The sequence below is a fragment of the Phacochoerus africanus genome, chromosome 15 (genome assembly GCF_016906955.1).
Source record: "Phacochoerus africanus isolate WHEZ1 chromosome 15, ROS_Pafr_v1, whole genome shotgun sequence".
Taxonomy (NCBI): Eukaryota; Metazoa; Chordata; class Mammalia; order Artiodactyla; family Suidae; genus Phacochoerus; species Phacochoerus africanus.
The window spans coordinates 33,754,456-33,825,904 of record NC_062558.1 but is presented as its reverse complement, the minus strand read 5'-3'; the positions used below and the strand labels follow the sequence as shown (position 1 = coordinate 33,825,904).

General features: G+C 47.8%; 1 protein-coding gene across 1 annotated transcript; it reads left to right on the top strand.

Annotated features, from left to right (window-relative positions):
• The first annotated feature begins 24,436 nt into the window (after nucleotides 1-24,436).
• SRRM4 (serine/arginine repetitive matrix 4) lies at nucleotides 24,437-56,817 on the top strand. The gene is made up of 10 exons (XM_047762633.1): nucleotides 24,437-24,472; nucleotides 25,017-25,245; nucleotides 26,991-27,089; nucleotides 29,441-29,478; nucleotides 29,884-30,117; nucleotides 44,427-44,731; nucleotides 50,038-50,241; nucleotides 53,273-53,383; nucleotides 53,985-54,125; nucleotides 55,862-56,817. Exons 1-10 carry the CDS (start codon nucleotides 24,437-24,439, stop codon nucleotides 56,169-56,171), a joined length of 1,707 nt encoding a protein of 568 aa, XP_047618589.1. The 3' UTR covers nucleotides 56,172-56,817.
• The last annotated feature ends 14,632 nt before the right edge of the window (nucleotides 56,818-71,449 follow it).

Sequence of the window (71,449 nt, the reverse complement as noted above, 5' to 3'; positions counted from 1 at the left end):
CTCAGAAAAAGCTAGGTCCTTGCAGTAGCCCCCCAGACCATGATCTGATCCCTCCTTACCTCTCTGACATCACCCCCTGCCCTTGTCCCCGTTGCTCACTCCTTTCCAATCTCAGTGCATCAAGTATGTCCCAACCTCAGGGCCTTTGCACTGGCTGTGCCCTCTGCCTATTTTGCTCTTTTCCAGGCATGCACGAGGCTCACTCCCTCATCACTTTCACATCTCACTCACATGTCCCCTTAACAATGAAGCCTTCTCTAACCACCCCATTTAAAACTGCAGCCCCCTCATGGTAACCTCCCACTTTGCCTGATTCTGCCCCATCTCTTTTCTGTATAGCTCCCATTGCCCTGGAGTGCTCTACTTAGTTACCACTTAATTCTGCTTATTTTCTCCTCTCCTCCTCCCTCTGCCCATCCCAGTAGAATGAAAACTCCACATGGCAGAGGATTTTTTTCTGTCTTCCCTGCTATGTCTCAAACATTTCCTCCACATGGTAGGTGCTCAATAAATACTGGGTGAATCAGTGACTGAATGAAGAATAAGTGAACGGTCCATGCCAGCCCCCTTGGGGACCAGATTTTACTCTCTCCACTCTTGAACCAAGGCTGCTCCTGCCTGCTCTGGGCTGAAAATTTCCTATTAGGCTGAGGGCTTCTGCCTCTTTTCAGCAGAGCTGCCTTGCTTGGTGCCTCCTCCAGCAGTGACTGTCATGATGCCTCAGAGGAACTCACTCACCTAGCACAATCCCTCCCAGGGCAAGAAAAACTAATCAGCACTTCACCCTCCCTGGAGAAACCCAAAACCAAACCCAAACCCTATCTGCAATTTCAGCAGAGAGAAAGGTCTTGAAGGTGCCCCAGGCTAGATCAGGAGGTGCTGGTCTGGCCCTTGGTGATACAGCTTGTTAGAATCAGGGCTTGACTCCAGGTCATTGGAACTGTAGGACCTGTGCACTTTCCCAGCATCACGTTCACAGCTTGTCCAAGAGCGAATCCACGACGTTTTGGAATTCAGCCATCTCCCGAGCTGGGGGCAGCCTGCATTTCAGACAGCCCCCAAGAACCCAGTCCAGTCCCCCTCTCAGGACTTTGAACCTTTACGGGGCAAATAGGCAACTGACATGCCAGCCTGTGAAGGGAGAAATGACTGGGTGGATTGGGGGTTGATGGGAGGCCAGCCGCGGATGTGTTATGTGATGAGAGTTCAAAACCCAGGTAGGTTGGGGGCCTGACCTGCTTGGCTGAGCTGGGTAAGAAGTGCTGAGCTTATTTTTCTCCATATTGTTCTTTGATCTTTTGACTTGAACTTGGGAACCGGACAACTTTTGATATACAAGCATGTTTACACGCATACATACACACGTTCACACACTCACATGCTCCCAGCCCTGAGAATGGAACTAAACCATTCTCACCAGCTACCTGAAGACAGAGGGTACCAGAGGGCTGGGCTTGAACTCAGGATCTAGTCCAAATCCTCTATGAGATCTACAACCTGGCTACTCAAAAAGTGTGGTCCGTGGAGCCACAGCATCACCTGGGAATTGGTTAGAAATGCAGACGCTCAGGCCCTAAGCCAGACCTACTGAAGCAGCATCTGCATTCTACCAGGATCCCAGGTGATTCACATGCCCATGGAAGTGTGAGAAGCACCTGTCCACATGGCTGTGAAGAATCTAGCCCCTGTCTGCCTCCTTAGTCTCAACTCCTGTTTTTTCTGCACTTCCATGTTTATTGCAACATTATTTATAGTAGCCAAGACTTGGAAAACAACTTAAGTGCCCATCAATGGATGAATGGATAAAGAAAGTGTGATCTATATCATATGCATATATATATGATAGATATATACAATATCTATTGTATATAATGGATGGAAATAGAGATAAAATGGAATATTATTCAGTTATAACAAAAAGAAGGAAGTCTTGCCATTTGCGAGGCAAACACAGATGGACCTTGAGGGCCTTGTGCTAAGAGAAATAAGCCAGTGTCAAGTCTTACCCTCCACCCTCCACCTCTCCAGCTATCTCTTCCAACTTACTGCTTCCCCGGTGGTTATGTGAAGTTCATCGCTATGTTTCTGGGACCCGCCTTTGCGCGTGACCAATCTCCATACATCTTTTAGGAAACTTCCCACGGCCACCTGCTCATGGTCCCCAAGCTGGATTAGGTGCTCTCTCTGTGGTTTTATGGTGCTCTGAGCTTGTCTCCATCAGAGAACTTAAAATACCCCATTGTGATTCCTAGTTGAGGAATCAGTGTTCTTCTAGGCTGGAAACTCCTTGAGGGCACAGGTAGGTCTTAGTTACTTTTGGGTTCTTGAACTGTGATACCCAGTAGGTGTTTAGGAAGCAGCTCTTGAATAAATGAAGGAAATAATGAGAAAAATGCCAGCCTCATACATCTTGTTTTATTTCCCCTTCGGTTCCTACAAAGCCGAGCATCACCACCCTGCTCCTAGAGGATGTTTCCTGCAGTGGTTCTCTGGAATCCCTGGTCCTCCCCTGAACTCCGATGCCCTTTCCAACTCTGAGAGCAAACCTCCCGCAGATTATCCCCAATCAGGCTTAATTAACCTTGAAAAGGACTTGGTACCAAGGTCTTGGGCCAGAATGTGAACGGGGCCCGGACTAAAGTCCCAGGAGTCAAGGCACAAATCAGTCAAGTCCACCTTGTCCAAAGTCAGGGTCAGCCATATGTTAAGCCCTGGGCTCTCTGGTATACCTGGGAGCTGAGAGTCTGGGCCTTCATTCTCTACTGTAACAGGGAAATGGTAGGTCTGGCTAAGTGCAGGGACAGGGTGGATCATTCAGAGCCCTGGATGCAGGTGTAGAATGAGGACCAGGGGCATAAGCCTTGGATGGGAAGCAGATCTCAGTGTTTCATCTGCATAATGGGGCTAAGTTCACCAAGCTGAGTGCCTTTCCAAGAGCCTTGTCAGCATCCATTGAGACACTGGATTTGCAAGCATGCTACGACCAGAAGCTCTTCGTGAGATGGGGAATGTAAGTGTCAAAGATGTCCTGAATTTAATAGCCAAATGCTATTTCTAGGTATGGCATGTAAGTATAGGCCAAATCCTGATACAGCTCCTTCTCTAAACACATGAGCACATCCCTGTCTAAGATTCACCCTATGCTCCATTCACTCCTTCCCTACATTTTCAGAGTGTTTTCCAGATGACTCTCCTTTTTTCTCAGCTGATTCTCATAAACAGGCAGGGCAGCTTGTGCTTGTGCCATTTTTATCCCTGGGTCTCAGTTTCTCCATCTTCATAGTGGGGATGGCTGGGCCTTCTTCTGGGTTTCTTTGGCATCTAAATGAGACGACGGCATGAGAAGGGCTTAGCTGGGTGTCTGGCATTGAGTAGGTGCTTGGTAAGTACCAGCTGTTGTTATGATCAGAAGATGTGGAAAGAGCACAAGGTCACAAGGTCACAAGGTCACCGTCCAAGCCAAAGCTCTGACGTGAGTCTCTGGGTGGCCTTGGATAAGTCTCCTTGCTTCTTAGGACCTCATTCAGTTTCCCCACTCTGCCCAGAGGTGGTCAGGGGCCGAGGTCCTCCCTCTCCCCTGACGCTGTCTCTAGTTCCCCAAATGGTGTTTAACTCATGTAAGCACTTGAGGCCCCCAGCTGGGCTGAGGGCGCACTTTATTGGTGTCAGGAACTTTGATGGGAGAAGCAGGGATGGAGCTAGGGAGCCAGGCATGTTGCAGAGTTTTGCAGAAAGTTCAGCCCTCTTATCAGAGGCTGGGAATCTGCTGGTTGCCATGGCTACGGAGAGCAGCATCTAAGCTCCAGGTCGCTGATTAGCAGGAACGAAGTGGGGAGGCCTTGAGGAATCCGGCAGTCGTGGCTCCCTCCCTCCTTCTGTGAAGTGGAGTGTGCCGGCCCTTGACTTCACTGTTTTAGCTGTCCCCTGAAGATCTTGCCTTCTTTTAAGTATTTTTTTCCTATGCAACATCAAAGGGCTGCGTGGTAAAAACGAGGCAGTGGCCAGTACTCCTCAACAAAGATGGAACGCAGAGTTTTTCTTAAAGCCCTGGAAGGATGCAAAGCTGGAGATGAGGAAGAAAGATGAGTGGGGTGGTGGCAGTGTGTGTGTGTTGGGGGGTGCCATGGCTGAGGCCTGAGTTTGCTGAAGTGCTGGGTGGCCTCAGACTGATCCTTCTCTCTGGACCTCTACATCTTTATGTGTGAGGAAAGGTTGAATCTGATCTGTGGTTCTCGCATGAGATTGGTCATCAGAATTTATTTGTAAATGCATTCATTCATTCAAAAGATGTTTATTGAGCAAGAAGGTATGCTATACCAGGCACTAGATCCTTGGGGAGACAGTGGTGAGAGAAAGAGACTGGTTCCCACTCTCATGAAGCTGACATTCTAGGCCAGAAGACAAACAGTTAGCAGATAAACAAGTAAAATGGTCACTTTGAATAGTGACAAGTACTGAGAAGGAAGGCCACTGTGATGGAGGCAGGTGATGAGAGAGCGAGATTACATAGGGGGTCAGGAAGGGCTTCTCCAAGGAGGTGCCATTTGAGTGAAAGGAAGAGCTGGCCATGCAAATAGCTGGAAGAATAGCCTGCCAGCTGGAGGGAACAGAAAGAGCAAAGGCCCTGAGCAAGGGCCCTGTTCCATTTGAGGCACAGCCAGAAGTGGAACAGACTAAGGGATAAGGAGAGGGGTAGGAGATGGGTCTGGAGTGGGACATGGACCAAATCATTCAGAGCCTTTTAATCCAAATTGTCAGTCTGGATTCATCCTTTTTTTTTTCTTTTTGCCTTTTTAGGGCCACATTTGCAGCATATGGAAGTTCCCAGATGAGAGGTCGAATCAGAGCCATAGCTGACAGCCTACACCACAGCCACAGCAATGGGGGATCCAAGCCACATCCGAGACCTACGTTGCAGCTCATGGCAACACTGGATCCTTAACCCACTAAGCAAGGCCAGGAATCAAACTCGCATCCTCATAGATACCAGTTGGTTCTTAGCCCACTGAGCCAGAATGAACACTCCACTTTGAATTTATTCTTGATCCAATAGAAGGCAGAATTATCTAGGATGTTTCTTTAAGACGTGGGTTCCTGCATATCATACCTTGGAGACTGATTTATTAGGGCAAAAGTGGGACCTAGGAATCTGTATTTTAAAAAGCTCCTTGGGGCCTCTGATATGGTGCCAGGTTTGGCAAAGCCTGGACTACACACTCCCCAAGTTTCTTTCAGTTTTCAAAAAGCCGAGAAGCAAAGTGTCAGAACATGTTGAAAAAAATCTTAAATGTTGTGTCGTATGAAGAAGGATTCCTTCCTTCTTTCTCTCACCACTCTCTGTCAGCCTGGTAGAATTTATTCTGTTGTTGTTTGTGTTATAATCCAAGGTGAGGTACCCAATGCCAGGAAGGGGAAGCCAATGCTACTGGAAAAAAGAACAAACTACCACAGCAGGGAGTGTCTGCTTATAAACAGCAGCTACTGCATTATACCGCCTCCTATCACACCATTGTCAGGGGTTCCCCATCCCTGATTCTGAAAACCTACAGCCAGCAGTGAAGGAAGAGGCCTTGTCCTCACCTTAAGCTTTGTTCCCCAGTGGCTGGCAGTAGCATCACCAGCTTGCCCTACCCTGGAGATAACCCATGTCTTTATGAGCACGAGTCACGTAGGCCTTCCGCCCAATGCCAGCACTATTTATCGTGTATTTATTCACCGCCCAACTGCTCACATCAGCTCTCAGTTTCTGCCTAGTGCAAGCTTGCCTTGGGCACACATTTGTGTCAGGTTTCCTGTAGTGCTCCAGAAGGTCCACAATTCCCTTCTCCTGGGTGGGTCCAACTCAGGACTGTGCTGGGCAGTACGCCTCCACTGATATGCTCAGTGATCACTTTTCTAAGGGAAATATGGGAAAAATCAGAAAAGGTATTGATTGAGCCATCTGAGTAGATGGAGGCATTGGCTGGGTTATTTCCACCAAGTGCAACATGAAGAGATTGGCTCGGAGCATCTCAGAAGCCCTTTTGAAGTTTTTGAAATAAATGAATGTTCTCTTTAGCCAGTGCCTTTGCTCTTTTCCTTGGTTTTTGAACAAATGGAGCTGAGTGTTTGTCAAGCAGCGGGCTCTGGGACAGTGGACATGGTCTTGTCCTCAGGAGGCTCACAGTCTCATGCAAGAGAAAATAATGAAATGGCCACAACAACATGTATTCTTAAGAGCTGGAGTCATAGTAGCAAAGTGACTCTCATATCCTCAGAAGGGGGCTAGATCTTCCCAAATCCTGCTCCCTGAAGCAGCATCTCTGCCTCATCAATAGTGACTCCCTTCTCCCAGTTCCCCAAAGCCTTGGAGTCCTCCTTGACCCTTCCCCTTCTCCTACTCTGACTTCTCACATTGAACCAACAGCAAAGGATGCCAGTTCCACTTTCAAAGTAAATCAGAATCTGATGACATCTCCTCACCTCCATTGCTGCCACCCTGCTCTCAGCCTGGTCTGTTGCCATAGTCTCCCCTTCTCTGTCCTTCCCTCTCTTCCTCCCATTATCCTAAGCCAATGGATAGAACCTTCTGAAATGAAAGCCAGACTGCATCACCCATCTTGGCCACATGGAACCCAAAGGTCTTCCCACGAACTGCAAAGACCTCACCTCTCACCTATCCTCTTTATTGCTCTAACCCTTACTTACCATTCCTTGCATATGCCAAGTGTCTCTGAACTTGTTATTCCTTCTGCCTGCAATATACATTCCACTTCTTGCAGATACCTGTGGAGGGATTATATATTACTGAGCAACAAAGTATCCCCAATATTTGTGGCTTAAAACAACAGCAAACGGTCATGTTTTGCAGTTTTCATGAGTCGGGAGTTTGGCTGGGTGACTGGATCACCACCTCTTGTGAGATGGTGGTCAGATGTCAGCCACAGCTACTGTCTCATCTGAAGGCTTGATGGGGTCAGAGGATCCACTTCTAAGGTGGCTCGCTCATGTGGCTGGTTGTGCTGGCTCTTGTCAGGAAGCCTCAGTTCTTCACGTGGGCCTCTCCACAGGGCTGCTTGAGGGTCCTCACAACATGGCAACCAGCTTCTCTCAAAGCTTCTCTTTAAGGATTGTTCCCTTTGGATTAATCCAAGAGGAAGAGGCCTTGGTGACTGGATGTTAGAAGTCACCCATTATCACTTTTACTACATTCTCTTCATTAAGAGTGAGTCACTAGCCCATCCAGTTTTCAAAGGGAGGGAAATTAGTCTCCATCGTTTGATGGTATAAGTGTCAAAGGATTTGTGAACACATTTTTTTTTTGTCTTTTTAGAGCTGCATCCCTTGCATATGGATGTTCCCAGGCTAGGGGTTGAATCAGAGCTACAGCTGCTGGCCTACACCACAGCCATAGCAACGCCAGATCCAAGCCACATCTGCAACCTACACCACAGCTCATGGCAACTCTGGATCCTTAACCCACTGAGTGAGGTCAGGGGTCAAACCTGCATCTTCATGGATACTAGTTGGGTTCTTTATCACTGAGCCACAGCGGGAACTCCTGTAAATACATTTTGAAGCCAGCACAAACTGACAGGTGAGTACCCATTCCTTCAAGTCTCCATTCTTTTGTTACTTCCTAAGAAAGCCCTTCCCTGCTACTTAAAAAAAATCAGTCACCTCCTCCCATTTCCTTTTCCAATGACACTGATTTATTCTCTCCAGAACTTATTACCATCAGATAAGCTATATTAACAATTGCTTATGCGTTTATTACCTGCCTTCCACCTGAAATTTAAACTCTGTGATCATGGAGGACATCTCTGTCTTGTTTGCTGCATCCCACTTAGAACTGGCCTGGACACACTGCAGGCACTCAGGGAATTGGAGTGAATGAGTGTTAGGTTAGCCTAGGCTAGGACAAGACTGGGAAGAGGCAAACCTTGTCTGGGCAGAAAATGAAAGCTTTAACACTATTCACAATAGCCAAGCTATGGAAGCAACCTAGAAGTCCACTGACATGAATGGATTAAGAGGATGTGGTTCAGATACACAATGGAATACTACTCAGCCATAAAAAAGAACAAAATAATGCCATTTGCAGCAACATGGATGCACCTAGAGATTGTCATACTAAGTGAAGTAAGTCAGAAAGAGAAAGAGAAATACCACATAATATCACTTATATGTGGAATCTAAAATATGGCACAAATGAACCTATCTACAAAACAGAAAGATTCACAGACATAAAGAACAGATTTGTGGTTGCCCATGGGAAGGGGGTGTGGCATGGGATGCACTGGGAGTTTGGGATTAGTAGATCCAAACTGTTACATTTAGAATGGATAAGTAATGAGGTCCTACTGTATAGTACAGGGAACTACATCCAATCTCTTGGGATAGAACATGATGGAAGGTAGTATGAAAAAAAAATGTGTATATTGATATGATTGGGTCACTGTGCTGTACAGCAGAAATTGATGCAACAGTGTAAATCAGTTATACTTTAATTTTTTAAAAAGCCAAAAGTAGAAACCCTTGGAGAGAAACAGAAATGCTTACCTAGAAGAGAATAACTTTAATTATATGGAAATAATTTTAATTATACTTAAATTTAAAAAAATTGAAAGCTTTGAGTTATCTGAAAAGAGCCAGGACAGCATTCTACACAGACAGACCGGAAGAAACTAAGGCATGGAAATGGAACCGTCATCCTGGGGGAAGTAGGACGGGGAGGTGTAGGGGAAATGGGAGTTCTGGAAGCATGGAGTTGGTGGTGAGGAGGGCGGGGCAGATCTGACCAGAATCTCCAGCCCTCCTAGGCTTGAAATATCTCCCAGTTCTGCTGCTAAAGATGCACCGATAAGCGGCTGACAGAGACGGATGTGTTTTGCTGCCCTTCCTTCCATATTGACTGGGCTTGGCCTGCTCTTGTGGCAGCCCTGAGGACCAGGGGGCTTATCAGAGGCATTCATCCTGAGTCCTAAAGCCAATCTTGAAGCACTGGCTGCAGGAGCTTGGTGCAGGAGAAATGCTGATGCCTTTGATCAATGCTTGACCTGAGATCGGCCACCGGGGAGGGGGGTGCGGGGAGGGCTTGACAGCTGGTGATCAAGATTCCAGATCCACCTGTGGCTCTCAGATGCCTGACTCGTCCTGGTTAGGAGGTGTGAAGGACAGTCAAAAGCTGCCTAACTAGGCAACTTCCTTCCCTTCTCTGGGATTCAGTAAAGGAGGTGGGGCTCAGGTCATCTGTCTCCCAGTGTCGACTGGACCTCATGGCAGACGTAGAGGAGAGAACTTCCCACCTTCATGAGAACTGCCATTCCAAGGGGTGACCTCATACCCACTAAGGACACCGAATGGGAGGTGTGGTTCACAGGGAAACAAAGGAAAAGGGAAGTGACTTTGTTTAAGCCTTTCTGTTTGCATATGCTGTCTCATTTTATTTTCCCTGCAACTCAGCAATATACAGGCTGATATTCCTTATGTGATAGTGGAGGAGACTGCAACTCAGAGAGAGGTTCAGGGACTGATCCCAGGACCTAGTTACTAAATGGTGAACATGGTGTTTGAATTAATATGTCTCTATGCACCTTACACTGATAAGGCACAAAAATGGGATAGAAATGGCAAAGGGGAGGTGGAACTCATCCCATCCAGCTTTGGCCTTCAAATAAGCCTTGAGGAAGAAAGTAAAATGCTGGTTTCCAGCCTCTCCCGATGATTCTGTCAGGATAGGATAGGCTTCACTGCAGTAAAAAAATAAAATCCTAAGTCACAGTGGCTTAACCTAATGAAAACGTCTTTCTTTCATTTTTGTTTGTTTTGTTTTTGTCTTTTTAGGGCCACCCATGGCATATGGAGGTTCCCAGGCTAGGGATCAAATCGGAGCTGCAGCTGCCGGCCTACGCCACAGCCATGGCAACATCAGATCTGAACCATATCTGTGATGTATGTTGCAGCTTACAGAAATGCTGGATCCTTTAACCCACTGAGTGAGGCCAGGGATGGAACCCACATCCTCATGGATACTATTCGGGTTCTTAACCCACTGAGCCTCAGTGGGAACTCCTGAAGGCTTATTTCTATCGTGCGAAGTCTGATGTGGTTCTGCCATCTCTCCTCCATCAAGTAGCCTCACCTTTTAGAATATGTGGCCTCCAAGGTCCCTGTGACAGAGGGAGACAGAGGGCTGGAGATGGCACACAGACTTTATGGCCTCAAACAGGAAACAATATATGCCACTCCCACTCAGAGACCATGGGCCCCAAATGATCTTCTGGCCCCAAGTCAACTGCAAGGGAAGTGGGAAATAATAAGACAGCTCTGAGTGTTTGAGGATCATTAAAAATTTCCATCACATCCTAACAGTTTTGCCTCCTTATTTCTTCCCCTACAGGACAGAACCCCAGAGCAGCCCCATGGCCCCAGCTCAGGATGGACCCTCAGAAAAGCTGAGCCAGCATTTGGCCACTGGAGTCTTGGGCACCAACAGCTGGGAGAGAGAGAAAGCCTGCCGGGAGCCCAGTCCCACCAGAGCCCGCAGGTGAGACCCTGCCCCCCACTCCCCTCTTCAGTCCAGCGAGGAAGGTCAAGTTGAGGATGGAGAACTGAAGTTTTGCCTCTCTGACCTCTCTTCCCCTCTCTCTTTCGCAAGTTCCTGTTTGAGGTCCTTAAATCAAATCAGAACCCATCTGACATTTAGAATGGATAGGCAATGAGGTCCTGCTGTACAGCACAGGGAACTGTATTCAATCTCTTGGGATAGAACATGATGGAAGATGATGTGAGAAAAAGAATACATATATATGTATGACTGGGTCACTTTGCTATACAGCAGAAATTGGCACAACATTGTAAATCAGCTATACTTTAATTAAAATTTAAATTAAAAAGAATCTGACATTTAGAATGGATAGGCAATGAGGTCCTGCTGTACAGCACAGGGAACTATATTCAATCTCTTGGGACAGAACATGATGGAAGAGGATGTGAGAAAAAGAATACATATATATGTATGACTGGGTCACTTTGCTATACAGCAGAGATTGGCACAACATTGTAAATCAGCTATACTTTAACTTAAAAAATTAAAATTAAAAAAAAAAAAATCCAAGAAGTTCCCATTATAGCTCAGCGGTAATGAGCCCAGCTAGGATCCATACCTGGCCTCGCTCATTGGGTTAAGGATCTGACATTGCCATGAGCTGTGGTGTAGGCTGCAGACATGGCTCGGATACTGCATTGCTATGGCTGTGGTGTAGGCTGGCAGGTGCAGCTCCAATTCAACCCCTAGCCTGGGAACTTCCATATGCCATGGGTTCAGCCCTAAAAAGACAAAAAAAAAACAAAAACAAAGAAAAACGGGAGTTCTTGTTGTGGCATAAAATGAATTCATCTAGCATCCATGAGGGTACATGTTTGATTCCTGGCCTCGCTCAGTGGGTTAAGGATCCAGTGTTGCTGTGAGCTGTGGTATAGGCCGACAGCTGTAGCTCTGATTGGACCCCTAGCCTGGGAACTTCCATATGCCAAGGGTGCAGCCTAAAAAGCAAAAAGCAAAAAGCAAAAAAAAAAAATCTGAGAATTAGATGGAAACAGTGAGGGCCAAGAATATTCCCTGAATTCTGTGTGCCATTTCAGAGGATTCCCAGCCCCCAAGGCTGATGAACAGGGGTCTCTGGTAAAGAATCTGAATCCTGAAGCAGTGGTTTGGGAAGCCAGAGCGGCTTCAGGGATGAAGGCTGCATCCCCACCCTGGCTTCGTTCTCAGCTACAGGCTTTAGTTCGTTAGGCTGTGATTTCAAGGAGGGAGAAACAGTTAAGTCCTATCGGCTTAGAGAAGCAATGTTCAACATCGGTTCCAGAGAATTATCTGCAGGAAACAGGAAGAAAAAAAAAAGGTCATTTCCCTAAGAGGTTGAAGGAGATGGAAGAGAGAAGGGGAGGGGAAGGGAATTCGCATCCTTTCAAAACATCGTCTCCTAACAGCTGAGGGGAGTTAGTGTGTTGCAGGGACTTGCATTCAAATTCAGACACTACCACTTACTGAGTGGCCTTGGGCAAGTTTGTTTTCTTCTGTGAGGTCAGTTTTCACAACTATAAAATGGGGATGTTGAGATCTGATTCTCAAGGTCAGTGAGGATTAAATCACATCAGGTGTACAGATCCTGAGAGTAAGCCTAGAATATAAGAGGTGCTTCAGGAGTTCCCATCGTGGCTCAGAGGTTAACGAACCAGACTAGTATCCATAACGACGTGGGTTCAATCCCTGACCTTGCTCAGTGGGTTAAGAATCCGGTGTTGTCTCAAGCTGTGGTGTAGGTCGAAGACTCGACTCGGATCTGGCATTGCTGTGGCTGTGGCATAGGCCAGCAGCTACAGCTCTGACTCGTCCCCTAGCCTGGGAACCTCCATATGTCGAGGGTGCAGCCCTAAAAAGACAAAAAAAAAAAAAAAAAAAGGAAAGAAAAAATAAGAGATGCTTCAAGTGTTAGTTGGAGTCTCTTTGGAGCCAGAAAAGAAGATTCTTCTGGGCCTGATACTCTAACAATGATGCCATGTCATCCATTTGATTGTGGGGTGTCTAGGCCCCTTGCTCTGTGATCCACTCTCTGACATGATTAAAACCACAGTATTGATGGTAATTGTATTACTGGTGATGATCACAATCATGATCGTGATAATAACGGGCGCTGCATTCACTGTGAACCGGCTCTGTGCCAGCCCAAGGCACACTGCATGAGTCGGCCCCCTTGTTCCTTGTGATGAGCTCAGGGCACAGGTGTCATGTTTTATTCGCATCTTACAGATGATGAAAATGATACTCAGAGAGGCCACCCAGCTAGGCAGCGATAGAGCAGGAGTTCACATCCAAGTGTGTCAGTTTCTAGAGCCAACATTCTGTACGGCTATGTACGTACCCTCCGCATGTCTGACCCCTGCGTACTGAACAACTGTATTGTAGCCACTGCATGCAGACCCGACACGTGTTGAACGGCTGCTCATGTACGTGGCGCACTTCACCACTGTTTTGGCCCCACCACCACCACTGCGTGTGACGGCACGCCTCGGAGAACTGGTACACGGAAAATAAAGAGGTAGAAGAAAGGCATTTGGGAGTTACAGAGGGGGCTTCTTATCCCCCTCGTGGATTTCAAATCCACCCAGATTCAAGGGATTTAAAAAAAAAAAAAGTTCTAACAGTACTTTTTCAAAATTGAGGTTATCATTAATTTACAATGTTGTGTTAATTTCAAGCATACAGCAAAGCGATTCTTTTTCAGATCCTTTTCCATTATAAGTTATCACAAGTTACTGAGTAGAGTCCTCTGTGCTCTGTAGCAGGTCCTTGTTGTTTATCTGTTTTATATATAGTAATGTGTATCTGCTAATCCCCAGCTCCTAATTTATCTTCTCCTCCCCCCTGCTATCCCCTTTGGTAACCATATGTTTGTTTTCTATGTCTGTGAGTCTATTTCTGTTTTGGAAATAAGTTCATTTTGTATCTTTTTTTTTTAAGATTCCACACATAAGTGATATCATATGATGTTTGCCTTTCTCTGTAGGTCTTTTTTATTTTACCTTCTCACTTAAAGCTGCATTTATTTAGGACAGTGGTTCCCAAACCTTGCTTCTCTGAGACTCTGGGGTTTCAGAATGAAGTGAGAGTAACTCACTGAAACAATAAAATCTTTGTCTATTTTGTAAGACACACTTTTAAAAGGTTTTCTCTTTTTCCTTAAACATTTATACCTTAAACGTTTCAGGTTTCTCTCAAAATTCTTGGCAGCCGCACACTGGGAAGTGTTTATATGAAACAAGGTGATGTAACAAGTGTCTACATTATTTCATCCATGGATCCCACATTTGGTCACTCAACAATGTTTATTAGGCTCTTACTCTGGGTCAGGCCCTCAATGAAGGAAAAATTTGGAAGTGGCCTGCCATGTTTACACAAGAGGCCTGGATATGTATCTGTGTCTTGTGTTTTATCACATGTAAGTGCAGTTAAGTACCTAGGTACTGAATCCCTATGGGTTTTATTTTTAACCTGCCAAAAGTGATTCTCCTGAAAATGTCCTAGATATATTTATGAGTTTTATTTCCTGCCTATATCCTAATCACTGTATCATTTTTTCCCCACTAACTATAGTGATACAGATTCTTAGAATGGAATTACGTACAGCAGCATTTTCTGATGTTTTTTATTCTTTCTTTCTTTATTTTATTTTATTTTATTTTTCGTCTTTTTGCCTTTTCTAGGGCCACACCCGCAGCATATGGAGGTTCCCAGGCTAGGGGTCTAATCGGAGCTGTAGCTGCCAGCCTATGCCAGAGCATAGCAATGCGGGATCCAAGCCGCGTCTGCAACCTATACCACAGCTCACAGCAACGCCAGATCCCCAACCCACTGAGCAAGGCCAGGGATCGAACCCGCAACCTCATGGTTCCTAGTCGGATTCGTTAACCACTGAGCCACAACGGGAATCCTCTGATGTTTTTTAAAGAGTCGAGTAACTTCTAAAAGATCGGCCACACATTTGAGAAGGCAGCTGGTTTTGTGGGAAAGCTCTCAGGCCTTGATTCAGATCCTAACTCATAGGACACTCCCTAACAGTGCAGCCATAAGCAAGGCACTTCAACTTTTCTGAGCCTGATTTTCTTCACCTGTAGAATGAGACAATAAAAATCATAACACCCTCTAAGTGCTTTTGTGAGTATCAAAGGGTATAGAGCCTTTGGTGCATAATAAGTGATTAAAGGGTAGCTGTGTTATTACTAATAATGACAATAATATTCGTATTTATATTCCCAGTGAGGTTCAGCTGGGTTAGCATATTTCAATTCCCAAGCAGTCTTTCATCCAAAACCGTATCTTTTTTGCTATGGGATAGTGCTTTAAAAAAAAAAAAAAAAATCCCTGGAGCCTGCCCCAATTATAAAAGGAGATAACTTGACTTCATTTAACTGCAGCCTGAGCATTTGAATTTAATTGAATGGGAAATAATTATTCCTGAAGAGTGGAGGTTTTTGAGGTTCTGTGAGGCGATAGAAGATATGTATCTCGTTACATTAGACTGGCAAATATACTTTTAATAATCAGCTGCTACTTAACATAGCTTCCGCCTCCTATTTAATTTCCAGCAGGAACTACAGATACGATGTATTGGGGAGGAAGGGTGCTGAACTGCCGATTAATTATTTAAAAACTGATTTATTTACCAAGGTGAGCCATTTGCAAATTCAATAATAAATCTATTAAGGAGCAGTTAACCTCTCTAACTCTGTTTTAAATAATCAATTGGTCTTTGGGTAACGGATAGCGTCTGTCTCATTAGGTCAGCATTAACTCCTTACTGAGGCATTTAATCTGAAGTGTAACCAAATCAGCCATGCAGTAGTAATTAGGTATTCGCCATGGGTCCTTCGCCCTTCAAAGAACTGGCTACGCAGTCCTGGTTCAGGGCTTGGGGTACCCTGGGTCCTCTAATGCCCGATTCTCTGTTCCTCTCAGTGCCTCCCGCAGCAAAGACTTCACACCACCACCTTCCTCCCGGGGGAAGAAGAAAAAGAAGAAAGCTACCCGGAAGAAGAGAAGGAGGTGAGGGCCCCAAGGGGCATGGAAGCCAGAAGGTGGGGGAAGGGACAAAACAGGGGTAACAAGGGTTTGGGAGTCAGACAGTGACTTCCCCGAGATTCACATCCTCGCTCTGCCTCTTAACCAGCTGTGTGACCTTAGGCAAGTCTCTTCACTCTCTGAGCCTATTTCCACTTCTGTAAAATAGTGAAAATACCTCCCTTTTGGGGTTTTGTGCGAATTAGACAAGAAAATGGATGTGGAAGCAGCTGTCACAGTATCTGGCACATAGTAAAGGACTGTTAATCCAAAGTGTAGTCATGACCGTGAATATTTCCTTATTTACTTATTTTCGGAAAACTCTCCTATGTAATGGCTGTGATCTCCATGATCCCATTCACCCTTGGCCCTGATCTACCAGACGAGTGTTATTATCCCCATTTTATTTTTTTAAAATTTCCAAGATTTTATTGAAACAGAATTGATACATAACATTATATTAGTTTAAGGTGCCATGATTTGATATATGTGTGTATTGTTAAATGGTTACCACAATAAGCGTAGTTGACTTATCCATCACTTCACCTAGTACAATTGTTTTTCTTTCAGTGAGGACTTTTAAGATCTAGTCTCTTAGCCACTTTCAAATACACAATACAGTATTGTTAACTATAGTCATTATGACTCACTTCTCTTACAATTATTATCTCCATTTTAGAGATGAGAAAGTAAAAGCTCAGAGAGGAGGTGATGGGACCTACAGACACACTTGATCCCAGGCTCCTCCGTTGTTTCTACCACATGCAAATGCCAAGGATAATGGACTTTTTTGGGGGGCTAGCTCTTGACTCTTTGGTACCCTATAAATTTTTCCTATGTAAATTTTTTTTTTTTTTTGCATTTCTTGGGCCGCTCCTGCGGCATGTGGAGGTTCCCAGGCTAGGGGTCTAATCGGAGCTGCAGCCACCAGCCTACGCCAGAGCCACAGCAACGCAGGATCCGAGCTGCGTCTGCAACCTACACCACAACCCACGGCAACGCCGGATCGTCAACCCACTGAGCAAGGGCAGGGATCGAAGCTGCAACCTCATAGTTCCTAGTCGGACTCGTCAACCACTGCGCCACGACAGGAACTCCTTCCAATGTAAATTTTGCAAAGAAAAATATTCCCAAGAGTTCCCATTGTGGCTCAGTGGGTTAAGGACCCAACAGTTGTCTCTGTGAGGATGGGGGTTCAATCCCTGGCCTTGCTCAGTGGGTTAGGATTCCACATTGCCGCAAGCTGTGGTGTAGGTCACAGACATGGCTCAGATTCTGTGTTGCGGTGGCTGTGGTGTAGGCCTCAGCTGCAGCTCCGATTGGACCCCTGGCCTGGGAACTTCCATATGCCGCAGGTGCGGCCCTAAAAAGAAAATAAATAAATAAATATTCCCAGATTTTCTTATAGGCTGTCAATCCCTAGACTACCAGCAGATTCAATGTTCCATACCCCAAGGGGTGGTCAGAGAGATGTCGGTAGAGGGGCGAGTTGAAAATCACAGCAAACCTCAGAAGCAGTATTTGAAGTGGCCTGGAGGGGGCAGCAGAGAGCAGAGTCCCACCTGCTCTCTGCTGCCCCCTCCAGGCCTCTTCAAATACACCGGTCCCACCTCCAGGTTTTCTGGGACCTTGTTCCCTCTACACCCCATTAACCTAGTTCTAAGAGGCTCTGCCCAAAGAGGATCCAGAGGGGAATGTGAATAACTCTTGAGTTCCAGCCATCCTAGGGTGACGGGTGGCATTGGGGGAAGTGGCTTGAGCTCCTGATTTTAGGGGTGATCAGGGGAACATTTCAAAGAAGGATACCCCAGGCATCAGGCTCCAGTAATTCATTCGTTCATTCATTCGTGTCTGCTGAGCATTCTTTGGGGTCAGGTACTCTGATTCCCTAAGGCAGATCATTTCCCAACTGCAGACATGTTTTATTTGACCTGCAAGGTGCTTTTTGTCTTTTTAACTGGTGGCCAATATTTAAGAACTAGGAGATTTCATATAAAAATATGCTTTTCTGGCAACTTCTGTTGAAAAGGCAGGTGCTTTATAAACCCAGACCTACATTCCTACCTGGGACCTTCAGCTGATCTGAGGAGCAGCCACCCTCTCAGTCAGGTGCTCCCTGGTTTGTTGCAGGCCCCAACCACTCCCTACTGTATCACCCCTGCCAAATCCGTTTAAGCTAGCTGAAAGGCAGTCCTCTGTTGGCCATTGAGTTTGTGACTCCTAGTGTATTTCAACCTTGGTATTTTGTCAGTGGGAGAACTGGCGGCTTAGAGTGCGCGGTGCCATGCCCAAGGTGGCTTTGTGAATTAATGGTCAAGTCAAGATTGGAACCTGGCTCACTTGAACCTCAGCCTTGAGTCCTAGTCATGATTCCAGGGTGGGCCTGTTTCTCAGGTGCCCTGATAGTGTCCCCTGTGCTGAATATGTCCTGGCAAGATCTCCTGCAGGGGTTTGGTCTTACCAGGGAGACCACAGGGTGAGGCAGAGAAGAGACCGTTAAAGTATATGTAGCTTGAGAGAGGACAGCAGACAAAAATAAATATGGATGGCCCAACCAGGAGGGTGGCTATGGGGTGTTCCAGTAGTTGAGAGCAAGGCCCCTGGGATCCGAGAGGCTTCTGCTTGAATTTCAGCTCCTCCACTTCTTAGCTGTGTGTCTTTGGGCAAGTCCCTTCACCTCTCTGAACCTCACTTTCTTTGAGAAAGGAGGGTAGCAGTTGTCCCTACCTAAGATGTGTGTGGAGGAATTAAATGAGATAATACATATAAAATACATGGTAGGAGTTCCCTGGTAGTCTAGTGATTAGGACAGAGTGATTTCACCACTGCGGCCCAGGTTCCATCCCTGGTCTGGGAACCAAGATTCCATATCAAGCTGCTGCACGCTGTGGCCAAAAACAAAACAAAACAAAAAACCCACAAAAGAGGTCTTGCATTTAAAAATAAATAGGGAGTTCCCATTGTGGCTCAGTGATAATCAACCCAACTGGTATCCATGAGGTCATGGGTTCAATTCCTGGCCTTGCTCAGCTGGTTAAGGATCCTTGCTGTGAGCTGTGGTGTAGGTCACAGACGTGGCTTGGATCCCTCATTGCTGTGGCTGTGTCTGGCAGCTGCAGCTCCTATTTGACCACTAGCCCAGGTGCCTCCATATGCCACGGGTGAGGCCCTAGAAGGCAAAAAATAATAATAATAACAATATAAATTAATTAATTAATTAAATGAAAACCACGGTAACATTGAAAACAAATGCAGACTAATTATCCTCCTTGATGGGTATTACTGGAAGAGCTGAGGCTGTGTGTGGGGGCTGGAGAAGGGTCTGTATGAAACCAACCTTGGCCTTCCAAAGCCTCTCTCTGAAAATGCGTCTCCCCTTCATGGCAGGTCCCCATCCTATAGCCCATCGCCCGTCAAGAAAAAGAAGAAGAAAAGTTCCAAGAAACATAAGCGTCATAGGTACTGTCCTCTCTCCTTTGCCAACAGGGATGCCCCCGCTGGGTGGGGGCTGGGGTGGCAGCGGATGGCACTGGAAGGTCACGTGGAAGCTTATCATTTCATTTACGTCAAATATTCCTTTATGTATTGTCGTGTATTTCCATCTCGTATAAACTTGGGACTCTGGTTGCAAGGACCAGACCCACCAGTGCTAACTCGGGCCAGAGGAAGATTTGTTCTAAGGACACAGGAATGTCTCAGGGACCAGCCAGGCCTCTCTAAGAGGCTGGAACTGATGAGTGGAAAGCTGACACAACCTCTGGGGGTGGGGGTGGGGGGCGTGAATCCTGCACCCTGGGCCCATCTCGCCATGCTGCAGGCCCAGCCACGAGAAAGCACTGAATCTCTGTCTTGTTCTTTAGTCCAAATTCCCAAGAGACTTTTCTGGTTGGTCTAATTATGTCCTAGAAGATGGGTCATGTGAAACATGCCATCTGGGATTGTCACCCCCCTGGACAGGAGTTAAGAGGCATTATGAACTGGACATACATTTCTAAAGGTGCTCCCTCGGGTATGTTTATGGGGAATTATTTTTCTTAAAGACAAGAAAGCTATATACCAGAGATCTCAAGTCTATGGTTCATGGGCCAAGCCATCATTTTGTAATTGAAAGATTTTGCCATCCCCAAATCAGTTTTCCAGCTCCTCTGTAAAATCAGCAGCTCTCTCTTCGTTGGGCCAGTTTTCCCACAGGCAGGCTTCGGCTGGAGCTGAGGAATTGCTGTGCTTTGGGGCAGAGCAGGGGTACTCTGGTCTGCACGGTCCCCACTCAGCCAGCTCCCTCCGTCTACACACAGGGACAAAGCCTGTTTGGCCCCTTGGGGCAGGGAGTTTGATGCTGTCTTTGCAAGTTAAGATATTTGCTGTGGTTGGCTGTGGGTGACAGGGAAAGAGTGGTTTACATTTTATGTTTGCTGATCTGTATCTTCCAATTTTCCTACCTCGGTGGTGGATTACTTGTGCAATTAAACAATCACAACAGAACAAAAGGTAAGAGGTCATTTGGGTCCCCCACCCCACCCCCACATCTCACCCCAGGTTCAAAGTTGCCCCCACGTGGCTTTTCCCCATCCAGGGGTGTGAGCACAATCTCAGCCCTTGTGCCAGAGTGGTTTCCACTCAGTTTTTATTGTTACTGATTCTGTTCACCACCTGCCTGATCATTCCGGTAGATGCTGCATTTGTGCCTAACACAAACCCTTTCATGAACGGCCGTTAATCTGGTGTTTGAAACCTTTCCCAACCTAGGGTCCTTTGTAGAGGCAAGGGCCTGCCCATGATTGTAGATGACTAACTTGCCACTTACCTATGCTGAGCAGTTTGTCCCAGTTGAGGTGTTGGGTGGGAAGCGGAAGCCTTTTTCTATATCTGGATCTTGGAAGCCAAGTGGCTTCTCATTCAAGGGTTTCTTCTCGTGAGAAAGAGTCTATAGGCCAGAAGGTTAGAAACAGGCTTTTTGTCTGCTGGACCTGGCTGGCCCAGAGGATGTTGGAGGTTTCAAGGGAAGGAGGTCTGTAAAATGGGGAATTAGGAGAGCAAACGCTATTGCCGATTCTTTCCAAACCCTCATCTACTGAGCACCGCTCTAATTCTAGTCCATTTTCTCTGAGTACTTGAAACAGTTGGTTAGTCTGCAGCCATGTCACCCTGAATGCGCCTGATCTCATCTGAAATGTTTCGTTAACGCTGGTTGACCTTTTTGGAGATGGGAGCTGGGGGTAGAGGATGCATTGAGCTTCTTCTTTTTCTTTTTTTTTTTTTTCTCCCTTCAATCACCTAACCTTCAGGGTTAGAAAAATACCCCGTTTTCCAAATCTGTTTATTGAATACCCATTGTGTGTCAGGAATGAGGATTCTGGGCTCTGGGTACAGAACTGTGACCAGAACCTAGCCCCTGCCTCAAGTTGCTCACATTCTAGTGGGGAAAGTGGTAATCATAGTATGCAGAGGTCTGTGCTATAATGGGGCTAAGCGCAGAAGCTCACCCAGGGGAGTTCCCACTATGACATGATGAGTTAAGAATCTGGCATTGTCTCTGAGGCAGCATGAGTTCGATGCCCTGCCTGGCACAGTGGGTTAAGGATCGAGTGTTGCCACAGATGTGGTATAGGTGACAGCTGCAGCTCTGATTTGATCCCTGGCCCAGGAAACTTCCATATGCCATAGGCACAGCCAAAACAAAACACAACAAAACAAAAAACCTCACCTAGGCCTTGAGAGGAGGCACCAAACCAGCCTGGGAGGATTAGAAAGTGATCCAAAAAGGAGACGACACCTGAGTGGAGCTCTGAGGAATGAATCAGAATTACACAGGTGAAGCTGTGTGGCCCTAGGCAACTTAACTAACTTCTCTGAGCTTCAGTGTCTTGGTCAAATGGTTGTTAGTCGTACTCCTCAGGTCTGGGGGGGGGGGGGGCGGGGGGAGATTGAATGAGATTGTGTGTGAGAGATGCTTAGCATGGAGCCTGGCCCCCAGTAAGAGTTCCACACATGGAAGCTGGTGTTCCCATGACGATGAAAATGATGATAATGGTGATGATGATGGATCCCCAAGTAGGGGGAGAAAAGACTAAAGTGTGACTTGGGGAGAGGACACGGGAGAGGCAGAGGAACTGGCTCCTGGCCCCCTCACATGGCCTTATCCAGGACAGGCTTCCTGACAAATTTGGATGAGGATTGAAGCACTGGTAGGTTTTGACCTGGAAATTCCAAATGCAAACCACTGTTTCCCATCTGATCTTCAAATCTAAAAGAGCAGGAGGATTCAGCAGGTGTCCCGGCCCCCTTGTAGCATGATCACAAATGCATTCATCCCAGGAAAAGAAACTTCAGACTCACTTATATTTATTTTCTTCCCTCCCTCTGTTCCTTTCTTCCTTCCTCCTTCCTCTCCCTCCCTTCCTCTCTCTCTTTTCCTTTTTCTCCCCCTCAATCAGGTCATTCTCCAAGAAGAGAAGGCACAGGTAAGCATCTTGCTGCCTCTGGCTGTCTCCTTGGCTTTCTGCTTTCCTAACCAGGTTTAGGCCAAGTGTGGGGTCAAGCTCCCAGCACCCCCCCACGCCCTGCCGTGCTCATGCCCCCTTCACCTTCCCGGGCCTTCGTTTCCTCCAAAATGAAGGCCCATGGACTGGTTTCCCTGAAAATTGCAAGCCAGCTTGCACTTTCCTCCAGGCCAGATGGTTGCTGCTAGACCAGCTCCTAGCAAATGCCCTCCCCAGTCACCCATCAAAGCCTTCCCAGATCCTAGCCGAGGGGCAGAGGCCAAGTTCTAGTGTCCTGGAAACACTGGGCGAGCACAAAAAGCTATCACCTATGGGGTGCTCACTGTTAATTAATCCTGCGTTAAGCCCTGTCCATATACATGTGTTTCATCTTCATCAATCCCCAACATGACGCTATGGAGAGGAGATCTTTATTATTTCCATTTTACAGATGAAGAAACTCAGATAGGAGGTGTGGCAGGTATGTCCGCAGACACCCAGTCAGAAAGTGGCAGAGCCAAAATTGCAAAACCAGATCTGTCAGACAAAGGGTCACCATCCCACAGTGTCTTCCTTGATAGCAATAGCCCCAACTCTAGCAGCTGGCAGAGTGTGAAGCCCTTTCATTCATTCTGTTAACAAGGAGACACTGATTACCAATGTCATCCATCCATTCAGCCCAACACCTTGAGCAGTGGCCCCATTTCAAGGTCAAGGAAACTGGGTCTTCAAGAGGACACACAGCAACTGAATGTCAAGCCAGAATGTGAACTTGGATCTTTCAGTGAGGTCCTCTCCTCAGCTCTTCCACTGCCCAGGCCGAGTCCCAGACAGGGAGATAAACCCCACAGCTAATGTCAAGATGTGATTTCAGTTGGAGGAAATCAGGTTTTCCCTTCCCAGGACCTGGGCCCGTGATGTGTTCCTGGTGACCCTCTAAAGCTGGTCTGACTTGAACTATCCAATAGCAGAACCCCCTCTGGGTCCTCCATTTGATTATTCTGGCACCCTGAGTCATTGTCCATTCTACCTACATCCTAGCACTCCGAGTTAAAAAAAACAAAAACAAAAACAAAAACAAAAAAACCCCAGATACTTGAATATTCATGGGCAGAACATTTCAGAATCTGCCAAGCTTGGGAGGCTTTAGAGTATCTCCTTGGATGGTCTGCTCTTTTCTCTAAGAAACTGATGAACAACAGTCAAGATGGGCCCCAGGAACATATGGTCTGGGGCCACATTCCAGCCCCCCCGTGTCATCCTGGTCAAGTGTCTTAGCCTCTCTGAGGCTCAGTTTCTGCTGCTGTAAAATGAGTGCTTATTAAATATGCCCCTACCCATAGGCTGTAGGAGACTGAAATGAGACGGCTGACAGGAAGTATCAGCAGGTGCTTACTGGTAATAAAACCTCACAAAATGGCAGATATGATTCGCTTTACTATACTGTTATCATTAAGCTACCAAAGCCGAGCTTGGCCTCCTCCATCCCCCTACTTCCGTCTCTACGCGGTGGTTGGTGTCTCTGGCTGAATCCACTGGATAAAAATGTTGGCAGCAACCACTCTGGTGTTAGAAATGATCGGGGTCCATTCCCAAACTACCTGGATCCAGGGACCACCATGGGTTAAGCAGTTTAACTACTTCATTTTAACCATTTGCTGGAATTTTGCATCTTTCCACTAATAGGCTATTTCTCCTTCAGCTCCTCCAGCCCCAAAAGCAAAAGAAGGGAAGAGAAGAGGCACAAAAAACAGTAAGTAGATTCCACCTGGAACATATGTTCCAGATGGGGAGCTGGGGACTGAAAGCCCAGAAGGGCCAGAGTGTTAGACTTGCCAAAGAAACAGAGAAAGGGAGAGAGCGTGGGCCGGAGGGAAGGGGAAGACAGAACTGTGTTGCAGACCTGCAGCTGTGGGGCTGGCGTGCCTGAGTGCACAGGTAGCGCGTGTGCTGTGTCTGTGCATGTGTGTCTGTGGTGCATGACACCCAGCAGTGTGCATGTGTGTGCCCGGCGTGCCCATTGTGTGTGAATTCTGTGTGCCGGTGTGTGCGTTGTGTCATATTTGTACATGGTATGTATACGTGTTTGTAAATATCTGTACTTTTTCCCCCGTGCAAACACTTGTGTGCAACGTGGGTGCATAGTATGTGTGTGTGTGCAGTGTACATCTGTGTTCACCCGAATGCATTATGTGTGCCCGTGCTGATGTGAGCATGAGCTTGAATGTTGTGCATGCAGGCGGCCTGCCTGCTACTGTGTGATGGTCCCGTGCCCTCTGCGTGTGCATTGCTTGTTTATTACCCACAGGGAGGAGGGAGTGTGGCTTTTACCCGGGCACACATGTGCTGTGCAAGCATGAGTGGGGACGGGGGCATGGTCGTGCGCATGCGTGTGAGTCCAGCCCTGGCCACTGGGCTCAGAGCATGGAGATAAGAGTGGAGCCCCTACCTTCCTCCTCGGGCCCCAGCTGGTTCACGGTTTATAGCAGGTAGTAGAAATTCAAATCAGCCAGCGCTGCCTGCAGAGTTCAGTTCCCAGCCAAATTAAAAGTAAATTTGGTCACAACCCACCTACTTTATACCCTTGCAAATGTTAGTGCGTGTGTTTTCCAATCAACTAATATTTTATCTCCTGCCAAGAAGCTTCTAAAGTGAGAATCAAAGGCACTGGGATGAAAGGCAGCAGGCTGCTGGGGAGGGAAAAGAGGAGGCAGAGTGCAGAGGGAGGGCGCCTGGCTCTGCTGGCACGAAGGGCCTCTTCACCCAAGGTCAGTGCAAAAGAGGGCATTTCAGGCACCACCCTGGGACCTGGGGAACACTCCAGAAGGAAGCAGTAGAGCTGTGAGTTAGCTCTGGGAAGAACTTCCCCATCATCAAGCTGGTTCAATTCCAGAGGCAGTCACTTGTCACCTGTATTGGGTGTATGCTCACACTAGGCACAGACAGAGCACCCATTCCCCGAGATATCAGCATCCAGTATCACTTGTCCAGTGGCACTGCAGTGGAGACAGTCCCTGAGCCGGGGCTGGGCCCAGACCCTAAGAGTTCTGGGAGGATCGCCAGTGTGGCACAGATCGCCTGCCAGAGGGCAGCAAGATGGCCACCCTGCCCAGCACCAAGAGCTAGATGAGTCTCAGGAATCACTAGCGGGACATGAAAAAGGTTGTGAGCGCCAAACAGCAAGAGTCAGGAAAGGGAGAAGCAAGAAAAACGAGGTGCCCCTGAGATCAAGGTGGTTATTCATACCACGACCCATGGCCAAGGCTGCTTTTAAAGAGAGGACCATCGGAGTAACTGACCTCCTCTTATTCAGCATCTCTTAGAGAGGCCCTAACAGGTAGCAGACCCTGCATAGGCCCCAGGACAGAGATTAGGCAAATATTCCTCCCAGCCTCCAGGAGCCCGCAGTGCGACAGGACACAGGGGACAGACATGGGACAAGTCACAGCACAGCAGTGGCCGATGGAAGCCCAGGGCACAGTGGGAGCCTGGGTGCTGGAAAGAGGGCTTGGGAGTGAGGGGAGGCTTCCTGTGGGAGGGGCTCCTGAGGCTGAGGGTAAGGATGGATGTACCCATTTCAGGCTGCAGGTTAGGCAAGTGGTTTCAACTCTCTGCCTCAGTTTCTGCATCTGTAAAATGGGAATAATAAGAGAATCCACCTCATAGGCTGTTATGAGGAATAGATGAGTCCATTTACAGAAAATGCTTGGAACACCGTGCCTGGCACAGTGTATGTTGGAGACAAGCTACTTGCCATCATCACCACCATCCTTGGGACTTTGTGAACTGGGAAACTCCTGGGCCACAACATAAGCATCTGGAGGTTGCTTGAGCCTTTCAAACCAGGGCTGTAGATGCCCTAGAGAGCTAGTCAGGGGCTGGCTCCTGAAGGTCCTGGGGGTTCAAGGTCAGAGTTTGGACTTGACATGAGGATAGTGGGAGGGTTTTAAACAGAAAAGGGATATGGTCTGACAAAGACACTGCAAGAATCTCTGAGTCCTTTGTTGGGTTAACCATCCTACCTCCTGATAGAATCATCTCTAGCTCCCACTGGCTTCCTGACTTGGCCCAAACTACTGACATCCCCTGTACATCCTCAGGGACCACTGTCCCTGCTACTGCTACTTCTCAGTCATTATTTTAATTTAGAGAGAGCTGAAGTAACCTGTTATAATACCAGTTTTAGTGACAGCAATTATTGGCACTGTCATTTTTGTTGTCAATGATGTTGGTAACTCACTCTGAAAGAGGGCTTTTGACTCCATGCTAAGAATCCAGATTTAATTTTCCAGATCTGAGGTTACAGATTGGCAGCCCAAAGGCCTAATGGATTCTGCTAATGTGTTTTGTTTGCCCCCAAACAGTGTCTTCAACAAAAAAAAGAGCTTCCCTATAAGATAGGAATAATTTACATAAATATCTCAATGTCTACATTCGCTTGGGAAATGAGAAGATCCAGCAGCATGCCACCAAAGATCCAGGCAAAGCCACTTTCTTCAGCTGATGCCCTTCAGTTGATATTTTCCAAGTGCCTGACTGATTCACATGTTATGGCATCTGACTGGCTCAAAAAACTGTCTGAAATGGAGACTCCTGCCTTAGGCAAGAGAGAGGTGATGAGTGGAGGGGATGTTTCTGCTTCCAGCAGAGCCCCAAGAGTCAGGCTGTCTCCCCCAGAGGACCCCTTTCCACCCACTTGCATTCAGAACAATCAGTTACACAGGCAGGAAGAGGGGTGATATGGGGGTGGGGGTGGGGAGATACAGGACTCTGGGAGGGACAGTGACTTGGGTACAGGAGAATAATGTGTCACAAGATCTAAATCAATCTCTCTCTCTCTCTCTCTCTCTCTCTCTCTCTCTCTCTCCTTTCATTCCTCCCTTGTCATCACCAACCATTCCCCACCCAAGATCAAGAAGCCGGCCCCGAAAGTCTCACCGCCACCGCCACCACCACTGCCCCTCGAGGTCCCAGAGCTCTGAATCCCGTTCCTCAAGCTGTGACAGCAGGTAACCCCTGGCCCCAAGCACCTCCCCACCCCGGTCACCACCTAGAGCCCCCTCACCATCAGCTTTGCCTCTCACTGTCCCTACTGGCAAGCTACTTTCCCTGGCAGCTGTGGTCACTTCCTCATAGAGAAAAGGCTGCAGGCCCAAGGACTTGCCGCCTCCACTTCCAGGAACACCAGTTCCAGGACTTGCTAACACACGGGTTCCTCAGGGCCCCTGGCACGGTATCCACCGCACGATCCCCTCTGCAGCCCAGCGAGATGGGCACTACTGTTATCCACATTTTAGAGATGAGGAAACTGAGGCACAGAGAGGGGAAGGAATTTGCTGGGCACCAAGCTACTAAGTGACAGAGCTCAGATTGAACTGGAAAGTCAGGCTCCACTCGGCCTTCTCCTCACTAAGAGTTGTTCTAAGCACAGAGACGCCAAGCAACCTATGAAAGGTCGCACAGTGCAAAGTACATAGTTCTGAGGCCCTTCTGAAACTTGTTTCTCCTGACCTGGACCCTTTTTATGCTGACATGTTGGCTGTCCCGGCCTGAGAAGGCAGAAGAGGCTCTGGTGGGTGAGAAGAACAAGAAGAAGGGAGCAGAGCTCTATTGATGTTGATGTTTGAAATTGTTGAGGTCCCGTGGGAATGTCCCCTGGAGGGTACCAGACCAGCCTCTGCATGACAGAGGTTCCTTTCCTTTCTTAAGTGCTTCTCCTGCTTGGGGACATGTTTACATCACCTGGGAAGATTTCAAAATCTCGCTATCCTGGTCCCACCCCATCCCAGTTAAATCAGAATATCCAGAGGAAGGAGGAGGAGCACAAATATTTGCCTGAAGTGTGCTCTGAACCCGGCGCCATGCTACAGTTTCGAATACGTTCTCTCTTCTAATCATTCCAATAAAACCATGAGGTGGACCAGAGCCACTCCGTTTTGGCTGTGCTGCATTCGCTTTGGACGTTGTTTTAAAAGGCCAGTGCCTGGATCCTACCTCTAGATATTCTGATCTAATCTGGATGAGGCAGAGGACAGAGCAGCAGGATTTTTAAATCTCCCCAGGTGATGCGAACATGGAGCCAAGTGGGAAAACATCTGAGAAGGAGAAGCTCAGCCCATGACATCACGTAGCCTTGGTGTTCCCACTGAATAGCGATAGTTTCAAAGAGCATCACTGTCACACAGTGAGGTACTCTGTGACCCTGAGGGATGCAGACAAACACAAGAGCCTTCTGTAATCGGGTCTGAGCCTGGATGAAGCAAGAACGTTGTCCAAAATCCAACAGTGACACCAGCATCTCTCTAACCTGGAGGAGATCCAGCTGCTTCTTCAGTGACCATAGCCTTGACCTCAGTCTCATCTCCCCTCTGTCTAGGTTAAGACTTATGAAGATACCCAGTCCAAGAATGACCTCTGCTTTCTGACAGCATCCAGCCCAGAACAAACCCCCCATTCTTTAAATGCTCCCCAGAGTTCCCCACCACACGCTCATGATAGGTTCTAATACCCTGGACACAGACATCCTCCACTTCCCTGGGCGTGTGTTGCAGCATCATTGCAAAGAATGGGAACGAGGCTCGTTCAAGTACAGGGTGCTCACAGTGGCCTTGTTGGGAGGGCACTGAGGCGCTCAGCTCAGCTATGCTACTGACATGTACAGCTGAGAGACCTGTGCTTTGGTGGACAAAGGGACCCGAGCAAGGGCACGGTGACTGGCAGAACTGGGACCCTGGCACCCAGGTCTGTGTGACCCAGCCGGAACCCCCTACCTGCAGCCCAGGCCTGGGCCAGAGGATAGTGCAGGGCTTGCTTGGAGACCCTCTGAGCACTGCATTCGTCCTTCTCCGAGACTTATCTCTTTCAGAAAGAGCTTCCACTTCAGGCCCCCACTCCAGCCCTCCTTCTGCTGTCACATCTCCTGCGGGTGCTGCAGCCCCAGTTCCCCAGCACCTGTTGGGCTGAGTACAGGCATGGGTGCAACCTGAGAGCTGACCCTTGGGTCACAGACTCAGTGGAATAATGATACTGGGGCCCCACAGCAGAGAGGGACACTCCAGCATGAGAACCAGAGGCATTTGTTCCCACGGGGGCCCTTGTTCCGCCACGTCCAAGCTGTGTGACCTCAGGCAGGTCACTAAACCTCTTTGAGCCTCAGCTCTCTCATCTGAAGATAAAGGAATGCCTACCTTGTCTATATGTCTTCACGTTGTACAGGAAAAGCCTGCAGAGGGGTTTACAATGCCATGCAAATCCATAAGGTCTTATTTTTATTAGTTCTGTGACTGAGAACCAGTAGCTAATGCAGAGTCCAAATGCACCCTTTCTGAGGAGTCAGATTCCTTTGCTTTTTCCACTGCAGACCAGCAGCCAGATCTAGATCTGACAAGCCTGCAGAAGGTATCTCTGTCATTTCTGTCAATTTTTTTTTTCAAAAGTTTTGGGTGACAGTCAGTAAGATGCTTCTGTGTCACAGATGGTGAAGTCACACACACACACACAGATCGACACGGTTATATTTGTAGACAAACACATGAAAACACAGATGGACACACCCAGACGTACACCCTGTCACGTACAGACAGGCAGGCAGAAAAGACGATCACACAGGCACACAGGATGAGTCAGAACAGGGACCTTTTCTGTCTTCATAGCTGCATCCCTGGCCTCCTGAGCAGTGCCGGGTACATGAATAAGCATTTATCAAATGAACAAATGAGAAGATGAATGAACGGACTAAAGCGGGAGGGAAGGATGCACAGGAAGTTCAAATAGACGCACCCAAACACACTCTCTTGTCCTCAGAGCCTGGTGGTCCTTCAGCCACCTGTCTGCCAAGCTCCCCATCCAAAGACCCTCAGGTCTCTCTCCCCTACACGCAGGCACCGCAGCCGGTCCCCCGAGGAAGGGCGGAAGTCCCACCGAAGGCACTCTCGTCGCTGCTCCAAGACCCTCTACAAGGCTAGCCCCGAGGCCCGGTCCAGCCCCCCGCCCAGCCAGCCCCTCCAGATGCTCAGCTTCCTGTCGGCCAGGGGTGTAGTAAGTATTCGCACAGCCTCCTCTGCCTGTCTTGGCCGTGACACTGGGGGGAGGTGGAGGCACAAGTTCAGGGCAGTGTATGACACATTTCAGTTCAGTGGCGGGCAACTACCCCACTGGTTTCAGACCTCCTTATTGATAACTACATGGTCATTCGCCAGCCTTTGGCAGCACTCGGCTTGGGGACTTGGGGGGGAGAGGGGGAGGGGAAAAACCAAAACACCCAGGCTTTTTATCGGAAGCATTGAAAACACATACTGGTCTCCAGAGTGACATCTGCAGGAAGGCATGTGTGAGACACTGTAGGGGGGTCTTTGGGGAGGAAGGAAGGAAAAGAGGAGGGTCTTTGTTGTAACAGAGGCAGCCTAGCTTTGCAATGATGAAGTCTGAGCATCCAGGATTTGATTTCACGTGTGTAAACATGGCCTTGAACGTATATGAGAATTTTCCTGCAAGGAGCTGATAGCACTTGACCTCTCACGTCCACATGAAGTCACAGGGAGTTGAGGACACAGCCACCCTCACTCCTCCCTTCCACAGGTGGGACAGAAAAGCCAATGTTCAGAAAGGTTAAGGTCCAGAGGAAAGCCACAGAGCAGAGCAAGAGTGAATCCAGTTTTGCAACCCGGCATTGAATGGGATCCGAGAATGGTCCCTCAGGTCAAGAAGGAGGGGAATGTGATTTCAGGAAGTTTACTGAGTGAGGGATTTGGACTTGGATCTGGACTCAGGTCCCAGCTTGGCCACTCCTGGCTGTGTGGCTTTGAGAAAGTCACTTCACCTCTTTGAACTCAGTTTTCTCCTTGCTATGTTTGAGATCAGACTATGTCCATGTGGGCTTGTTGGGGATCTCCAACAACAGAAAGTATTCGAAGGCCTTTTGTGGACTTTAAAGGGACAGATGCAGAAACAGGAGGAGATTCAACACTGATGTAGCCTGCACTTGCAGCTGACCACTGGGAAGGGTCCCGTCACCTCTAGCTAGGACTGAATCTGAAAACTGCAGAGGGCTGTTCCCTTAGAAAGGATGAGGTGGAAGTAGGGAGAAGCTCGGGGGTTCTTGCTGGGAGGTTTAAGAAGAGAAGGGGGTGATAAACACTGCTTGGGTCTGGCTGACACAATAGTTATTATCTGCAGTGCATTCTGGGAAACTCTTTTCTACCAGCCAAGGCAGCCTATGTCACCAAGGTCTAATTTTGCCCAAATCCCCTGTGCAGCAGGAACCACCCACAAGTTATCCCAGTCCCCTCCTTTGTAGAGATACCTGCATTTGCTCAATATTTGCAGGTGAAAAATGCTCACCTGTATTCTCCCATCCATGAATATCCTATGAAAGTTCTTCCCAGTAAGGCAGAGAGTCTGGAGGCCTGGGCTCAAGGCTTGGTTTGGCTGGACAAATCCTTTTACCTCTCCCAGCCTCAGCTTCCTCAACTGGAAAATGAGCATGATTAGGCCACTTGGCTCCCGGGGGAATTGTTGCAAAGGTAGAAGTAAATTTTTAAAAACAAGCAATAAGAGGTGGAAAAATGGTTTTAAGTTAGTAAAAGCCACCCCCTCTCCCTGGTCATGGTCTTTGCGGCAGTCTACACAGTGGCCCCAACTGACTGTCATGAAAAAGTGCCATTGGGAGCAGCCGACTTGAGTTTTCTCACCTCTGGGATGGTTTCCTAATGGGTCGGTCCAAGATATTGCAAAAAAGCTGAATGTTGATCCTCATCCACCCTCCCACCCCCCAAACTGTAGTCCTCCCACACTAGCTAGTGAGGTACTAGATTGGTTCTTGGTTCTTAAAGTCTTGATGTCCCCTGTGGGCCCAGCCCCTGTTAGAAGAGCAGAAAGCTCATCCATACCTAGAAGGCAGAGGCCTTAAGAGCTCACCCAACCCAATGCCCTGATTCAAAGAGGACCTGAAATCACAGGAGAGAAATGACTTCCATGGGCTCTGGCAAGTCAGAGTTGTTAAAAATATAGGATTATGATTAGATATGCAAAGGCTGGCTCTAAACTGGGGATAGTTACTTAAACCTTTTTGAGCTCCACTTTCCTCATCTGCTAAAAAATGCAGATAATAAGTCTCTTCTGCAAAAGTCTTGTTTTGGGAACAAAAGCAAAGTAATTTTGTAAACGGTTGAGCCTAGTGCTTGGCACAGAGGTGAAACTCAGAAAATAGGAGCAGTGTTATTTTGATGTACAACAGAAATTGACACAACATTGTAAATCAACTATACTTTAAAATTATAAGGATAGGGAATACCCTTTATGGCTCAGCGGTAACAAACCTGACTGGTATCCCTGAGGATGCAGGTTTGATCCCTGGCCTTGCTCAGTGGGTTAAGGATCCGGCATTGCCATGGGCTGGGGTGTGGGTCACAGACACAGCTCAGATCCAGCATTGCTGTGGCCATGTTGTAGGCTGGCAGCTGCAGCTCCGATTTGACCCCTAGCCTGGGAACTTCCATGTGCTGCAGGTGTGGCCCTAAAAAGAAAAAAAAAGAAAAAAATATATATATATGGATAAAAGCATTTAAAAAAAAAGACTTAACTCATGAGAGGGATGTTGGGAGGATGTAGTGACTCAATGTCAGTAAGACTTTTAGACTGTAACAGGCGAGCGGTGGATGCTAGGTAACAGTTGCTGGCCATGGACAGAAGCAACAGCAGTATTAATACTGGCAATGGTAATAGCAGTAGCAACAGTAGTAGCGACACTGGTAGTAGCAGTGGAGTAAGAGTAATAGCAGAATGGCTCCAGGCCCAGGCTTGTCTGTGGATGACCTGAGACTAGAGCTAGGACCCCTGCTCACCCTGTTCTCAGTTTCCTCCCATCCTCCATGGCAGCTGCAGCCCAAATGCTTAGCCCCACCCTGCTCATGGCTGCCTGACTCCTGGGGGCATCCTCTGAGTGCTGTCCATGCTGGGTTCTCTCTCATCTTCTCCTGCACAGGCAAGGATGGAAGAGGATGCCAAGTGGGACCAAAGGTTTTCCCAAAAGTCTCAGCCTCAAGATGTTTCCAAGCTTTCTGCCTAAGAGAGTAGCAAAGTTATTGTCATTGAGTCACGTGTTCAATCACTTGCTCAAATCTACCAATTATCTACTGAGCATCTATAAAGAGTCAGCTCTGATGTGGCTCTCAGGACCCAGTGAATAACAAACAGCCTGTACCTTCTTATGAGGAAGACAGACAAGGTGAAAAGTGTGAAAGACAATGCACAACAATGAATGTCGAGATAGGATGGGAGATAAGCAGGAAGGGAAGGGCATTAGGACCAGCATGAGGTTGGGGCAGAGGAGGTGAAAATTGAGAAGCCAGCCAGTGGAAGCAGCCAGTGGACAGGAAGACTGGAGTCAGGATGGAGATAGAATCCCAGGGCTGGAGATAGGATTGGAGGTGAACAGGAGCCAAAGAATGGGGGCTCTTCTAAGCCTCAGGCATCTCATATGCATAGCTCTTTAAAAAGTCAAGGATGGGCACATGACATCAAGATGGGCTCCTTGCATATATGAATATGAAAATATGCATTATGTCTTGTTGAAATCCCAACTGGTGAGCTAAAGGTAATCCAAAGCTCTGGCTTTCTCAGAGCTGAAATTCAAATAAAGGGTCCCAAGGCATCAAAACCCTTTGTGCCTCATTCATTCCTTATCTACCCTCATAGATAGATAAGGAATGAATGAGGCATTGAACCTGAGGTCTTAAACTACCCTCAGTCATCTCTGTTCAAGACATTAGGGAATCAGAGAGATGAATAAACACACTTCCTGAATTCCAGGCCTCACCATCTAGTCATCAGCAGGATAAGTAGGATTTAATACAGCAGGATGCGTTGTCACTAGGGCTGAGAATGAGCCTGTGAGTACTGTTACCTCCTCCATTGTTCAAGTACTTGCACGCCAGTTGATAAATAGAGCTTGTTACTGCCTGTCCCTCAGTCAACAAAACCACTCCTTCCCTTCCCTGGTAGCTTCTGGACCTTCTCATAGTCCAACAGCTAAAGAGTGATACCTGACAGCCCTTCAATGCCAAGCCCAGCTACCTTCAGATGGGGCAGTACACACACTTAACCAGTTGTTGAATATTTTGAATATCACCCCCAGAGGTGATAGAAGCAAGTACAATATGTAGGAGGACCACAGAGGAAGGACCAAGAGGTCTTGGTGTCTGAGAGGACTTTACCAATAAAGGAACATGTGAGCTGGGCTTTGAAGGGTGGATAGGAGTTCACCCACTTAAGATGGTTGATGAATAAAGAGAGGGAAATACCACTATGTGCCAGGCACTGTCACATAAGTTATAGTCTTTTTTTTCCTCATTTGATTCACAGAACAGTTCTTTGAGGTCGGGGCCATTATTATCATTATTTTTCAGAGGGGAAAACTGAGGCTCAGAGAGGTGAAATGTCTTAGGTAAGTAGCCCACCTAGGAGGAAGGGGAGCTAATGTGAACCATGGCTTATTTCTCAGAAGTTTGCTTTGCTGGCCAGAGGGCCAACTGGATGATGGAGAGGTTGGTGACCCCAAGGTTTGGCAAAGTCCTTTCCTTGTAGTGTGGTGTCCTCTGTAAGTCCACCCTAACTGGAGGGGGAATGGGAAGGGGGATGATCTAGACTAATGTTAGACCAAGGAGAGGGCAGTCTCCTTTTCTCCTCCTTCTGCCTCCAGAGAGCCAACAGTTGCCCTAATCCTTTCCAACAAAAACCTGCACAGATATCATAAAAAAAAAAAACAGAATGTGTGTTCTGTAAAGGAAGACCTCATCAAATTTGTGACCAGGAGGAAGCAGGAAAGGACAGTAGTAAAGACAGGAGTTTGGGGACAGATCCAGACACTCCAGAGTTCTTGATTTCATCTCCCTGGGAGTCTGTGTCATAGCCATCACTCATGCTTCCTGAGCACCTACTATGTGCCAGGTGCTAGGCTGAATTATTTTCATGTGTCACCTCATGTATTTCTTATAATAGACTTTCAAGGAAACTTCCGCTGATATCCTCATTTTCCAAGGAGGAAACCCCAGCCTAGAAGACTTGGGGAAAAGGCAGCTATTAAATGGAGAAGTTAGGATTCAAACCCAGAAAGTCTGCCCTCAGAGTCCATGTGTTTAATTACTTGACCTCTCTTGTGTCATTTCACTTTGATGGGCCTCTGTGTCCTCTTCTGTACCCGGAACTAATAATCATACCTAATTCACAGAGTGGTCATGAGGGTGGAGTGAGGTAAGGTGTCCATTCAGTTTTTAAAGATGCATGAAGCACCTACTGTGTGCCAGGCACATGGTGAATTGCAGCAAACAAGACAGACCAGGTTTCCACCTTTATGCAGCTTCTGTTCTGTGAGAAAAACATAGCCTGATCTGATGCTTGGGACTTAACACTGTATACAGTAGTGTTAGGATTTGTCATCATAACAGCCTAATTAAACTTACTCCCAATAAACCCAGAAATGGTTTTGAAGTATCTCCAGCCTCAAAAAGCTGAATCATATCCAAGGTCTCAGGTGAACTTCAGAACAACCCCAGGAGAGTTGCAGGACAGAAGTCTGCCTCTTATTTTGCAAATGGGGGAAATGAGGCTGAGTGAACATAGGTGGATGGCCTAGCCTTCTGACCTCGGACCCAGCTTCCCACACATTCTGCAAAAGCCTTTGGGCTCTTGGGTAAACTGCGACTCGCTAGCCAATGCTATTTACTGTAGGTTAGAAGAAGAGAGGGACTAAAATGCAGAAGAAGGGGGCTTGATACTCAGAGGTTTATGGACCAAGTTTTTTTTTTTTTTTTCTTTTTTTTAATGGAAAGTGAAACAGCATTGTCAACTTTTACTTTTACTGCAAGGGCAGGAAAAAAAAAAGAAAACCACCATTTTCTCTAATAAAAGGAACATTTACCATCAGAAGAGGGAGGACAGGCATGGCCTCAGAAGAAAGGATAAGCCTTTATATCACATGCATTCAGCTGAATGAAAAACTCATTCCATTGAACTTTTTTTTTTTTTATCATTTCCATTTGGACTGGTGGAAAATTTGCCTAACTGGATCCATGTAGAAATTTTCAAGAATGAATGGGCCATCAAGAGGGGCTTCCAAGAAATGGTGAGGCTTCAGCTGCCAGGCCCCTTCAGCTGTCTGATGGAAGGAGAGAGGAGGCCAGACCATGTCCCTGGGCCCAAGGTCAACTTCAGTGCCCAGCCCTGTGAGATCCCCACTTCCCTGGGCCCTAGTTTGTCATCTTTCCACCATCCTCAGCAGATCCCTCTCTTTCTCCATCCCCCCAACCTCCTCTCAAATGAACTCCTAACAGGTCAATGAATCCATTCTTTTGCTGTCTTCCTAATTAGTGTGCAAAGGAAGAAAAATAAACTCAATGTCTTTGTGAAACAAAAGGTTTTTTTTTAAAAGGAATAACCAAAACCCTCTAGCTAAAAGCTCTGCCATGCAGTTCTACATTCACATGAGAATTTCCAGTCCCCCATATGGCAGGGAGGGAAAAAAAAAAATTTATAGCCATCTCTCTCCATGGGGCCATTTGAAGCTCAGTAAATGGACTTGTTCAGTTTAATTGGAATTCTCTTCTTGATTGTATTTTTGTAACCTATTAGGCCGTGCTGCCTCTTGATCTCAGAATTCAGCTGAAATTAAATTTTGAAGTGTAAGTGAGAGGTTGCCTTTTTTCCCCCCGTTCTTGATTAAATAATGATTTGAAACAAAAACAATAAATAACAGTGCCGGCTTCCCTGGAGGGCTGAGAGAGACTCCCAGTTGAAACACCAGGAGCTGGAGTTCATCGAGGGGGTGGGGTGTAATTACTTACTAGGAAAAAAAAAAAAAAAAACCAAGGTTGATGCAGAATGTATTAAGGAACGAGAAGAGGCCAGCTTAGGAGTTCAAGAGGAAAAGAAAATTGGAGCTTCACATTGGAGGGTGAACAGGGAATAAAGGGAACAGAGGCGTTTGTTTTCTCCCCACGGCCATGAGTTTGGGAAAAGCACTTTGTCCTTTAAAAAAATCTGAGTTTGAGGAGTACCCATTGTGTCTCAGCAGTAAAGAACCAGACTAGTATCCATGAGGACATGGGTTCAATCCCCGGCCTCACTCAGTGGGTTAAGGATCCAGCATTCCTGTGAGCTGTGGTATAGGTCACAGATTCAGTTCATATCCTGCATTACTATTTGACTCCTAATCCAGGAACCTCCATAGGCCACTGGGGCAGCCCTTAAAAAAAAAAAAAAATCTGAAATTGGCAATCCTGACTGAGAAGGGAAGAGCTTGTGAAGAGCTTGTGATGGCTCTGGGGTCTGGATATGGCTCCTGGTTCCTTTCATTGACAAAGTCCAAGAAGGTCTGGAAAGGCAGCAGGGAGGAAAATGGAGAAGTCCATTTCCTAGTTCTGGAAGGGAGAGCTGAGTCATGCAGGAGGCACTTTGTGCTGCATTCACATAGATCCAGATATCAGCCAACACTTAGACCAGAGGGTCACCAACTGAGATGCCTCGGGGGCCAGGCAGCTCAGAGATATTAGCTGCAGGGACCCAGTTGGGCCCCATGGCCAGGAGAGCTTGTGCCTGGTCAACAGGGGCAGCAATTGCTCACAAGGCCAGTGATGACCAAGCAGGAATATCAGCTCAGTCTGGCCAGATCTTCTTTTTCAACATGAGCTAGAATTCGGGCTGTGATGTGAATCTGCCCCAGTCTACCAGGTTGATAGCTCGTGCAGATTTACTGTCCAACATAAATTTGTTTGGCCCCTAAGGGGCCTAAAGAAAGCATATCTGAAACAAAGCATAACTTGGCCTGTTGGTGTTGCAGGGGTGATCTGGGGTGTTGAGACAGAGGCCATTTACCCCCTCACTCTTCCTCACACACTGCCAACTGCCAGCCTCCAGGTCATGTCATCTGGCTGCCAGAGACCACTGTGCTTGGCCGTCGGGCGGTTTGGACCTACTAGAGAACTGACACCCCTGGGTACAGCCTGTAACCCATGAGTGTCAAGGAATTCATGTATAAGTATCCTAGCTCCCTTCTTGGCTGGGATGCACTCTGGAGCCAGTTCTGTGCAGAGTGTTCTGCAGCCACCCGCCATGTGTGATGCCACCATAATGTAGAAGAGACATTCAAGTCAAGGGCATCCTGACATGCAGAAGACAGAGGCCTCTGGGTTGATAACACATATTTACCTGGCTCCTTCTCTCCCCCAGCTCTGTGCCCTACTCCCCGACAAAGGTTCCTTACCTCCCAAATAAACTTCTAGCATTCAAATTCCTGTCTCCATTGCTATGAGAATCCATACCAAAACAGGTATTATTTCACTTGGTGATTAAGCACATCTTCCAGGGGCAGATTTTTTTTGCCAAACCCCCAAAGTAGACCTCTGTAAAGACATGAAAGGCAAGGCTGAGATGGAGGAAGGGATGAGAGTGGACCACAGAAAAAAGCCCTGGTATGAGGGTCCTAGGTCTTAGGTAGGGGTCCCGGGTACCATGAAGGCATTGTTCCTGGATCACAGTGGGTCCAGGATGACACCTCCCAGCAGGCGAATTGGAGACCGTTTTGCAGCTAAGCTGGGGATACAGGAGCAGAGAGCAGTTACGTGCACAGGAGAGAAGTTCCTAACAGAGGAAGAAAAACGCAAAGGTAACTAGGGAGAGGCCTATTATCCATAAGAGGAAACGGGGCGAAGTAAGGGGGGGAGCCGTCCTGTCACATCAGTGTCCAGTGGGCAACCATTTGCATCTTCCATGACGAAGTGAGAGTGAGTATCTGACTAGAAAGGAGACCCTTAGAAATGAGAGGTGTGCACAAGAAGGAAAAGCACAGGGGCCTCTGTTTTCTGCCTGTTGGGTTGTCCTTGACTTTGAAGGTCTCTTCTGCATTATGATGGCGTCTCACACACACACACACACACACACACACACACACTCCACAATATGCCCTTGCCCCCCCCCTCCACCCCTCAGTTGTATCTTTCCTCCTCTGTGTGTGGGGTGAATGGATAGTTCTAGAGAAGGGGGAATCTGAAGCTAAGAGGCCATTAAACCATCCAAACATCCCTAATGAGTGTTGGAAATGTCTCTATCACCTGGAAACAGAGACAGAGCCCATCAAGACAGGGAAAGACAAACCCAAGAGAGGTCAGCTGAGGGAGGTGGGAACGAATTTCTTCAGGCCACCACCTCTCCTCCGGGCCTTCAAAGTAATCCTGCAGCAGATCAAACAGAGCAAGAGTTGTGTATCCAGGAACTGCTAGGAATGTTGCGTTATGCTGCTTGTGCCCTGTACGAGGGCAGCTGGCCTTGGAGTTCAACCCCCCTGCCCTCCGTTTGTCAGGCAAGCTATGCAGACTGACATGGGGCCACCTCAGCCCAGAGAAAGGTGGATCTTTTTTCCAATTTGTCTGACCGGAGGAGGCACAATTTTTCACTTCTTGATGCGGAGGGAATGCCTTTCTAGCATCTAAACAGAGTCCCTGTGAGGGCCAGCAGCCCTTTCGTATATGAGTGGCCAGACCTCAGGTTCAGGTTTTAACCTGATTTCCCAGAATAGCAGCAAGTGGAAAAGGAAATAAGGAGACACCACTACTTGTCTCACCTGGAAGGCTCCTTAGATCCAGAACTTCTCACCTTAGCCTAGAACAAGCTGTTGAGCATCTGTAGATTGAGCCCCTGTGTGTGGTTTGAGGGTCTTAGGTCTGAGGGGGGCCGGATGGGGGAGTAGAGGGCATTCCTTCTCATTGCCACGGGCCTGAACCTAAAATTTGATCCCAGAGTTTCTCTCTGGCTCAAAACCCAGCCCTGAGCCCATCTCAAGATCCCAACTTTCAGCCAAGGGTCCACCTCATTTCCTAGAACAGTGTTGAATATGACGGAGGCTAGTCTGTCCTTAAAAATCTGTTAAATCTCTGGGAATTCCCATCGTGGCTTAGTGGGTTAAGAACCTGAGTAATATCCATGAGGATGTGGGTTTGATCCCTGACCCTGCTCCACGGGTTAAGGATCTGGCATTGCTGTGAGCTGTGTTGTAGGTCGCATACATGGCTCGGATCTGGCGTTGCTGTGGCTATGGCGTAGGTCGGCAGCTGCAGCTCCAGTCTGACCCCTAATCTGGGAACTTCCATATGCTGCAGGTGCAGCCCTAAAATGAAGAAAAAAAAAATCCATTAAATTCCCAAAGTTGGCAGTCACCCACTTGGACCCCACCAAGGCCTGATCACCCAGCCATCTCCACAAATGAATGAAGTTAGGATGGGCTAGGCTTCCAAAGTCAGATTTCCAAGAGATTAGGAAGCAGCTTTGTTCAGTCAGCAAGATTTACCGAGCACTTGCTCTGTGCCAGGTCCTGGTGGGGGCACTGGTTCAGCCATGTTACAGTGCTGAACCAGTCATGCATGGCCTTTGCCTTCAACAAGCTCCCACCCAGATGGAGAGACAAGCAGTAAAACAAGCCATTTCCCCGCTGAGTAACAGTGTTGAAGCATACAGAAGCCACTCATTTTTGAATGAATGAGAGAATGAATGAAGTAGAGAGTTTTATGCTATCCTGGCCTGGGATTCAGAAGGCTTTCTAGAGGAGGTGATCTGTAAACTGGATGATGAATAAATTTAGCCATGTGAAGTGAGGAAGAGAGGGAAAATGTTCTAGGCAGAGGAAATGGCATATGCAAATGACCTGGGGTTGGGGAGAGCAAGATGTAGTGGCAGAACCAGGAAAACTTCCTAATTAATCAGCTTAAGGTTGTGGGGGTTGGGGGCCAGGGATGTGTATGGAAGAGATGAGGTTTGTGAAGGACACAGGGCTGGGTTGTAAAGGACATTGTCATGCATGTCAAAGAATTTAGATTCATCCAAAGAAATGGGACTTTTAAACAAGCAAAAGAAGTTGGTATTTTCAGCCACCACCGTCAACCCAATGAGAACATTTCAGTGGCACCTTTATCTCTGTTTTATGGTGATGACAGAAAAAGCATGATGACTTATAGACATCTCACAAGTTCTGATCACACAAGATGCTGGTCATGGTCATGTAGAGACAGTGTAAAAGCGTCCCGGTGAGCTCAGGGTATGGGGTTGAGAATATGATGAAGGCAAAGTCCCCTTCTATATTCACTAGCCCTGAGGGGCCTTCAGGAAATCCTTGCCCTTGGGCACCCATGATGCACGAGGGCATATATGCTTTGAAATGAGTAGTCAGGGTCAAATACCTGGGCAGAAAAAGGCCCAGCTTGGATGCCTCCAGGAAGCAAGCCACAAGATAATGGAAAGCATTATACTCATAGGCACCTTCACTCCAGTTAACTCCAGCCTGGTTGCCTCCAGGAAGGGCATGGAGGGCTACCAAACATTCACCAGCTCTGAGGCAAAGATTCATTCCATGAGCCCATCCCCAGTCCAAGCCCCAGCCTGAAAGCCAAGGTCCCAGGGTCCAGCTGCCTGGCCTGATGCTTTTCATTCTGGACAGAGGTAGAAATACACATGTTGCCCCTGAACTCACAGAGGCGGGAAAGTTAGGACATCCAGCTGGCAAACAGGAAGACAAAATGGAGCCGGATGAGAAATGGGCTTTTACGTTAATTTTTAAAGAAATCTCACTCTAGAAAACCCCATTTGGGTGACCTTATTTTGAGGTCCCTTGTTCCAGAGCAAAGATAGCCAGATTGCCAATTGGGTACAGTGGCAGCTATGCTGGGTGGGACTTGGTAAAGCTGGACCATCACCTTGTCTGTGTGCAAAGCCTCCTGGGAGAATCCACAAAGGAAGTCCCTCCTTCCCAGCTCCAGGAGCTGACATCCTGAGCTGGTGGAGTCATCTCTGTTTATCTCACAATTTCAGTGTCTCTGTATCTCACCCTCATGACCAGTTGCTGAGGAGGCAGAAATTGTTCCTTAAGAAATCCCCAAAGCCCCCCTTCTTTAGGCTCAAGGCACGCGGGAGACACTGGGAGGGGCAAGCAGGCTTTGGCTGGTGAATCCTACGCTAACATTTGCAGGGCCTGGGGCAAGAGTACAGAGGAGAGCCACACACTATGTATCTAAATATTTATAAATGAAACCTGCAAACTTAGATGAAATGTGTTCTCCCCTCTTGGCAAACACACCTTCAAAATGATCTGGAGGAGTTCCCTTCGTGGCTCAGCGGTTAACAAACCTGACTAGGATCCATGAGAATTTGGGTTCCATCCCTGGCCTCACTCAGTGGGTTAAGGATCTGGCGTTGCCGTGAGCTGTGGTGTAGGTCGCAGATGAGGCTCGGATCTCGCGTTGCACGGCTATGGCATAGGCCAGCAGCTGTGGCTCCAATTCAACAATTCAACCCCTAGTCTGGGAACTTGCATATGCCAAAGGTGCAGCCCTAAAAAGCTAAAAAAAAAGAAAAAGAAAAGAAAAGAATCTGGAAAGTCAGATTTGGATTTAGAATCTCAGACCCCTCAAAGTGCCAGGCCCCAGCACAACCATGTGGGGAGAATCTGGAGAATCTGCCACGGCCCTGGCCCCTCCCTTCCCCCTCCCCATGCCTTGCACAGTCCAGCACCATAATGGACCTCCCACCCATGCATATGGACACCTCAGCCTGAGCGTCCAAGTTCTGTTCCAATAGCCACTCTGGACCTAGGAACATACACGCCTGAAGCATGGTCTGCCCCTCCTCCACTCCCATCCCTGGGAGAAGAGATCCATGGAGGAGCCTGCAGAGACCGTAGGAGGGGGCTCAGGGGCAACTTATACAGAAAATTCTGGAATTTCAGGTACCCAGAGTAATCTTGGGGGGAATGGTTTCCAAATGGTACCTTCTCAGCCTCCAAGATTTCTCACCCCACAGGGATGGTTATTGCTAGAGGAGACACAGGGTAGGGGTCTCTCTTGCCCTCAGCTGAGCATGGAACTGTGGGTGGGCTCCAGAATCAAAGCCAAATGTCATCCCAGCCGTGAGACTGGTCTGAATGGTGAAAGAAAAACCACCCATTGTGCTTCTAAACACGCCATAGCTTTCCTGAGGGCTGGCTCTCCGTCACCTCCTTTTACGCTTTCACCTGTCCTAGATCAGCCCCACAAAGAATCCTGGGGACCCCTCCTCATTCCAAGTCACCCCCAAACCAAACCTCCAAGCCCCTCCCAAAGCAGTGTGTTGCAAGCACACCCTCCCTGTGTCCCCTCCGCCCCTTCCGTCTTGACACCTTAGATAGATGCAGACGCCAGCCGCCATTTGCATTTTCAGCAATGGTTCCTTGATCCAACCCGGGCATTAAGAGACTGAAGAGGTTAGTGTTGATGGCTTGAGGTCCCCTTACTGAGAAAACCAACCCGAAGTGATGCTGCACCTGTCAGGAACACTGAAAAACCCAAACCCCAAGTTCAGGGCCAAGTGTGAGGATGTACAGAAAGGTGTGTGTTTTTTCTTGTCAATTGCGACTCTAATGATGGACTCACCTTGCCCGCTCTTCCCTTTCTCTTACACCTTACCTACCTACTAAAGGAGGAGTTCTTGCTTGGTAAGTGGATATAATCCGCAAAGACATGAGAGAATTTATTAGAAGCCACTCGAGAACCTTAGCTACCTTCTCCAGGGGGAAAAGGACACACGCAAATATCCGTAGAGAGCTTTTTTTTCGTTTGTTTTCAGTCAGACGATTTGACTTCCATTTTTTTGTCCCCCCCTTTCTTTTCCCCTTTAGTTGGAAGCTACTAAAATATCGTTTTGTGACCTTGACTTTATATTTAAAATGAACTCTCATCTTTATTTCATTTCTTTTCCCCATGTGATATTTGTTTAGGGTTCTAATCAGGCAACTTTTTCTTTAAAAAAAAATAGTCAAATTTGTTGAGGATTTGGTTGACGTTTGAAATTTTGGCTTTATCTCCTTTTTTTGTTTTTAAGTTCCAAGATATATATTTTTTCAGGCCCATAGCCTCCTTTCTTTTCCCCCCCTTTCTTTATTTTTATTATTGTTTTAGGTTAAGGGTGTTTACGCACACACCCCCTTTCTCTTAAGTTGTCTTTTTGTTTGAGTTAATTCATTAGAAATTAAATTTTGTATAATTTCCTTTTTTCTTTTGTTTAATCTGGATCGCATGCTTTTTCTCTGCATGATACCTAAATCTTCCAGTTATCCTAGCAGGGGGTTAAAAACAAAAACAAAACAAAACAAAAAGATCTCCTTTCTGTGGTATTCTTTCAGGAATTTGTGCTTTTGTTTTTTGGCGTCTCTTCTTTCCTCTCTTCTCTCTTTCCTTTCGTTACAGTGCATCATGATGGTAAACATTTCTTGGTTATTTAGTCACAGCCCACAGGCCTAGTGCTCAGCAGTGTCCAACGGATGTTTTTGCTTTCAGATCACTGGGTCGGGGTCCGCTGCTGACCTCTTTACCAAAACAGCCAGCCCGCTCACCACCTCCAGAGGACGCTCCCAGGAGTATGACTCAGGCAATGACACCTCCTCACCACCCTCCACGCAGATCAGCTCAGCCAGGTCACGGGGTCTGGAGAAGGGGAGCCCCACTGGGGGCCTGAGCAAGAGCCGGGACCCACACAGCGGCCACACCTCTGATTCAGGGAACTCCTTCACCACCTCCTCACCCCAGAACAAAGGGGCCACTTCGGAGAATCTCTCCCCAACCAGCAGGGGCAGAGAGTCAAGGTCAGTGCACCTGGAATGAAGGAGATGGGCTCTTACCTGAGCTCCACCATCTCACACTCTCACCCTCGAACCACACACTCTGACCCAGGAGTCTTATATGCAATAGAGAGGGAAAAAACTCAAATGGGCATAATTTGAAGTAGGGGAAGGATTTCAGCTTTGGGTACAGCTGGATCCAGGGTCTCAAAAATATGTCACTGGGAATCTGTATTTCCTATGACATCTCTCAGCTCTGCTTCCTTCTCTCTTAGCTTTATTCTCAAGCGGATCCTCCCAAAGTACTGGCAAATATGCCATCCAGTCAACATTTTATCAGTCTAGCCAGCTAATAGAAGGAAAAATGCCTCTTTACCCCAGATTTCAGCAAACTATCAGGGCAAGTATTCATTGGCTCTGCTTTGGCCCAGTTTGGGTCATTTGCCCACTCTCAGCCAATCACACTGCCCAGGGGACGCAGTGTTCTTGGCTAGAATTTGTCACATGCCACCATGAGGACTAATGAGGCTTCCCATTTAAGAAATTGGGGGAAATCTAGTTCTCTGAAGGAAAGGCAAGATACTGTTATCAGGACGAGGGATGGAGGCACAGCAAGAAAAAAACATGTCAATTTGATCAATAATCACAGGAAAAAATCTAACATTAAGTCACTGTCATTTAAAAATATACCATAGTATTTACCCAAATGCATTGAAAATTTGTGTCCGTACAAGAACCTGGACATGAATTTTTTATAGCAGCTTTATTCATGCCCAAATTTGGAAGCAACCAAGATATCCTTCAGTAGGTGAATGAATAAATAAACTGGTACATGCCCACAGTGGAATCTTATTCAGTGCTAAGAAGAAACAAGGCATCAAGCAATGAAAAGACATGGTGGAAACGTCAATGCCTATTACTAAGTGAAAGGGCCAATCTGAAAATGCTGCATACTCCATGATTCCCAGTTATATGACACTCTGTAAAAGGCAAAACTATAGAAACAGTAAGAAGATCAGTGGTTACCAGGGGTTCAAGGGTAGAGAAGGATGGATTTTTAGGGCACTGAAACCCTACTGTATGATACTAGAATGGTGGATGCATATCATACATTTTTCAAAACCCACAGGGTTCACAAGCACAAACCCTAATGTAAACTATGGACTTTGGGTGATAATGATGTGTGAGTATAGGTTTTTGATTGTAGTGTATGTACTACTCTGGTATAGGATATGGTAGTGGGGGAGATTATGTGTGGAAAGTACATTTAACAATTCCTGTATATCTGGTGTATATATATGTGTGTGTGTGTGTGTGTGTATATACACACACACCAGATATATATATATATATATATAGTCCGTGGGACAATTTTAGGCAAAGGGAGATCAAGTTATCATAGACCACTTACCATTTAGACTTCTCAACTTTTTTTTTTTTTTGTCTTTTTGCTATTTCTTTGGGCTGCACCCGCGGCATATGGAGGTTCCCAGGCTAGGGGTCAAATCGGAGCTGTAGCCACTGGCCTACACCAGAGCCACAGCAACGCAGAATCCGAGCCACATCTGCAACCTACACCACAGCTCACGGCAACGCCGGATCACCAACCCACTGAGCAAGGGCAGGGACCGAACCCGAAACCTCATGGTTGCTATTCAGATTCGTCAACCACTGCGCCACGACGGGAACTCCTAGACTTCTCAACTTTTTCCCTATCTTAACACACTTGCTAGATGCAGTTTTCCTGTGGGAAACACTTCCATGAAGTTCCTTATGAACCAATTCTAATTCTACTGTTTCATCACCCCCTTCACTCTCTCACTCAAGAAATCACGGCAAAAGACTCATCACAGAGGATACTGGCCCAACAATAGCTAGTAAAATTCGCTGCACACTTACTCTGTACTACGCATCCAGTTCCTTGTGCCTTGGACGGTTACCAGGCACCTCCTATATGCCAGCCACTCAGCTCAAACCGGGAACCTTTAACCAGTGGGGCAGATGCAGAAGGGCAGAAGAGATGGAAGAAGTTTTGCGGGGGCACCCTGCCATGCTGATGATGGGGGTCTTCCTTCTTCTGGGGATGGCAGTCTGCTTTGGTCCATAGTGGCCAGGGTATCAGGAAGCTAGCCAAAGCCCTAGCTTCAAAGCAGTTAACAGCTTCTTCAAGGATACAGCACCTTTTGTCCCCATCGTATGGCCCACTTTAGTCCTGGCCAAACAGCTTGGCATCGATATGTACATTTGGCCTTGGATTTGCCTGCTTCAGCACACACCCAAGTTTGGATGGGAGCTGGGGCTGGTTCAGAGCAAACATCAGTGTCTTCAGGAACAGGCAGGGATGTTGTCAGATATCTACTGACATACTTCAGGGCCATGATGCAGGAAATACTGAGAATAGCAATAACAATAATAATAACAACAGCTATTATTTATGGAGCCCTGACTAAATGCTAGGTACTTTGTCAAGTGCTGTACCAGGAGATCTTCCCGAACTCCCTTTTTTTTAAATTTTTTTAATTTTTTTGGCTGGCTTGTGGCATATGGAGTTCCTGGGCCAGGGATCAGATCTGAGCGGCAGTTGTGACCTGCACCGCAGGTGTGGAAATACTGGATCCTTTAACCTACTACGCCAAGCCAGGGATTGAACCTGTGTCCAGATGCTACTGAGACACTGCCAATCCTGTTGCACCACAGCGGGAACTTCCTAAACTCTTTATATAACCTTTATGGGATAGGTACCAGAAGAACTCTTTTTTAGCTGATGGGGAAACTGAAGCTCAGAGTAGTTAAGAAACTCAGTTGATAAGGACCAGGTTTGAAACACAGATCTGTCTCCAGAACTAGAGTTAAGCCTGAATGGCATCTAGCAGTTACCTGCTTAGTGTGATCTACATGGACAACCAAATTAAATAATTTAGACCCAGCCTTTCACTTTGAAATATAAAGGATCTGATCTTTAAATTCATGGCTATTTACGTCATGTCAGCTGTGAGCAGAGTGGCAGAGACACCAGCTCTAAATCAGGGGAACCACAGACAGTAAAGGCAAGAGCTCAGAAGGCAGCAGGGATGTGGACTTCGGAGCTGGACAGGTCAGGATTTGAGACTGAGTGGCCTTGAGCAAGTAACTGCCCTTCTGGGTCTTCTCTATAAAAAAGGGATAAAGCAGTGCTAACTCCATAAGGTTGCTGGGAGGAATGAGTGAGATGATGCTTGTGAAGCACCCAGGATGCTCAGAGGCTCACTGTGGTTATTCCACAGCTATTTACCAATGACCTTGGACATAAGTTTCAGGCTTGGTCCTGGGTGCCAAGATACAGTGTCCAGAGAGACATGAGTCCTATCCCCAGAGAGCTCAGTGTCTGGGGAGGGAGACAACAACTTTAGGCCCTAAGTGAGCCATCTGAGGTGCAGAAGACAATGGGGCTGGGGGCTGTGATAACCCATTGGAGGTCACACAACCAGACTGCAGGGGGTCGGAAGCCAGCACTGTGAGAAAGAGTTGTGGTTTTTTTGTTTGTTTGTTTGTTTTTCTTATTTTGAATTATGCAGTTCTAGTGATTTATTTATTTATTTATTTATTTTATTTTCCCACTGTACAGCAAGGGGGTCAGGTTATCCTTACATGTGTACATTACAATTACATTTTTCCCCCACCCTTTCTTCTGTTGCAACATGAGTATCTAGACAAAGTTCTCAATGCTATTCAGCAGGATCTCCTTGTAAATCTGTTCTAAGTTGTGTCTGATAAGCCCAAGCTCCCGATCCCTCCCACTCCCTCCCCCTCCCATCAGGCAGCCACAAGTCTCTTCTCCAAGTCCACGATTTTCTTTTCTGAGGAGATGTTCATTTGTGCTGGATATTAGATTCCAGTTATAAGTGATATCATATGGTATTTGTCTTTGTCTTTCTGGCTCATTTCACTCAGTATGAGATTCTCTAGTTCCATCCATGTTGCTGCAAATGGTATTATGTCATTCTTTTTTATGGCTGAGTAGTATTCCATTGTGTATATATACCACATCTTCCGAATCCAATCATCTGTTGATGGACATTTGGGTTGTTTCCATGTCCTGGCTATTGTGAATGGTGCTGCAATGAACATGCGAGTGCATGTGTCTCTTTTAAGTAGAGTTTTGTCCGGATAGATGCCCAAGAGTGGGATTGTGGGGTCATATGGAAGTTCTATGTATAGATTTCTAAGGTATCTCCAAACTGTTCTCCATAGTGGCTGTACCAGTTTACATTCCCACCAACAGTGCAGGAGGGTTCCCTTGAGAAAGAGTTGTTAAGTGAAGAGGGGAGGGAACAAGCTTCCAGGCAGTGGGAATATTGTAAAGCGTGCAGACTAGGAAGGACACAGGAATATGCCGGGAGGAACAGGTGGTCCCTTATAGCTGGAGTCAAGGGAAGAAAGTGCCAGAGCTGAGACTGGAGGGTGAGCAGGATCATGATAAAACCATATTAATATAATTTGAACTTGATGCTTGGCTCAATCCCAATGAACCTGTCCTTACTGAGAACCAGCAGGAACCCAGCATGGCTCTAGGCAAGGTGAGAATGTGACAGGACCCTGTCCCTTGGGTAAGTTTGAACAAGCCTCCACCTTTCTCTGGGTCTCCATTCCCCCATCTGCAAAATGGGCTGCACCAATTCCCCAACCATCAGCCAACTATATCTCCTTGAATTGTTCTATATCCACGAATGACTGTTACTCTTATTTACTTTAGTTCACTTTTTAAAGTAAAGAAACTGATAGTATTATCTTCAATAGAAAATTTATCAAGTATCCTAAATAGAATGTACATGATTAAAACAATGTATTTAGGAGTTCCCTGGTGGTTCAGCCAGTTAAGGATCCAGCATTGTCACTGCTATGGCTCAGGCTGCTGCTGTGGCATGGGTTCACTCCCTGGCCTGGGAACTTCCACGTGGCATGGATGTGGCCAAAATAAAATAATAATAAAACAATATATTTAATTCTGGTTAGTTACAGCTCTCTCTCTTTGGGAGATTGATTGCAAGTGTTAAAGAGCCAGTAAAAACCCACTAGTCCCCAACCCGGGCTTTCTCATTCCTATAATCAGAGGGACTGAAAAAGAGGGAATCAATCTTCCATCACGTGATGTGATCATGCCCATCAGACACCTTGTGGTATGTGTCCCACTCAATCTCTGCTTCTCCAACAAGCACGGTCTGGGAAATCTTTGCAGAGGTGCTAAGATGGGGAAATGCGTCTGAGAGCACCACAGCCTGCGCCAAGGTAGGGAGGTGGGTATCCTCTCGGAGCGGGCAGGCCAGTGCTAACAGCCATTCTCCCCACTGCAGAGGATTCCAGTCACCATGCCCGGAATGCACCGAGGTGAAGAAATCCGCTTTGGTCCCATCCATGGCCCGGAGCTCCCCCATGAGAGAGTGTTCCCGCAGTTCCTCCTATGCCAGCACCCATTCCTCCAGCCACTCCTCCCGATCCCCAAACCCCAGGGCCTCTCCCAGGTACACCAGGAGCCGATCCACCTCCTCTGGGAAAAGGTGAGTGAGTTTTGACCTTGACTCTGCAGTGCTTTCTTCCTGAGAGAACTAGTTAAAGAAAGTGGAGGTGCCCTTTGACCCCCGAGGGAGAGGAGTAGAACAGACTTGAGTCTGAATGCCCATTCTATCCATTCGCTATGAGCTGGTGGCCTTGAGTTTTAATTAACCTCTCTGAGCCTTAGTTTCTTCATCTGCAAAATGAAAACCATAACATTTCTTGCCCTGAAGGATTGTTCTGAGGACTGTAAAATACTTATCAGGACTTGGAACATAATATCATTTTCGACTGTCATTATTGGCATGAGGATGAGCTCCTGTGTATCAATGATCTTTGACTAATTGTCCCCAAATGTAGCATCCTTAACAATGAGGTTTTTCTTTTTTTTTTTTTAATTAGAGTATAGTTGATTTACAGTGTTGTGACAATTTGTGCTGTGCAGCATAGTGACTCAGTCATACAAATACATACATTCTTTTTCTCATACTGTCTTCCATCATGTTCTATCCCAAGAGACTGGACATAGTTCCCTGTGCTGTAACAATGAGTTTTTACCTAGTTCCAGATTCTGTGGGTTTGGGCTGGGCTCAGCTGAGCAGTTCTTCTGTTTTTCCTTGGGTTTGTGCATGTGTCTTCCATCAGCTGGTGGTTGGATGGGAGCTGGCTGGTTTGGATGACCCCAGCTGATTCATATCTGCTCCATGTGGCCTCATATCTTCCAGCAGGCTTGTCTGTTCACATGGTGATGGCAGGATTCCAAGAGATAGCAGTAGATGCAAGGCCTCAGCTCTTCTGCCATTGTCTTAGCCATAGCAAGTCACAAGACCAATCCAGATAGAAACAAAGGATGCTGCTCTTAGGGGGAGCTGTAAAGGCACATTGCAGTGTACATGGATACAGGGAGATAAATTGTCCCACTTCTGCAATTTTCACCACTCAATTCCAATAACTATTGGTTATTGCTTGATTTTTTTTTCTCATTTGGAATAATAATACAGCAGAGTACAGAGCCATGAGATCTCAGGAATTGGAAGAGTCCATCCAATTTAATCAACCCATGCATGACTTCATGGAGTCCAACTTCCCTCTAGAAACAAGAATTCCCAACAGCAACTCAACTATTCCTCTTTTGCAACCATGTAATCAAAAAACAGTTGCTTACTTAGGTCATTATTTCAAGACCAGTTCATTCAAAATAAGGAGGCAAGGAAGCTGACAGAAATAGTCAACATGGTAGAATGACATAAACAGAACAAGAAGTCAAGCTAAAGGAAAAATTGAGATGAAATTAAATCAGGAGGAAGGTTCAGTCCCAAAGACATGTCTTACCATTCTGTATAGTCAGTCCTGTGCATCTGCAGATTTCACCTCCCCAGTTATAGAAGGCCTGTGTGTTCAATACACTGTCATTTTATATAAGGGACTTAAGTATCTGCAGATTTTGGTATATGCAAGGGCTCCTGGGACCAGTCACTCACAGGTATTGACAGTGACCATAGTTGCTATGGAGGTGGGCTGCAAATGTGACTATGAGCTCCCTGGCAGGCAAAGCAAAAAAAGGGAAATTTCCCCATTTACATTATTAACAAAGAAGATAAAAATTGAACCAATGGCTCAGAAGAGCAGTTACTTCTGATTTTTAAGTATGAAAAATGATTCATATGGCTCTATAGAAAAGGCACATCATGTGGTGCAGTGGGTAGAAATGCCTGATGTCCTTTCAAAGTGTCCAAAAACCTGTTCTTCCTTTTTATAGTGTCTCTCAGTGTATAGCCAAAGAGCAAGTGGGCAAAAGCAAATTTTCCGGGGGCTATGGTCAGACACTGTCTCAGGGACTAAGAATGGAGGAGCTGTTCCTTGTCCATATTCCTTTCATCATCCTGGGAAGCATGTAAGAACAGAGTTCCAGAGCGCTATTTAACGTGGATGGTTATTATGATCACCTATGAAAGAAGGAAGGGATTAAAGAACACTGAGGTGAGGGCAAGTCATAGCAAGACTTCTTTTCAAATTGAAAAGGATAGGAGAAGTTTGCTGCATTCCAATGAGAAAAACCTGGCAAACGCAGAGCATGAGAGAGCGTCCCCTACCACTATGCCTGTGCCCAGAGCAGACATTGCTAATCCATCACAGCCCTCTTTCCCACTGAACACCAACATGGCCATACGATCCCTCTCAACCCTGGCAGGAACTACCAGCAGATCAAATCTGCAATTGCGAGATGAAAATTATTTGAAAGAATCACTATTTGATAAAGAGGGCAGATGTTCCTGGGAAACTGGTGGAGCAACTGAGGCAGTAGTTCTCTAAAAGTGGGAGGCACTAGAAGAGAGGGAAGAGGCCTGGGAATAGCATAGGAGTTAGTCCTTTAGTCAGGAGCAGGTAGTAGCCAAACAGATCTGGGTTCAAGTTGCTTCAGAGCCAATCAAACCTGGATTCAAATCCCTTTACCAGCTGAGTGACCTTGAACAAATGACATCACCTCTCGGTTTGTGTCCCCATCTATAGAGTGGGATTGATAATTGTACCTAAGCCTAGGAAGTGTTGAGGATTAAATGAGATGTACATAAAACATTAGTTCAAAGTCTGGCACATAGTAAAATACATAATAATCATAGCCAGTATTTCCTGTGTGCTGGCTATATGCCCAGATGCTAAGTGATTTACCCTAATTTAATTTAATTTACAATTCTATAAATTCTAATAGGTAAGTATTATTACCCCGATTTTACAGATGGGAAAACAGTGGCCCAGAGAAAAATCATCTGACCAAGGTCACACAGCTATTAAGTGGCCAGGATTCTAAGAATTCAATAAGGGGAACTTGTTGATATTATTATTAACCATATACAAAAGGTAGAGGATTTCATTCTCAGGGAAGGCCGGGCTCCTCTGCCTGGCCTCCAGAAATTAAAAAAAAAAAGGGGGGGGAGGGGGGGCCGGAGGACCAAGCGAATAAAATAGCTAGATCGATGGGACAACCCCAGAAAGCAGAGTTCAACAGGCTGCTCAGAGGCTCTCTCCCTCCCCCAGGTCCTACTCTCGCTCTCCCAGCTATTCCTCCAAGTCTGGCAAGAGGAGCCCGCCTAGCAGAAGCTCGAGATCCCGCCGAAGCCCAAGTTACTCCCGCTATAGTCCCAGCAGGTACTGGCCCCGCCCCCAGGATAGGCCCCTCCTCCCAGGCCCCACTTCTTCGCTCAGATCTGCCTCTCCAACCCAGCCTCTAATTAAGCGGTTACAGATGGGGAGATGATTCTTCATCCTAGTGGTTCCCTTTGTCATATCAGGAGTGGCAGTGAGGCCTCAAATATATCTCCTTGCGTCCTAATGTAGTCACCCCAAACATTCCATCAGCCGCACCCCAGGATTCACATCCCCAGCCTTCAGTCTCCTCCTACATCTAATTCTACCCCTCATCCCTCTGTTGAGAGCCGGGATTCTGATTCTTACTAGGCACTTAGGCCCACCTAACATATCCTCACCCCTGCAATGCCTTCGAAGGCTGATAGCCCTACACACGCCCGGCGGCACCCCCTCCGCAGTACCCACCTACCCACGTAGACTCTCCCCACAGCCCTGTCCTATTCCCTCCCGCCTCCCTAGGGGCCCGGTCAGACCCCTTTCCCAGCCCCAGAGGGGTGGAGGGCGAGGGTAAGAAGTGAGTGCCCCTCCCCCACACGCTCACATAGAAAAGCCAAGCAGCCCAGCTCCCCGGTAACACCCCTCCACCACCGCACCCCTTCAGGGAGCGGGACCCCAAGTACAGTGAGAAGGACTCGCAGCAGCGGGAGCGCGAGCGTGCGCGTCGGAGACGGCGGTCCTACTCGCCCATGCGGAAGCGCAGGAGAGACTCCCCTAGCCACCTGGAGGCTCGGAGGATAACCAGGTGAGGCCAGGAGGGCCCGGCTGCCCACCTCCACCCTCGCTTCCACTCCCTTCCCACCCAACCGCCAGTTGGGCCCTCAGGCTGGATTTCTGGATGGTCAGGGACCTCCCCCAACCATTGAAATTAGATTTTGGTTCAAAGCCTTGGGCGAGTGACACCCACCCCTCACCCCACCCAGCAGGCTTGCAAGATGGGGCGGGACCTATGACGGGGTGAGATGGCTGGCCAAGGTAGGGCCGGGAATCAGGTATGACCTAGTCAGGTTTGGCGGGGACGGAGGGCGGGGAGGCAGGGCTGGGCAATCGAAGGAGGAGGCAGAACTTGGAATGGGGACCCAAGCTAAGGACAGAACCCGGACTTTTCGTGGGGATGGAGTCAAGTAGTGGCCACACAGGCCTTGATGAAAGCTTGAATAGATTCATAGATAATTATACCCTGAACCCAGTGTAGAGAAGGCCAATAGGATTGTTAAGGTGCCGAAAGGACTTGGAAGCCCTGGAGGGCAAGGGGAAGAGCACCATTTTGGAGTGGAACCCTGGCCATGCCACTTTCCAAGTGAAGTGAGAAAGTCTCGCCCCTGTCCAGAACCTTAGTTTTCTCACCCATGAACTAAGGGAGGAAATGACTACCAAGAGTATCATAAGGATGAAATGAAAGGGGGCAAAGAGATGGGAATGCACTTTGTAAACTTAGATGCAGAATACTAGGATCCGCTGTCTACCACTGTGGTGGACTGAATGGTCTGACTCAGTGGATGAAGTTTCCTGTAACAGGTAAAATCTTAGATGAGAAAAGTCCTAGAAGAGAAGCCTGAGGTCTGAGTGGACACAAACTTCTCCGTCCTCAAAATGGAGAGAATGGCTGAGTGCTGCCCTGCAAATGACCCTTGACAATCAGTTAGTCTTCCTCGTGGTCCTCCAAGTATCAGCTACTCAGGGCAGAGACCCACAAGGAAAGGGGGATTGTGGCTGCCCATGCCTCCTCCTGGAGATGCCCTGAAGGAGGAAAAAGAACTTGTGTCCCAGACAATAAAGTCAGAATAATGGCATCACCGTCTCAGACGTTTCATAGAACACCCTGCCTTGGCCTGGCCCACAGGAACGGAGTCCTGCACCCACTGCATTGACTTTCCCGGGTGTCCTTGGGGTGGACTTGCAGGAAGGCTGAGGTAAAGAGAGTGGCATTTCCAAAACCCTCTCTGGTTTCGTTACTCACCCCCAAATAGTCCTTCTTGATGAACCCATTCAGTGTTTCCCAAACTTTAGTCACTCACCATTTTCGTGTCTGCTTATTAAGTGCACTACTTACTTAATTTTCTTTAAATAGACATGCCCTTTTTAAAGAGGCCTATACATTTATTTCAAAAGGAAACTTGATACACTACAGTAAATGGAAAATCAGCCTCCTTTTTTTTTTGCCATAAATAGAAGGTTCTAGTAAAAATAAAAATAGTGAAGCAAAACTATGACTAGAGTTTAGATGTACATTCCTTTGCCAGCTGGAGGTTCTCTGAGCCCAGCCTGGCTGTGTTAAGAATGTGAGATTACCATTTTTCAAAACATATCAGCACAAGACTGAGACCATCTCCTTAATCTTCTCAGGTCTGCAAGAGAAGAGTAATGGGAATTTTTTTTTTCCTAAGGAGCTGGGACATGTCTTTTGGGACAATGCCGACGCTCCCTGGCTTGAGGCTGGGAGAGTCTTGCCCTCATGCCTTCTCCCTCTGGTCTCCGCAGTGCCCGGAAACGCCCCATCCCCTACTACCGGCCCAGCCCCTCTTCCTCCAGCGGCCTCAGCAGCACCTCCTCCTGGTACAGTAGCAGCAGCAGCCGTTCAGTCAGCAGGAGCTACTCCCGGAGCCGAAGCCGGAGCCGCAGCCGAAGCCGGAGCCACAGCCGGAGCCGGAGCCACAGCCGGAGCAGGACCCGCACTAGCAGCAGCTGCAGCTCCCGCAGCCCCAGCCTGGGCTCCCGGAGCCGAAGTCGGAGCCGGAGCCGGAGTGGGAGCTACAGCTCAGCAGACAGCTACTCCAGCACGAGGCGCTAAGCAAGGGCCCTCCCTTGAGCCAACTGCCTGCAGGGGGTGCCCCTTTCACTCTGCCAGCCTCCCCAACTCCCTGCCCGCCCTGCCTTCTCCTTGGTGATAGACATTGAGGGCTCCTGGGCCCTGTCCTTCCTGCTCTCCTGGGGAGGAGGAAACGAGGGTATGGGGGCTTCAGCCTGTATGTCGGGCTGCTAGGAGCCTCCACCACACCACCCCATGGGCTCCACTCAGGCCTGAGCAAATGGTGAGAACCACCTTCTGTGGGCACAGAAAAACCTCAAAGGTTTGCAAGAAGCCGTGGGTCCATGACTCAAAAGTTTGGATCTGGCCGGGAAAGCATACAGAGAGTTCTGCTCCCCACTGCTCGCAGGATGCGTCCTGAGGGCAAGCTGTAATTCATCACACCTGCCCTCCTTCTCCCCACATTCAGTCTCATGGCTGCACGGGTATGGACCCCGCTGGGCATGGGGGGTGGGTATTAGGAGAGACCAAGGGCCGTTCAGGCCAGAGCAAAAGCTAGAAGGCTCTTGGGTCCTGGAAGGGGATGGTCTGAGTAGGGGCCACGAACATTTCTTTCACTTGGTAGTAGGTGTTAGAGATAGGACACAGGCTCTCTGGTCATGAGGGTAGAAGCCAAAAGGGGGTGAGGGTGGGGTCAGTCTGCTGCTCCCAGTATCACAGCCTGGTCTGGAAGAGGAGCCCAGTGGTTTCTGTCCATGGAGAGGCCACCACGTGATTTACACAAAATGCCTCTTGGCTGTTCACAGGGACCCCATGACCTCTGAGAAAGGACGTAGTGGCCCGTCAGGACAGCTTGGTCTGCAGCCCCCACTTCCCAAATTTGCCTGGGCCCCACAAGCTGGCAACAGCCTAATTCCACGGGACCATCTGCTGAACATTCCCCAGCGCCATGGCCGGCTGCCAGTTGCCAGCGCCAGCCAGTCTGGCCTTACCCTTTGGTTGGCGCCTGCCCGCCCCCTCCCCACTGCCCAGACTGCCACACCCTGGATCCTACCCAGTGCAGCCAAGCACCCACCCACCCTCAGCCTAAGTCACCCCCTTTGCCTCTCAGGAATTTTGCCAGGATGGGGCACAGTGGCTCAGGTTGCGGGGAAAAGGTCCAAATCTCGGGAGTCTGGGGTGGGGGCAGGAAAGGGCTTGGATGCTTCGTGGCTCCCGCTGGTTTCTGGAGTTTCTCAGGGGCTTGGGAAAGCCCCACCTTCATTTCTGCCCCCACCCCCCCAACCTTCTCCCGGCCCCGGGCTGGGCAGCAAGGGTAAGCCAATCTCCAGCAGGCAAATACCACCAGTTGCTTCAGCCACGGAAGGCACTGAGAACAGGAGCCCAAGGGAGAAGTTCCTTAAAATAACCTCTTGGGCATCCCCCTCACCAGCTGACTGGCTTTCCGGAGCCTTGTGGGTGAGTTTCAAGTTTGTGGTGGCAACAGACAGCCGCTGGCCAGGGCTTGGAGGGAGAGGGCAGGAAGGGACAGTTCCCAGCTTTGGAGGGCGGGGCTTTGGGAAGCAGAGAACCAAATAGTCTTCATCCCTTAACACCCAGTGTGTATGTGTGGGGGGAACATTTAAAAAAACTCCTTTTTCTTGGAAGCAGTGCCATTCCCCCCCCCCACCCGTCTTCACATCAACCCACAGGGCCAGAAACTGCCCTGCAACCACTGGGAAAGTCCTTCTTCCCCAGGCAGAGTGGAGCCAGGCACAGAGGAGGACCTGGCCTTTCCATGATGCCCTCTGGCCCAGACCTGGGCTCCACCCGCCAAGAGTCATGGATGCCAGTGCTGTTGCCGCAGAAGGCCTGGTGGCAGGTGCCTGGGACAGGGGCAGGTGCCCTGGTAGGGCATGTACAGCAACTGTAAATAACCCTCTTCCCCGCCCAGGAGCCCAGCCTGGACTCCAGTCTCCCTTTGTGGGGACAAAGGCTTTCCGGAGCCACGGAACCTCCTTAGCAGGACAGCAGTGACAGATCCAAGAGCCCTCCCCCCATCCAGACTGCCTTCATCCAAGCAACTCTGAGGGACCCTTTGCCTGGGGCTCCTATCGAACCTCTTATTTATTTTATTTATTTATGTTTATTTATTTATTTATGTAATGCACGCTCTCTTTCTCAGTTGCCATCAGCAGTATTCAAGTATTTATTTATATGAAGAGGGTGTGTGGGTGTGGGTGTATGGGTGTGTGTGTGTGTGTGGGGGGGTGGGTATGTGTGGTTGGGTGGGTGGAGGAGGGGGACTGCTAACATTTTTGTGCATCTCTTTTTCTCCCTCATGTCTTTGTGGATGGGATTTGAGAGGCTGGATGTGGGTGGGGATGTGGGCCTTTTCTCCCAAAGGGGTGACCCACAGAGCTTTAAGCTCAGAACATCCTAGAGGTGGCCCAGAAGCACCTCAGGCCACAGGTTCATGACTAAGTCCATGTCTGGTGAATTTCAGGGCCACTCCCCAGCCCCCTGCCCACCTGCTACCTAACTGAGGTGTCAGAAAGATGAAAACAGTCAGGAGGCTTATGAGCTAAGGTGCTGAACTGACACTAGTGGCATCGGGTTGGAGTCTAAAGTCAGCATGTAAGGCAAAAGCTGCAGTCTAAAATACCTGCAAAAGTCCTTTACTGACACACCCGATGTGAGACAGATGTGCACACCTTAACCTCAGCCTTAATCTAGGGCATATATTAGTGGCTGAAATCATTTGCTTTTCTGAGCATACCTAGTTGGTTTCATGTAAGTTACACTTGCTTCTGATTTCCCCCTTAGTTAATTTCTCCCCACAGCTTGCTCTGTGGACACACCTGCTTTGACAAGATTATCAGCCATTCTGGGAGAGACACCCAAACCCAAAGCCAGAGCCTTTCTCTGTGACCTCAGGAGAGAGCACACAGCTATTTCTGAAATTAGAAAACAAAACAAACAAGATGAAGGGAGCAGCCAGATTTTTCCCTCCAAGAAGGTCATTTCAGAACCTGTCCTGGGAACCAGGATCCAGAGGTCTCTACCAGCCCTACCTCTCTGACCAACTAGCAGTGTCTTCTGGCCAGAGAGGACTCCCACCCTTTCCAGAGTCCTATCCACTGCTTTGAAGTGGCCAGCTGGCCCAGTGCAGCTTTGGGTTTGGTGTGACTTTTGCAACATCCCTGGTTGTTTCCCTGGCAATGTGACTTTATTCTGTCCTAACCCGAGCAAGCCAAGCAAGGGAGTCCTCCTAACTCGGGGAAAGTTTGCAAGAGCTTGAATGCCTCCCAGGGCATCTCTGTGTCTGTCTCTCCCCCTGACACTTGGTGTGTCTCTCAGATTTCCTTTATATTTCCTTTTGGTCCGTTCTTGTTGGGGCCCTGGTAACCTTGTTTCACCCGAACCCCTGGTCCCTGACACTGCTGTTTCTCTGCCCTACTTCACTCTCATTACCCTTCTGCTTCCGGGGAATGAGACCCATCACCTGGGGAGGACGTATTTTAAACACCAGTATGGAAAGTGGGAGGGAGCTATGGCTTGAGGCCAAGTAACATGCGGCCCTTTGACTTTCTGGCTGTGCATTATTCCCTGGGTGAGTGAGGCAAACTGCTTCCTTTCTCTGAGCCAAAGTTTCCACCTTTGGGAAGTGGAGGAGTTTTCCACATATGACGCAAAACATTGACCTGAGGCCTGGGTACTTCATCAAAGACGGAGAGTAAGTTCACTGAGACTTAGAGAAGAAAAGGGAAAAGGTCCTCAAACAGTTTTAGGAGATGCTCAGTCATGAGACTAAAAGCTAAAAGCAATATGTGACTTCCCTTCAGTTGATTCAGAAAAGCTAGTTTAAATCCCCCACCCAGCAACATTCTAGTTCTCCCAGGTTGGATAGCGTGCCTGTCCCTCTTTTAAAGTCAGTCTTTCAGAAGCAAAATTCAGAAGGTCTCAGTTTCGGCCCCCATCGCCCCATTTACTTACTTCCCCAAAAGGCTTTGCTTGAAGAGGTCAAAATTTTGGGTGCTCCCGAAGTACATTTGGGAAAGTACATTTTTTTTTCCTTAAGTCCCACTTCCACCTTTTCTTCTGCTGTATTCCTTGCCACAGTTATTCCAAATAGTTTCACGTGCCTGTGTCTTGCTTTGCTTTCTTCTCCAGCTGAATGGAAAATGTTGTCTGATTTAAAAAAAAAAAAAAAAAAAGCAGGATTCCTCAAACCACGGCCCCTCCTCCATTGGCCTACGGTGTCAAGGATGCAGAACTTATGGTAGATAGTGTCATCCAGCCACGCTTTGTCACAACCTCTTCCTTTTCACTTCCCACCTATGAGCCTGTGATACTGTTGTTTTGTGTTTGGGTTTTTAAGGGTTTTTGTTTTGTTGGTGGTAGTTGTTTTGCACTGTAAATACCAATGATGGGGACCTCCTCATCAGAATGTGGCTTATTTAATAATTTATTTCCTGTTTATTGAGTGGTATTGGGAGAGGTGAGAGACCAGCTCTTCTTCTCTGGAATTGCTCTTGGAAATCAGGTCGGTCTCAGCTCCCGGTGCAATTGTCTGCGGTGGGGGCTTATCGCCCAGGTAATGAGTGCTAGAATCACCACGCAAATGGGAATTGGCAGAAACGGAGGCTTCAGTCATACAAATTAAGCTCAAATGGAACTAAAACACCAGTTATCTCCAGGAAAACCTCATTTAGATGGAAATTAATTGAGGAATAGAATGCCTGTGCACAAACTAACTTCTATTAAAAAGTCACAACTCCTTGAAAGAGAAAGAGAAAGAACAAAAACTGTAATCCCTTTTCTCTGGCCAAAACGCTATGCCTCATCCTCTAACGAGCTGAGCCAAAGAGACTAGAACAGTACCGCTTTGTGGTTCTCCTGCCTGTGTGTGTCTGTCTGGGCGAAATGGAGTGGATCTCAGGCCTCAGTCTTATCATTTGAAAATGGGACATGGCCTAAGTGTTCTCAGGAGGGTGGAGGGCAGGGGGTTCTGACTATGACATGTGAGCTCCCAACTGTCAGACACAGGATCCCTCATGTCTTCTGCTGTGTGTAGGTTGGAGGGTCACTCCCAAGGAAGAAAAAATAGAAACAAGGCATGGATTTCATTTGCAGGACGAGGTGGGAGTAGGGGAGTGGCCTGGATTAAAGTCCTCTATATGAGCTGGAATTTCTCCCCAAATCCAGCCATCCATTGTCATCAGAGGAGAGACCAGGATGGCTTGGCTGTGCTCTGGATTTCACCACCACACATCATGTCAGGCCATGTTTTGTACAGTTGTTCAAACAAACCAGTGACACTGGTCATATTGCCATTTTTCAGATGAGAAAACTGAGGCCCGGGAAGGGGCATCTGACATGCCCAGGCCCCCCTGAGTTCCAATCTGCCTGATTCCAGGCCCCGCACTCTTCTCGGTAGCTCTTTCTTATGGGGCCAAGGCTGTGAGGATTTCCCTTTGTGCTGCGTCATTTCTCTCCCAATGCCCAGCCGTTTCCTCCAGCAGTCAATGGCCAAGGACCCAGGACAATCGACCACATCAGCCCTGGGGGCCAGAACAAGCTCCAACCCCGGGGACCCACCACCAGCCCAGCTCAGCCTGAGCAGCCAGCCTCTGCCTGCATCAGAGGGGGAGCAGCTCCTGTGTCCTCCAGCATCCTGGGACCCTGTCCTCTCTACCCAGTGACACAGCGGCCATGGCTTCTTTGATATCTGGTGTCCCCAGCTAAGCATAACTTTCCCAGGGTTTCCAATTTTTTTCAGCCTGTACGAAACATGTCTCTGTTCTAATAAAAGGTTCCACGGTATGGTGTTCTCATCCACCACCCCGCGTCCTGTCTACCTAGGGTGTCCAGAAGCAGAGGGAGGATGACGGGGAGACGGGGATAGAGAACAGCCAAGCAGCACCTGCTGTGTGCCACACGTCATCTCAGTGTTCCTCTCGCGTTCCTTTCCTCTTCAAAACAAGCCTGTTAAGTATTTTGGTTTCATACGTACATTCCAAGCATCCACCTTTCCCTGAGCCTTTTATATGCATCATCTTAGTCTCCAGCACAACGCTGATGAGGCATAGGTGTTAAGATTTCTTTTCAACCAGGAAGGAAACTGAAGCCCAGAATAGCAAAGTCACCAGCCAAGGTCACAAAGGCAATGATAGAATATAGGCAAGCCGACTCCAGACCCAGGCTGTTCACTGCTCTGCCCACAGCACATCTGCTTATGCAATAGGTAACCAGTTTTCTTCAGTGGAATTATTTTTCTCTGAGGTTTTCATGGTCAGGAGGAAGGTCAATGTAGGGCACAGATGTGGGAGTCCAAGGACCTGGATTCTAATCTGGCCCCTGCTGTTACCCGAGGTGTGCCATGGAGAAGGGACCACACCCCATGTGGGGCTTGGCTTGCTCATCTGTAAAATGGGGACACAGGAGTTCCCATTGTGGCTCAGCGGGTTAAGGACCCAATGTTGCCTCTGTGAGGATGTGGGTTCCATCCCTGGCCTCACTCAGTGAATTAAGGATCTGATGTTGCTGCAAACTGCGGTGTAGGTCACAGATGAAGCTTGGAACTGGCGTGTCTGTGGTGTAGGGTGGCAGCTGAAGCTCTGATTCGACCCCTAGCCTGGGAACTTCCATGTGCTGCAGGTGCAGGCCTTAAAAAAAAAAAAAAAAAAAAAAAAAGAACCTGAATTTTTAGATAGAATTTCCTGATTTTTTAAATGTTCATTAACGTTCTCTTTTCAAAGCCATACTATGTGGGTCAAAAATTGCACACACACAAACACACACATATATATCAATCATCCCAGAGGCCAGACAGGAGGCTGTGCCTTAACCCCACCTGCAGGGCTACTGGGAGGTTGTTTCAGCACCTGTTTACACCAAAGTGGGGTATTAATTTAGCTAGGGGAGAAAGATGGGACACAAACAGGTTACCAGCATCCCTCCTTTGGAAACTTCCCTGGGGAATCATTTGGCTGGGCTCCACATCTCCCTGGGGTAAATCCACTGCTAGCCGCCGCCACTCCCTCCCCGCCCCCTCGCACCATCACATACACACTAATTTCTTTCTTCCCAAATTGGCTTGGTTGAGGCAACTGCTAGTGTCCTCTCTTGAGTCTTCATCAATGAATAATAGTAATAAGGAGTTCCTGCTGTGGTGCAATGGGATTGGTGGCCTCTCTGCAGCGCCAGGACACAGGCTCGATCCCCGGCCCAGCACAGTAGGTTAAAGGATCCACCTTTGCAACAACTGCTGTGTAGGTTGCACCTGCAGCTCAGATCTAATCCCTGGCCTGGGAATTCCATAGCCACAGGTGAGGCCAAAAAATAAAAAAAATAAATAAATAGTAATAATATAATAATAATAATAATTACGTTTTGTGGGTCAGTTATCATGTGCCAAGCCCTTTGTGTACATTAACTTATTTCATTTTCCTAACAACCCCATTTAGCCCCATTTGACAGAGCAGAAAGTTGAGGCTCAGCGAGAGAAGTCCATGGAGCTAGTGGATGTCTGAACCCAAGTCTCTGGGCTCCAGGGCCTTTTCTGCTGCACCTCTCTACCTCCAAAGGTGTGAGTCCCATCAACGCAGGGTGAGCCCCCCAAGGGCCCATGATGGCTTTTTCTGGAAAACACGTCTGCCCGTAGGTAATCCCTGTGACACCAGCCACCCCTCAGTGACTCATGGAGGAGGTCTCTGCCCTTGTCCCTGTGTCCTGGCGCCCAATTACGGGAATCCTTGTGTTTGTTCTTCCTGTAACTGGCCCTGAACAGACACCCCTTCCCTCCCCACCATCTCTCCAAGGGAGATAGACCTGCTTCCAGAAGCATCTCTCTTTCTGGCCAGGTTGGAAACTGCCCAGGGATGGAGCAGAGGCAGCCCCAGGGTACACACAGCCCTTCTCCTGGGTGAAGGCCATCAGACAGGCAGGGAATGGGGGCAACATCAGAAAACAAAACTTCCCAAGAGGCGGGGGGCCCTAGGTTGCTTCGTGACCTAAACAAATCAAGCCCTCTCCCAGCCCTAATTACTCCACCTGATCAAAGTAGTTGGCTTGGGCCTGTGGTTCTTCACTAGAAACACCTGCAACCTTTACAAAACCTCCCAGGTACAAGTCCCGCCCCCCACCCCACCCAAATAAAAATGGCTAAAGATCGGCACCAGACAGTCTTGGCTTCGTCCTGCAGCTTGATGTGGGGTCTCAGTTCCCAGGCCAGGGGCTGAACCCGGGCAGCAGGGTTGAAAGCACCAAATCTTGACCACTAGGCAGCCAGGAAATTCCCAAGATAGCAGCCTTGTTAAAGACTCCCTAGGTCACTCTACATGAAACCAGGATTGAGGATCACCACGTTAGATGGCACCTAAAATGTCATCTGCCATCCGGATCTGATAGCCTGCAGTATGGTACAAGCTGCCATCATGGTACTGATGCCATTAGCAACAACGCCCCCACTTACAGAAGACCTACTGTGTGCCGGGCACCGTGCCAAGTATCTCATGGATATGAATGCAAATTACTTACCTGATTTCGTCCCCACAACATCCCTATGAGGTGAGTACTATTTTATGCCGATTTTGCAGATGTAGAAACTGAGGCCCAGATAGGTGGCCTCAGGTCACACAGTCAGTAAGGGGCACAGCTGGATACTAAAATGAGGATGAGTCCAAAGGGACAACCAGAACAGCCTTGGCAATTCAAGGAGGGCATCAAAGAGAAACTGACACCTAGGCTAATGCCTGGGAAATGAGTGGGGTTGGCCAGGCCTGAAAAGGGGGCCCAAGAAAGGGGCGGGAGGAAGAGCGGGGGTCCCAGGCAGGGGGCAAGTACATTGGATGGGATGGAGGAGTGACTTCATCTGCCTAAATGCAGGCTGTCTGCCCACCCCACCCCCACCCCCCGCCTTCATAGCACTTACTACTGTCTGTAATTAGTGTGTTTGCTTGTTTACATGTTGCTGCCCATCTCCAAGAGGACGGGATCCTTGTCTGCCTCATTCACCCTCTCCAGCCCTGCCCAGCAGGGAGCCCCACGCCTGGCCCTGGGCGGCTGTGAAATAATTGAATCTGTTTGGGGTTGCCAGCTTTCTGCCCCAGGCTTCCAATTCCCATGCATTTCTGAGTGGGTTAATTTTTACTTTATGTGGTGGGGGAATGGGGAGCATGGTTAAGAAGGGCAGTGACAAAGCAGTGACTTGTCCCATGTGGGATCTCTTGCGCACACACTGTTCCCCCGACATCCCGCCCAGGAGCTGTGTCCCTCCCAGGGAGTGAAAGGAGGCAGCATGGGGTGTGAGGCAGACAGATGTGAGCACCTGCTGTTCACCCAGCACCCTGTGAGGCTCTGGGGTGTATTTCCTATGGATGGGGAAAAAAAATGGCGTGATTTTTAAATGGCAGTGGCTAAGAGTGAGGGCTTGGAGACAGAAAGACCTGGGTTTGAACCCAACTCTGCAACTTCCTAGCTGTGTGTTTCTGTAAGTGGCTCAACCTCTCTGAATCTCAGATGACTCATGTTTCCAGTGGGGATAATGAAAGCATCTATCTCATAAGACTGCCACGGAGATGAATAGAGGTGACGCATGGAAAGCCCTTAGTCCAATGCCTGATTGAGTTAGTGTCATTGTTACTGATCCTAAAAATGTAGGGGGATGGGGATAGGCTGGCACAGGTACCTAGATAAGCTCACAATAAGTTTCTGGGAGGGTTCCAGGTCACCTTGGCAAAAGCTCAATCAGCCTCTCTTCTCCCCTTTCATCACCTCGAACACCAAATCCTCAAGATAGGCACTCCCAGCTGCCGCCCTCCATAAATATTTCCTCCACTTAGAAGAACCTGAACTCTCCTAAGAACTTGACAATCTCCCCACATGTATCCCCACCCTGACATTTCTTCAATTTCTTACCAGCATAGTTCGCACATCCATCCACTAATGGAAAGACGTGGGCGTTGTGGAGGCATTTCTCCCACAACAATAGGGGCTTCCACTCCCTCTGAATCCTGGCTCTAAACCATTCTATACCTGTGGCCAACCTTGGTCAGAGGACTCAGGGTGGTTTTTCTTTTCATCATTTTCTTTCAGCAGTGAAACTTGTCCAATGCTTTCTCAAGGTATGACACTGGGTCCCTTTGACAATCCACTCTCGAATCTAAAACCAAAATAAACAATAGCAACCACATCAAATATATGCACAGTGCCAAATGGAAAGGAGTTGGAATGGGTGTACAAACACACACACACACACACACACGTTTGTTTTCTTCGTAGAGTCTCACCTCAAACTTTATCTCTAAGTAATCTGTACCTACAGAAATCCATGACCTCCCCTGATTGGGCTTCAGAGAGTCTGTGAATCATGTGAAATCCCACGCAAAGTTTTTATGGAAGAAAACAGTAGCATTTTGGTGCAGAGAAGTATATATTTCCCACCAGTTTTCCAGAAGAACCCAACTTGAAGCCTTTAGGAATCTTCAGCAAAATCTACCTCAAGATGTGGCAGAGTTTTTAGTTGTCCCCAAATAGCCATTGCCCTTTCATCCATAGTAATAAACCCCCAATTTTTAACTGTGTTTATGACCACCTAGAATAAAGACTGCATTTCCCAGGCTTCCTTGCAGCTAGGGTGGCTGCATGGCTAATTTCGGCCAATGAGAAAAGGCAGAATTTTTGCATGGTAGCGTCCAGAAATTTCTATAAAAGAGATTTGTTGTGTCTTTTCCTTCTTCCTCATCCCTTCCCTCTTGCGGGGTAGAATGTGGAAAGATGGCCAGAACACAAGTGGCTCCTTGGCCCATGAGGTGGCTTTGGGAATGGAGACCAGAGAGATGGGGTGATGAGAAGGAAGGGTGTCTGTCTCTATGGACTGCATGGAGAAGCAGCAGCGCACCAGCTCAGGCAGAAGGTCTTTGGACTTGAACACTAGGAAGAAACAAAGATAGAAGGAGCTATCTTGTTTCTCTCTCTCCTTATCCATCTCGAAACATTCTCTCTGAGGGCTCCAACCTTCCCCTGTCCCCCACTCCTGCTCCCAGCACAAACTGTGAGAACTCTCTCCAGCTGAGCCCTTCCTAAGAGCTGTCATTCCCTGACCTAAAAAAAAAAGTTTCCAAAGCAGCTGCCTGGTGTCATGGTCACCAAATGGTCAAACCAGCTCTGGCTCTGACCTCAGAGAGATGTGGGAGAGGGGCCCTCAAGATCACTGTCTTTCCAGATCTCAGAGCCACGCTCTACCCAAGTTCTTCCTAGTGGCACTCAGCATAAATGTCCCCAACTGGGAGGAATAGGTACCACTTTCCCAACCGGTTCTCTCCGGCAGAGGAGATAGAATGACTTACCCCTCGGAATGATATTAACACCAAGAAAGTTCTTTTGAGGCAAAACCAGCAAGCACAAGAGGGCAGAATTGGACGGCTACTCATCAGAATAGCCTAGAACAGCAGGACTGGACAGAACATTATAAATCAACTATACTTTAATAAAAAATAAATAAAGAATAGTCTAGGTCATACTGTATTAATAAACCCCAAATTTCAGGCTTAAAGGCACAAGCTTAGGGTTCTCTCATAATGTAGTGGATTAAGGGTCTTGTGTTGTCACTATTGTGACTCGGGTTCGATCCCTAGCCAGGGAACTTCTGCATGCCTCAAGTGCAGCCAAGAAAATAAATAAATAAAAAAGGGGGGGGGAGTTCCCATCATGGCTCAGCAATAACAAACCCAACTAGTATCCGTAAGGACTCAGGTTCGATCCCTGGCCCTGCTCAGTGGGTTAAGGATCCAATGTTGCAGCACAGGTTGCAGATGCAGCTCAGATCCTCTGTTGCTGTGGCTGTGGCATAGGCTGTCAGCCACAGCTCTGATTGGACCTCTAGCCTGGGAACTTACATATGCTGCAGGTGTAGCCCTAAAAAAAACTAAATCTTTATTTCTCACCTATGTCCACTGTGTGCCAGCTGGGGGACACCTGTCATGGATGACATTGGTGATCATAGCGCAGAAAGAAAGGGGACCCACCCAAGGGTCCCCCCTTGTGGAGCTGAGGTCTCCCTTGGCTAGTACATCAAATGCTTCAAACTGGAATTGACAGATGTCACATCTGCTCCTAGCTCACCAGCCACCGCCACTAGTTATATGGCTTTTCCCAACCGCAGTGGGATCAGAAAGGGCACTGCTACCTACCCTGTGCCCAGAATTTTACTGGATACCAACACTGTGCCAGGGACTATTTTAGTGCCAAGGACAGAGCCCTGAATGACAGAAGTCCCCAACCTCAGCCCTCCCAAAGCTTTCGCTCTAGTGGAAGAGGCAGGTAAAAAACAAACAATAGAGTGATGATGAAAGGTCATTCTCAGTTAGTGGCCAGGGCTGTGAAGAAAAAGAAACCAGCTGATGTGAGAGAACAGGATTGGAAAAGGTTTGTCCGAGTGAGTGAAAAAAAATTCTTTTGTGTATAGTTGATTTACAATGTTGTACGAGTGTCATATTTAGAGCAAACTGGATCATACACATATAGTCATATACATATGGATATACATATACATGTACATACATCCATCCCCCCGCCCATAGGTTATTGCGGAACATTGAATGGACCTCCCTGTGCTCCACAGTAGGTCCTTGTTAGTTATCCATTTTACATACAGCAGTGTGTGTGTATGTCAATCCCATCCTCCCAATTTATCCCTCCCCCTCCCCACTCCAGGTTTCCCCTTTGGTCTTCCTAAATTTAACTTCAAAATCCTCAGGTTTGTTTCAAGTGCACGAACTTGAAATAGAGGCAAAAGTGACGTGAAATCCGGGGAAGTGGGAAGGTCCTCAGACAGGGACAGAACACAGGTGACTCTGCTGTCTGCCAAGCAGAGAAAAAGCCACAGGGACTTAAGCCCCGGGGAACAAGGGGTGAACGGCAGCAGGAAATCAGATGAGACATGCAGCCAAGAGCCTTTACTTCCTCCACAAAACTTTTCAGTATCTAAAATTGACTAAATTGTTGATCTGATTCTTTGTTGATTGACAGATGTGAGCAGAGACTTGGGCCTCATTCACGGCTTCCTCTAGCCCCTAGGCTGGTGCCTGGCACATAAGCGCTTAATGATTATGTTGTGAGTGAATGAACGCGTTGAGTCTCTTCATCCCCTGCATCTGCTCGTCCTCACGTGTCCTCACATGTTCGTTGTGTGGCAACACCACCTACCCAGTTGCCCAGGTTTAAAAACTGGGCAATGCTATTGACATAACCCTCTCCTACCTGCCCGCCCACTGAGGGTCAAAATGCTTCTGCTTCTTTAATGTCAAGGATTAGGCCCATGCTTTGTGCTCCTCAACCAACAACCTGGCCCAGGCTGCCATCTTTTCTGGATCCTACAACCGTCTTTGCCAGTGTTCCTGGAGTCTTGCCCAGTAATACACTCTTCTTAAGCAGTTGGTGATTTCTCTAGAATCTTGCATCTCATCACATCACGGTCCCCCTCCAGACAGGTCAGTGGATCTTCAAAGGGCCCAGGACAAAGTCTAATTCCTCAGTGGGGTCTACAGGGCACTACGTCCCCTGGCCCATGTCCCCCTCCCCAACCATGTCCCCCTCATGATCCATGCCAACAGTTACCTTGCGAGATAGATGTTATCATTACCCCCGTTTTACAGCTGGTAAGACAGAGGCTCGGAGAAGCTGGGACACTTGCCCAGAGCAGCACAGCTAACAAGGTTCAAATCAGGTTTGTTTACGTTCCTATTCATTATGCTTTGCCTTCTTTTATAAGCAGTAAATGCTGGCACTCTCACTTAAATCAGGCTAGTTGGGAGATTAGTTCCCTGGCTCCCAATAACTATCTGAGTTACAAAAGAGGATCTCAGGAGTCCTGATAAAGGACTAAATAATGGAAAGTAAGTAAAAGGGCCCCTGAGAGCCGTTAGCTGAGGCTGTCCATCTTTAAAGATGGGTGGAGAGAGCTGACCCCTGACTCCCTTCCCCCAGGGCCACGTGCAGCTAAGAGGAGGTCCCACAGGGTCCCCTGAGGCCCCGCCCCACCCCTGACTCTGAGCAGCTCTCACATAACATGTAGGGATCTCTCTGGTTGACACCATGATGGCTCATCCCAGGCAGACTCCAGGCTCCCGAATGTCAGTGTGGCCTGGTGTCATTTGTTCTACTGAGAAAGTCTGGAAGGACTGGGAGAAAGTTCTAGAGCAGGCCTAGGGAGACGGTGGAGGGAGTGGTGGGCCATGACCTGCAGGCCTGCTGTGGCCTATCGGGTCCCTCTGGGTTTGGAGCTGGTGCTCAGGCTGGGCACACAGCTCACTGGGGAGCTAAAAGTATAGGCTTGGGCACCAGTCAGTGCGGATCTGACTCTGTGCCTTAGACTTATCAACATCAAAGGGGGTCGGCAATATCCTACAGCCTCATAGGGTTGTTAGAGAATGAAAAGAAAGAAGACATAAGGGACATTCAGCAGAGCTTGGCACATAACAGCTCTTGAATAATGGTGGGATCATTGCTGTTTTGTTGTTTTGTTTTTATTCTCAAAATCACGGCGAGGTTCGGAGCACAGACTTTCAAACCAGCTTGCCTGGATTTGTTTTTTTTGTTTTTCTGTTTTAGCTGCTCCCACCCCCCCCTCCCCAGGCATATGGAGATCCTTGGCCAGGGATCAGATCTGAGCTGCAGTTGCAACCCACGTTGCAGCTGCAGCAACGCCAGATCATCAACCCACTGTGCTGGGACGGGAATCAAACCCGCATCTCAGTGCTCCAGAGACACCGCCAGTCTCATTTTGCCACAGTGGAAACTCCTAGCTCGCCTGGATTTGAATATCTGCTTTGCCACTTAGTGGCTGTGTGACCTTGAAAAAAATTACTTAAACTCTCTGTGCCTCAATACTGTCATCTATGAATGGAGGTATTAATACTGATCCTAGAGCAATTTGGCTGAGGATTAAATAAGTTGATAGTTGATACATACAAAACATAAGTGGTACAAAATGGTAAATGTTTGCTATATTTATTATTATTATGGTTATTGTAATTACATATGGGGTGGTGAGAAGAAGTCCTCTGGAAAGGATTTTGGAGACTACAGTGAGTGGAAGCTAGAGCTTAATAAATAAGCATTACCTGCATGGGATTGTGAGGGCATAGTTTATGGAGGGATCGTGTGGGTTGCTTTTTATTTTATTTATTAATCACCAGTGTTTGTGTGGGTGTGCGGCAGAAGAAAGAGCACTGGGCTTGAAGTTCAGCCCCAACTGGGTTCAGAACCCACAAGCTGGTAGCCTCAGGCAAGTTACATCATGCCTTAATCCTCCATTTCCTCATCTATAAAATGGGGGT

What these genes read in the sequence shown, in the direction of transcription:
- SRRM4 (XM_047762633.1), top strand. Translation starts at nt 24,437, where the DNA reads ATGAGTGGGGACGGGGGCATGGTCGTGCGCATGCGT. An exon ending in TCCTGTCGGCCAGGGGTGTA is followed by an intron (nt 30,118 to 44,426) that starts GTAAGTATTCGC and finishes TTTTGCTTTCAG; the next exon opens with ATCACTGGGTCGGGGTCCGC. An exon ending in TCCCGCTATAGTCCCAGCAG is followed by an intron (nt 53,384 to 53,984) that starts GTACTGGCCCCG and finishes GCACCCCTTCAG; the next exon opens with GGAGCGGGACCCCAAGTACA.